The sequence below is a fragment of the Cylas formicarius genome, unplaced genomic scaffold, assembly GCF_029955315.1.
Source record: "Cylas formicarius isolate icCylForm1 unplaced genomic scaffold, icCylForm1.1 PGA_scaffold_6__28_contigs__length_40554024, whole genome shotgun sequence".
NCBI classification, from domain to species: Eukaryota; Metazoa; Arthropoda; class Insecta; order Coleoptera; family Brentidae; genus Cylas; species Cylas formicarius.
Genome location: NW_026844347.1, coordinates 4,181,554 through 4,253,642, shown reverse-complemented (window position 1 = coordinate 4,253,642; position 72,089 = coordinate 4,181,554). Strand labels below are relative to the sequence as shown.

The 72,089-nt window shown below is 31.5% G+C and overlaps 7 protein-coding genes across 12 annotated transcripts in view; 4 read left to right on the top strand and 3 right to left on the bottom strand.

Annotated features, from left to right (window-relative positions):
- LOC132703465 (serine/threonine-protein phosphatase 2A 55 kDa regulatory subunit B alpha isoform) overlaps positions 1–5,182 on the top strand; it is a 5,616-nt gene extending 434 nt beyond the window's left edge. Inside the window, exons 2-5 of the mRNA XM_060672732.1 lie at positions 979–1,383; positions 1,996–2,329; positions 3,828–4,044; positions 4,637–5,182. Of these exons, the coding sequence (XP_060528715.1) occupies positions 979–1,383; positions 1,996–2,329; positions 3,828–4,044; positions 4,637–5,005 (1,325 nt within the window). The 3' untranslated portion in view covers positions 5,006–5,182. The remainder of the gene's footprint in view (positions 1–978; positions 1,384–1,995; positions 2,330–3,827; positions 4,045–4,636) is intronic.
- A 1,572-nt stretch (positions 5,183–6,754) lies between these two features.
- On the top strand, positions 6,755–7,797 carry LOC132703467 (biogenesis of lysosome-related organelles complex 1 subunit 1). Its single transcript, XM_060672735.1, has 3 exons — positions 6,755–6,903; positions 7,227–7,299; positions 7,396–7,797. Exons 1-3 carry the CDS (start codon positions 6,840–6,842, stop codon positions 7,619–7,621), a joined length of 363 nt encoding a protein of 120 aa, XP_060528718.1. The 5' UTR covers positions 6,755–6,839; the 3' UTR covers positions 7,622–7,797.
- A 211-nt stretch (positions 7,798–8,008) lies between these two features.
- On the bottom strand, positions 8,009–11,075 carry LOC132703466 (vesicular integral-membrane protein VIP36). Its single transcript, XM_060672734.1, has 7 exons — positions 10,951–11,075; positions 10,442–10,786; positions 10,274–10,389; positions 9,972–10,169; positions 9,189–9,351; positions 8,400–8,566; positions 8,009–8,338 (listed from the first exon to the last, which is right to left on the bottom strand). Exons 2-7 carry the CDS (start codon positions 10,557–10,559, stop codon positions 8,123–8,125), a joined length of 978 nt encoding a protein of 325 aa, XP_060528717.1. The 5' UTR covers positions 10,560–10,786; positions 10,951–11,075; the 3' UTR covers positions 8,009–8,122.
- Positions 11,076–16,434: 5,359 nt separating this feature from the next.
- LOC132704192 (probable chitinase 10) lies at positions 16,435–47,919 on the top strand. Its single transcript, XM_060674071.1, has 29 exons — positions 16,435–16,490; positions 19,116–19,261; positions 20,398–20,513; positions 21,403–21,482; positions 21,635–21,803; positions 21,976–22,238; positions 22,982–23,203; positions 23,296–23,598; positions 25,325–25,544; positions 25,682–25,883; positions 25,946–26,074; positions 26,536–26,642; positions 26,730–26,996; positions 28,453–28,583; positions 28,644–29,079; positions 30,921–31,132; positions 32,241–32,519; positions 33,693–33,968; positions 35,065–35,578; positions 36,943–37,154; positions 37,260–37,538; positions 37,595–37,780; positions 39,038–39,789; positions 39,846–39,976; positions 40,706–40,902; positions 42,049–42,294; positions 43,028–43,204; positions 43,360–43,485; positions 43,999–47,919. Exons 1-29 carry the CDS (start codon positions 16,473–16,475, stop codon positions 44,161–44,163), a joined length of 6,561 nt encoding a protein of 2,186 aa, XP_060530054.1. The 5' UTR covers positions 16,435–16,472; the 3' UTR covers positions 44,164–47,919.
- Positions 47,920–48,052: 133 nt separating this feature from the next.
- LOC132703571 (ADP-ribosylation factor-like protein 8) lies at positions 48,053–49,698 on the bottom strand. The gene is made up of 4 exons (XM_060672913.1): positions 49,495–49,698; positions 49,288–49,442; positions 49,047–49,208; positions 48,053–48,314 (listed from the first exon to the last, which is right to left on the bottom strand). The coding sequence occupies exons 1-4, from the start codon at positions 49,615–49,617 to the stop codon at positions 48,194–48,196; spliced, it is 561 nt and encodes a 186-aa protein (XP_060528896.1). The 5' UTR covers positions 49,618–49,698; the 3' UTR covers positions 48,053–48,193.
- A 1,312-nt stretch (positions 49,699–51,010) lies between these two features.
- On the bottom strand, positions 51,011–64,378 carry LOC132703569 (integrin beta-PS). 6 transcript variants are annotated; one of them, XM_060672911.1, is made up of 14 exons: positions 64,154–64,377; positions 63,429–63,585; positions 62,566–62,872; positions 60,379–60,607; positions 60,212–60,296; positions 54,845–55,015; positions 54,207–54,593; positions 53,969–54,136; positions 53,609–53,845; positions 53,270–53,557; positions 52,283–52,415; positions 52,027–52,160; positions 51,447–51,599; positions 51,012–51,330 (listed from the first exon to the last, which is right to left on the bottom strand). In XM_060672911.1, the coding sequence occupies exons 2-14, from the start codon at positions 63,579–63,581 to the stop codon at positions 51,256–51,258; spliced, it is 2,520 nt and encodes an 839-aa protein (XP_060528894.1). In that variant the 5' UTR covers positions 63,582–63,585; positions 64,154–64,377; the 3' UTR covers positions 51,012–51,255. The 6 variants fall into 6 exon arrangements, with proteins under 6 accessions (XP_060528892.1, XP_060528890.1, XP_060528889.1 ...); XM_060672910.1 differs by lacking the exon at positions 60,212–60,296 and adding an exon at positions 56,506–56,590; XM_060672909.1 differs by lacking the exon at positions 60,212–60,296 and adding an exon at positions 56,506–56,590 and having other exon boundaries at positions 51,011–51,330; positions 53,270–53,845; positions 64,073–64,378.
- A 707-nt stretch (positions 64,379–65,085) lies between these two features.
- LOC132703570 (uncharacterized) lies at positions 65,086–70,867 on the top strand. Its single transcript, XM_060672912.1, has 3 exons — positions 65,086–65,488; positions 66,450–66,651; positions 67,922–70,867. Exons 1-3 carry the CDS (start codon positions 65,381–65,383, stop codon positions 68,683–68,685), a joined length of 1,074 nt encoding a protein of 357 aa, XP_060528895.1. The 5' UTR covers positions 65,086–65,380; the 3' UTR covers positions 68,686–70,867.
- The last annotated feature ends 1,222 nt before the right edge of the window (positions 70,868–72,089 follow it).

Sequence of the window (72,089 nt, the reverse complement as noted above, 5' to 3'; positions counted from 1 at the left end):
ATTGTGTATTGTATTGAATTCTTGATTTTCAAATGGGTTTCGTTGAAACTTCACTTGTCTTTGATATATATACTTTAAAAAGTTTTTATCGTGATTCTACATTCAGAATTGAACAGCAGGTTTTTTATTTATTAAACTATTTTTATAAATTTACCATTATTTTTGTTTTTCTCAATTGTGTATTTCATCTAATTTGTTAACCAGGTTTCAAATTCACCATCAATCTCTTCACAAGATCTTAAAGTTTTAGTTTTCAAATGACGACAAGCACTAGATAGGAAAGCTGATGGGTATCAACATCATTTTTACAAAGCAAAAAATGTTATGACAAATCTCAAGAATATAGGTGACATAATAAAGTAACTTTTATTAGGGTATTATAATTATCTTAAGTATAATAGTATCCCGACATCTGTAAAAATAATAACATTGTTTTTAATGTAGGTGCCATAATTACCACAGTTCTAAAAAATGGCTTTAAGGAACTGTAAATTTTAGTTTAGAATGTGATAATATTTTGTCTTGTATAATGTAGAATAAAATTTCTTTTGCCAGTAACAAAACGTGATTTTTTCACTGTGGTTAGTACAATAACTTAACTAACTTCATATAACTTCTAAATTCGGTGAAAGACAAGAGTTAAAAAGTATAAGTTTGAATTGTTTTTAATTTGTTACAAGGGAGAGTTTAAATTCACTTATTTGGCTTTGGCAGTAAGACTGCTTTCACATATAGAATGGTTGAGACTATTTCTACTGTGTTCAATAGAAAAGGTAAAGCAACTAGGAGAGCATGTTGTATGGTATATTATGATCCACTAGTTCAGGGTTATTTGGTTTTTAGCGTAACTCAATAAGACCAATCTAACAGGGCAGGATATTGCTATCACATCTCAAAGTTTCATTGAGGGGTTGTATGAAATTTGCAATCAATGCCGTTTCAGAATTATTATTGCAAAGTGTGTTTTTTGTGTTTTAGGGAATGGAGAAATCCAGTGGTGCTTTTCACAAGTTAAAGGAACGCTAGATGATGATGTTACAGAAGCAGATATAATATCATGTGTTGAATTTAACCACGATGGAGAGCTGCTTGCAACAGGAGACAAAGGAGGTCGTGTGGTTATTTTTCAGCGTGATCCGTTGTCCAAGAGTGCAATTCCAAGGCGAGGTGACTATAATGTTTATTCCACTTTTCAGAGTCATGAACCTGAATTCGATTATCTAAAAAGTTTGGAAATTGAAGAAAAGATAAACAAAATCAGGTGGTTAAAAAGAAGAAATCCTGCCCATTTTCTCCTATCCACAAATGATAAAACTATCAAGTTATGGAAAGTATCGGAGAGAGATAAAAAAGTGGAGGGATACAACACAAGATCTGAAAATGGTATGTGGCAGCTGAGTTATTTTATTTACATGTTTTATGCTTATATATATATATAGTTTTTACAATTAATCAGAATTTCAATACTTTTGTGGAACCATAAAAAATTGCTGTAATGCTTTGCACTCTTATTTGATGTCACAATTTAATTAATGTTCAGTTTCACAACAACAAAAACCACTGGTTTACAATTCTTTAAACTATTTTTTTAAATTTTCATTTAGCACTAGGAGTTAGTTTAGTTAGTTTTGGCAACTGCTAAATATATCAAAATAGGGTGTCTGGGCTTCATTTCAATTTCAAGAAATTGTTTGGTGAGGGTGCGTGGTCACCCAAAGTTTTTGAGTTAAAATATTGTATTTGTTGTTGATGTTGATTTTCCTTTCCTGGCATAAAATGATTTTGTGCCTTACTTTAATCTGAATAATCCAATTAAACAACAAAATACACATTTTTCCATTTAATGTGATAATGAAAAAAAAACCTGTTTTGTTTCACATTGCTGTATTAAAAAAAAAAACATTTATTTTCAATTTATTTGTATTATATGAAATATATCCTTTTAATATATATTTTATGACAATTTTTTTTATTACACCTTTTACCCATTTCCAGGATCATTAGTTAATCCAACAGCTATTAATTCGTTACGAGTGCCAGTTATTAAGCCAATGGAATTAATGGTTGAAGCATCTCCAAGAAGAATATTTGCGAATGCCCATACTTACCATATAAATTCCATATCAGTTAATTCTGATCAAGAAACATTTCTGTCTGCTGATGACCTTAGAATTAACCTATGGCATTTAGAAATAACTGATCAAAGTTTCAATATTGTTGACATCAAACCAACCAATATGGAGGAACTTACAGAAGTTATCACAGCTGCCGAATTTCATCCAGTGGAATGTAATTTGTTTGTCTATAGCAGTAGCAAGGGAACAATAAGGTTGGTGTCTTAGTTTGTGCAATAATTCCATTTATATAATACATATATCAGAAGTTCTCTATTCACATGAGTGGCTAACTTTTACTGAAATAAAAAACAAGAGGAAAAGCATCACTATCCTCTTCTACCTACCCTTAATTTTGGTAACTATCTCTTGGAAGGGGTTGCATCGAACTTGAGGACGTAAAACATTGTCTTGGCTTAACGGATGAACTTTTTCACTTCTACCGTTCGATGGGCGCTTTCTGTTGAAAATTTGTAGAAATCATTAGAAGAGCCAGTTAGTAAATGAATACCACAATGACTACAACAGCCACAAAATGACATTTTGGAAGGGTTTCTTAAAATTTAAAATTAAGTTCCGCAATCTACATAAATATTACTTGTTCTCATCTTTAGCAGCATTTTTCTAACATATCATTAAAGATGTAATTGCAATAGAACGTTATGCAATACATTTTATAAACTATGCTTTATTTCCAAGTTTATTTAGGTATAAATGCAACGTGTATTTAATAAACCAGTTCCTAAAGAATTTTACAAAGCTTGTTGTATACTATGCTTTTTTTAAAACTACAACAGAATTTTAGTTTTTGCACTCGGTTTGTTTTAATAGGAAAAACCTACAAGTATTCCAGATGACATGGTTCGATTTTTTATTTATATTTAAAGACTTTTTTGTTACTTAAATGCTGGGCATACTCTTGCTGCTTGCTTGAATATATATATTTTTTATTTCATATGGCAATCATTCTCGTGTTGAGCCTTTTTCAAACATATATGGTTTTTGGTATTTGTCATGAAAATAGTATATACCAACAACCACTGCAGTTTGGAAAAGTCTGAATGTGGCATTTTTTTAAAACCTTGGACAACAATTGATTGCTATAAGATAGTTAAATTATAGAAAAAATTATACTGAATTAATGTGATAATATTATATATGTAATATTAATTAATAAAATTAATAACTTATTGGCAATTTTCGTAAGGACCGAAAATTAAAAAACGCTCTGTATCTCGGTTATCAACAAAAGCGGCCGTGACATTTTGGTACCGAAACTTTCGCGCATGCCCCTAAATTTGTCCACACACTTAACTCGTTTTTTTCTTGAAAATTTAAAAAGTGCCAAATCTAAACTGAAAACTGTTGAATTGATGAAATATCGGCGTCCATGTTGGTTGCGAGGTCGTATTGATTGGGCTTTGAAATTGCAATTCTTATAACAGTTGATAATGTATTTTGAAATAACTCGCACATGCGCATATTGAATGAACCTAAAGGATATGCAAAGCCTCTATGTATTTTATATAGCAAGTATATGGGGTTTCTTATTTAATTAAGACCACTATGTACATATGTTCTTTTGCATTTATTTTAATTACATTTAGTAAATGAAATTTTCAGACAACCAGCTTAATGAAAAACAATATTCTTAAAGTCATATCACATGTGAAATACTGCAAAGTACTTTTTATAATATTTGAACCCTTTTAGGTTATGTGATATGAGGGCAGCTGCGCTTTGTGATAGACATGCAAAATTATTTGAGGAACCTGAGGATCCAACAAATAGAAGTTTCTTTTCGGAGATTATTTCTAGCATTAGTGATGTTAAACTGGCAAACAATGGAAGATATCTAGTTTCTAGAGATTATCTTTCAGTAAAGGTCTGGGATCTTCACATGGAAGCTAAGCCTGTTGAAATCTATCCTGTAAGATGTTATTTTATGCAACTCACTCCACTTATTAATAACAGTAAATGTAATACTTCCTAATACAGCAACTCTAAAACACTGATCTAACAAATAAAAATAGTGAACATATAGCATAGTGTAAACTTGGTACCATATTTAATACACAGTTCCACAGGTTTCTTTAAATCACCCACATTTTGAAAAAAAGCTTCTAATTCTTATTTCATCCTCTGTCATAAATTGTAGGTTAATCTGTCTATTTGATTTCATATTCATTGTTTCATCAACTGATTTTTTGGACTATGTCTTCTAATTGATCTTTATTGTAATGTTTCACTTTTTAAATAACAATGTTGTATGTACTGTGCTAATAGTGTTTTTTTACTTCCACAGGTTTCTTTAAATCACCCACATTTTGAAAAAAAGCTTCTAATTCTTATTTCATCCTCTGTCATAAATTGTAGGTTAATCTGTCTCTATTTGATTTCATATTCATTGTTTCATCAACTGATTTTTTGGACTATGTCTTCTAATTGATCTTTATCGTAATGTTTCACTTTTTAAATAACAATGTTGTATGTACTGTGCTAATAGTGTTTTTTTACTTCAGATACATGAATATCTGAGAGCGAAACTTTGTTCCCTATATGAAAATGACTGCATATTTGATAAGTTTGAATGTTGTTGGAATGGAAATGATACTGCAATCATGACAGGTTCCTACAATAACTTCTTTAGAATATTTGATCGGACAATGAAACGTGAAGTGACTTTAGAAGCTTCAAGAGATGTAGCCAAACCTAGAACAATATTAAGACCTAGAAAGGTCTGTTCACAAGGCAAGCGAAAAAAAGATGAAATCAGTGTGGACTGTTTAGATTTTAATAAGAAAATTTTACATACTGCCTGGCATCCAATGGAAAATATAATCGCAGTGGCAGCAACTAACAACTTATTTTTATTTCAGGATAAATTCTAATGTAAATAAAAATAAATTATTTTAATTTGAAAATTGTTACTTAATTGATTGTATAATAATTAATTATTGGTTGCACCAACGCAGCGCCTAATAAGGCTTACTGCAGCGCCACAATGTTCCTGGGATATTTGGTGTTATGACCCCTTTAAGAATTTGACAACTTTCACATTTTGTTAAAAATGGTTTGCAAAAAAACACTTCCTATTTGATCATATACATAATTTGTGATGATATTTTAAAATATAAAATGAGGAATTATAACAAAACATATTTGCTTTTTATTAAAACTTGTGTCAACCATATAGCTATTAGATAATCTAGTAAAACTACTATGGTAAAAATTGATGCATCGCAGGCGGCATTGATGTTTTCAAAGAGATTTTCCGCGCATGCCTCTACATTTCACCCGCAAATCTGCACTTTGCACCATTTTATTTCTAAAAAACGATTTCCATACACTTAACTCGTTTTCCCAGAACATTTAACGAGATCTAGCCAGCCGTATTTTGAGACAGTACTACCTTAAACATGCCGCATTCGAACTTATCGACGACCTGTCAACAGCCATGTTGGTTGTGGAATGCAGCAAAGTGATTGGCTAGAATTAGTATATTATGCAACAAGTGCGGTAAACGGCATTTAACTCACGAGTTTATTTGACACGAGCAGAGCGAGTTTTTAATAAATGAGTGAGTTAAAAAGTTTACCGAACGTGTTCATACTATACTTTTTCTACGACCGTTAGTTTTTCCGTACATTTTCGCAAAACAACACGAATACACTCACTGACTGACAAACGTCAAAAACCCGTGCGGTAAAATCCCGGAAATGTCCGAAGTGGCTTGGATTCGTGGGAAACCAAACTGACGTGGTAAAGTGGGTCTCGTAAAGTGACGCTAATTGGGTATTTTACAGACGGGAATAGAAAAGAGATTTAAAATCTCGCCCATGCGCGATCTAGGCCTAGGTATTTTGAGAAAATACCGTCGTAAAAATGCCGCATCTACACTTATTGCTGCCAGTTCAATGGTTAAAAACGGACTTAAAATCTCGCACATGTGCATGTATAATGGACCACCTCAAAATTTTTTTCGTAGTTGCTTCATAAGTTCCAGTATTATCAGCATGGGCGGGGCCTCTATATCTCTAGTAGCTATAGGGTCCAAACACATTTAGTTTTCTGGTGAGAAGGTCTATTGAGCATGCCAATTTTGCGAGATCTTTGACCAATAACATTGCGGCTTTGCATAACAAACTTGACCGCTATTGGGGGATGCGGCATTTTCATGGCAGTAACAACTGAGACAATTGCAAATAGTTATAATGTAATGCCTGTAAAATGATTTTTAGGATGGCCAAAAAACTTAATAAACACATATATTATTATTATTGTTTATAGTAAACAATTAGATTAGTCATTAAATATAAAAGGAAAACTAACCCCAAAAAACAAAAGACTCCCGCAGATTTTTTGCAAGACGTGGTTTTACAAATTGGCACGAGAAAGCTGTAAAGCGAACTGGCCATATATAACTTGATCTCTCGAATGAAGAATCTTAAGACTCTTATTATATCTGGACATCGCGTAAATATGGCATTAAAGAACGTCTAGAAGTTCGATCTGTACCGCCGTCAAAAATTGAGAGTATGAAGGAAAATCAATCAATCAAATCAAGTAATCAAATGGACAAATGTTAGTAGCAAGTTGCCCAGCATTAGTTGGTATACTCCAATAAAGAAGACGAGTAATTGTTCTATGATATTTAATATAATTTTTCCATGACTATAGTTTGTTTTTGTATTTTGTGATATTTGAATCCTAGCAATATAACTTATGAAAATGTTGTCTTCGCTTGTTAAAGAACACAACAAACAAACAACTAAAAAGGAAATACAAGGTACAGCGAATTTTATTTAGTGATAAATGGGAAATGAATGTTTCTTTGATCCCAAAGGTTATTTATATTTTGCTTATGGTATCACAAGTTGTGATACCTTCATAATAATATGGGTTAATTTGATTAGAACACCTATTTATATGTAGATATTTCCAGAAAACACAACAACAAACTAGACAGGAAATATAAGGTACAGCGAATTTTATTTAGTGATAAATGGGAAATGAATGTTTCTTTTGCTTATGGTATCACAATTTGTGATACCTTCATAATAATATCGGTTGATTTGATTAGAACACCTACTTATATGTAGATATTTTCAGAAACAAAGTGGAAAGAAGCATGTGCGACAGCCAGTGACTTAACACAGGCTCTGGTAGATCATCTAAATGTTGGGTAAGTTTATCATAACTTTTTAATATGAAAATTGAATTTGGTATTTTGTTGTTTATATATATCTATATATCTATTCAATAAGTGTTTTTGTTTTAGGGTGGCGCAGGCATATTTAAATCAAAAGAAACTTGATATTGAATCAAAAACCCTACATTCCAGTTCATCCACTTTTGCAAAACAGACCCAACAGTGGTTGTGCTTGGTTGAATCCTTTAATAATGGCTTAAAAGGACTGGGTGATGTTGAAAACTGGACTAGAACAATAGAAGAGGAGATGAAGTTAATATCAGCAGCACTAGAAACAGTTTATAAAACCATGTGAAATTTACAAGTGTATAGTTAATATGCTTTATCATGGCATAGCTTAATTTAGAAAAAGATATTAAAATAAAATTATTTTGTATGCGCAATCTATTTCTGTTCAAAAGTGTATTAAATAATTGGTTATTAACTTCATTATTTTAAAATGATACTCTGGTCTATAGATAAAAGATAAGTCACTCTAACCTTTTCCATAAGTTTACTACCCTATAATTTCTGGAGAGAGAAACTTCGTAAATATTTAAATGTTAAGTATAATAAAACTAATTAAAAAACTTACTTTAGCCCAAATTAAAACTGTCAAAAACCATATACTGTAGTCACAACATCCTGTGTTTCAGGGCACGAATAACAAATCACCAAACAAATAAACATCAACTTACCCAAATCTATATTTAATTATTTATTTTGGTATTTAAAAATTAAAGGAAGGCCAATAATTTTTATCAAATGATTTGTACACAAAACATCACTCAATATACATTTAAAGGAGCTTGATTAATTAATATAATCTTTTTCTTCCCTTTTCCTGTTGTTTTTGATAAAAAATGATGCCTAAAACAACAGAAGCTACTAATACCAAACTAACAACCAACATTAACAAAAACAGTTTTATCCCAGACAGAGTACTGGGTTTTGGGTCATCTACGTGTTCCCGTGGAGGTTCAAAAAAAGCTGCAGAAGGAATTATATTACTTTTGTCTTTATTGGCCTGAACCTAAAAAAAAGTAACAGATAATTTAAACTATATGTGAGACAAGAAACAGAAAAATACTTACATTTTCTGGAAGATCTAACTCAAAGAATCTGACTGATATAATATCATGATTATCTGATAAATCTCCAGTGGCGGCTGAAAATCCAATATAGTAATCTGTAGGCAACAGTACCTTTACTACTTTGAAACATTCTTTCCAAGCTTTCTTATTTTCAATATCCGTAGAAACTAAAAAGATATTAATTGTCAAAAAAGATTGAATTTATAAAAAATAATGAATCTGTTAATTGATTCGTCTACATCATGAGAAAGTGGCGAAGATGAATCGTCAGCACACCTTGATTGACTCTATAGAAAAGCAATAATTAAAAGACTTGAAGATTACCAAGAATAAAAATTTAATTTTAGATAATTTATTTTTATCTTATATTCCTCCTAAATAGTTCTTGGTCTATTGCAGGAAATACATACACACAAAAATAAATAAATATACAATCAATAAAAAAAATCAGACCTTGATAATTTACCAGCTTCAGAATTGAAACAAAAATATATCTGGCGAGTCCTGTTTCTAGATTATAGAAACTTAGTAATGAAGGCATTTTTATTACAAACATCGAAAAGCTTATTGTGTGAAAGCGGGTTTTGAAATGATTAGTGTATGCGCATTCCCTCTCAAATAAAAATGTGTGCATTCTTACTTTCATTCTTTCTCACAAATAATATTTTTTAAATTAATCCCTAACTGTTTTGTAAGAGATTACTTTTAATAAGACATTCTTACCATAAATAAAAATAATGCAATTTTAATTAACAACACAGATAAATGTATGCTGTAGCGTGCATATACCTGTTAAAACATCATTTTCATATCTTATAGCAAGGTATGTATCATGTTTTAGATTTCTAAATTTTGCTTCACATCCAGCTATTTGCGTGTGTGTACCATCACGATCATGATCATATTGCCAGCTGCCATCGTTTACCATAGCAGAAATATATGGATGTTGATGCTAAAAGTATAAAATTGAAGCAGTTAAAAAAAACTGATTGTAGATTATGTTAAGATACTTCACTAGCTTGGCTCTTATAACAGCTATTTTTTATATATAAGTTAATGAACAAATTCATTCAAGAAATAATTACCAGAAATATATTTTTTACATGAATCATCAGTAGTCTACAAACATTTCCTAACCTAATTCTAATATAATTTTGATGAATTAAATATTTTGCAGAAAGCAACAAATACTTAAAATTAAAGAATAAATATGAAATCTAGGTATCATTACTTATGGTATTTTTAGGCTAATTAGTCAGTGTTGTATCTAAAACCCCTATTCCTAAAAACACATCCTCTTTGATTTTTTATTGAAATATTGTTTTAAGTTTCAAATTTATAATTATAACATCAAATAGATCCAAAATGACGTTTTATTTACATGGTGTCTTTTATTTGCATTGGCGCCGGTATACAGTTGTTACAATTATTTGTATGATAAAATACATTGCTAAGCACAACAGTGCTAACCATCTCTGGACTGCAGACAGGGTCACCAAGTTTTATCAAGCTACTATTATGTTATTATTATGTTGTTAATGTTGCTTATTAATATTTATGAACTTTACTTACATTATGAGGACCATTGTGATTCGAATAGGTGTCAGCAATTATTGCTAGACCTGTAAAATTATCTTTGCTTCCAAAAACGGGACCTTCAATTAACCGATCCTTGGTATACCAAAATGCAAACCCATCTCCAAATAAATCTTTTCCTTTACCATGAACACTGAACTGTATCTGTATTTCCCAATTAAAAGCAGATACAGGCTAAAATTACAAATAAACTAATGTTATTTATTGCAACAAACTACAATGTAGAAACATTTTTTGATCAGAAAATTGTAAAGAAAAATATAGAAAGATTTGTCTACCACAGAATTCCAAATTGCTCCTCGTTTACTTTGTAGGTCTGGAGTTAATCGTATATAATTTGGCGTAATAATTACATTTCCTAAAAACTTCCAAAAGGGAATATCAATACCAGAACCTAAAATATATTACAGTAAACTTTGGAAACATTTTTATTGAAAAAAATGCACCATAATAGGGTTTCATTAATGAATGTTCCCTTTTCATAAAATCTTTGGTGTTCCATTCTGCTTTACTATATGCTAGCATAAAGGGCACAATAAATAGAAAATCGTTGAAGATCATCATCTCATTCTTCTCCACAAATTTTTAGACATAACCTTTATTTCGTGAGTTTTCGTATTGAGTCCCCATAGAATGAGGTTGTTTCCACAGAACACGGGGTAATTACTGCACTTGACGACAAGGGCGCCTTCCGGCAAAATGTAGTGCCTTTATCCGGCTTTACTAAATACGATTCTAGGAATAAATTCTGGCTTGCCGGTGGTGTGCAACGTAAAGCCGCCTTTACATTGCTAAAATAACAGAGATATAGTTTGGAAAAAACTGAACTTAATATTGCCGTTTCTTGCGTTAAATTTTGCAGCCAATTTGCAAAGTAATAGTCACTAAATAGAATACTTATTTTTATTTTACGCATCTAAGCATAAGGGGGATTATTTTTGTTTCGTTGTCTAACCTTTCTAGACTTCCATATCTTCTATCTTACACCCGCGACTTTTCTTTCCCATGCGACGAAACAGTTCCGTATTATGCCAGATTGTATTTTGAAACGTAACGATCGTTTTTTTTTTAATGTAATTTTTTGTTGTTATCTGTGTCGCTAAAACGAAGTGATATGGCAAAAATATACTGGACATTTTTATGATTGCATGAGCCCGCTACAAACCTAACCTTTTTATAAAGAAATACCCTAGATCTATTAGCCCCAACTATCCTGGCAGTCTAGCTTTACATGTAACTCCAACAAGTAATTATATCAATGGCTAAAGGAGCTACTTATTATTATTGCAAATAACACTGCCAAATTTTGCATAACAAATGCAAAACAATGTCGAATTCTTTTTATAAACTTTTCTACTTTCATTTAAAGCAGATATTTAAAATATAAAGATAATTAGTTATGGTTCTATTTATAATGTTTTCTTAATTATATTTTAGCATTAGTCCAGAAAATCCAAGATTGTGATCTGGCATTTAACTTTTAAATAGTACAATAGATTTCTAGTATATTTCTATGTATAAATTAATCAATTAAGTGCACTTCTTATAGACAATTTATTTATAGATATAGATTGCGACGATCGGGAGGTTCAAAGCCACAATTGGACATTTTTCTGCTACAGCCGCTGGAGCCTATGTAAATAATGTTATGGCTGCGGTTGCAAAAATCTTCTCTCAGTAATGCGATCTTTTCCTTAAAGGACTAATATTAAGCGCCAGCTTCTTTCAATAGTCCCCATATTTAATAATACATGATATTTCATATAAGATGCTAATGCTTAACGGCGTGATTTCTTGGATTTCTCGGAAAAAACGTTTATATCAATTTAAATCCGCATTCGCCCTTTTTTATAAACAGTTTGTTGAAATTAAAAAAAAACGGCGTTTCCTCATTTTTATGGTTTAAATATTTTGTTGACATTTGGCAGGTGATCACAATGAACTTTTTTTAGAAATTTGCTATTAACCGGTGGCGGCCGTGTAGGCATAACTATGAATATTTTTATTATATTTTTCAAAAATAAATTGCATTTTTAATTTAAGTTGTTAATAACAATTTGTGTAGTCCGATGAAGGGGTTCCAGCCAAAAAAAAGCAATTAATGACGATTTTTGGATTGAAATTTGATATGTTGCGTGCTTGAATTGACTTTCTGGATCATTTTTAAAATCATAAGCGCCTAACAATATGCACATAAATGCTTTTAAGTCTTAAGTCTGAATCTCAATTTTTTAAATTTAATTTATTTTTGAAAAAAAAACTGTGGCGTACCATTTCTCGATAAAAATATAAGTATCATACCTACCACAGTAGCTTTGGAAAAACCTAAAATAATTTTCATGATTACACAGTGTCCCATAAAGCAAAGGTTGTGTTTTTTATGCGTTCCTCTCTATGTTCCATCATATTTGGAATTTTAAATATATTTTGCGTATCATTATGCTCTAGCTAAACCTAACAGTTTTTGAATTTTTCAATAAATATTTTTGTATTTGTCTTTTGACAAATGTTATTTTTTGATGAATAAGCCTGACGTTTATCAACGTGGTGAATACTATATTGTTTTTTATGACCATTAGTTTTTGGGTACTCTTTTGCAAAACAGTACGGATACATTCACTATGTGACGTGTGACGCGACCATCACAACTGAGAAACTTCAAAATGTCATTCGTCGCTAAATTCTACCGAAAACATCCTAGATCTCCTAGATCTATGACTCAAGCGACGGAAAGGTCCGAAGTAACTCGCGACAGTGTTTAAAAAAGCTGACGTCTTAAAATGACACTATTAATCAGAGTGAAAAACATTTGATTTATAACTATATATATTATAATCATAAATATATAATTGTACTTCAGCTGCGCCTGTAAACAGGGTAACCAAAAAGTATAGAAATCTTGCTTATCTTTTGTGTAACTGTGTGGATTACATTCCCTTTTCTAGAATAAAGAGAAACGCCCTTTAGTTGTCGATAGCGCAAGGCCAATAACAAGGATATAATGGCCATACTGCAGAAACTACGACATAAGTGTTGACCTTTATACTACCTGCTAGTTAGGTTAAGTGCTCCGAATATGTGGGAGAAATGAAGACATTTTAAAACATCATATATATATTTTTTTAATATTAAATACTGCTGTTAATCAGAAATAAGTACTACATCTATATTTCACTTTCTTGGGTGTAACATAACAAGTAATACCGTTTACACGCATAGACTGTTTCCTATTAGGCCCAGACGGTTGCTGTCGTGAGGGGGGGGGGGGGGGTATGATAATTTATTATCATCAAACTTCTGCAACATTAACGACGTATCAAAGTGTGCTGTGCTGTCTCTGCTGTGTCAGGGATGCAAAAAACAATGATTTTTGGTGTAGCGTATTTGTTATCGAAGGTGAAACTATTCAAGTCCACACCAATCATCAAAGCCTTGGTGTCACATTGTTATTTTATTTTGTCAAGTGAACAATATTTGTTGCCATTGTCGCTAACAGCATACCATATAATATCTTTAATGGTCTATTATGCACTTTACGACACTTTAGTTGCTGGTTTGATTTGGTACGAGCGGAGCTCAATGGAGCTGGTATTTGAAGTTTATTAATATGTTGCATACTATACTTTTTTTGCGACAATTAATTTTTGGGTCCCCTTTTGCAAAAAAAAACAAATGAGTGATGTGTGATGCGACCATCACAACTGACAAATGTCACAATACCATCCGTGGCTAGAATTTACCATCTTAGCACTCTTAAATCCGCGACTCAAGTTCCAGAAAGGTCGGTGACTCGCGATAGTGTTTAACGAAGCCGACACTCTTGATGGGAGTATTTTAAAGTAGAGAGTAGAAAAAAAATTAATTTTTATCTATAGTACTGCAGCTCAGCACGTAACTAAACTGGAACTAACAAAGTAGAGCAATCTTGCTAATCTTTAGTGTAACTGTGTGAATGATATTCCTTTTCCTCCAATGGACAGAAACACCTTAGAGTTGTCGATTTTCAAAATTAATAATAATGATATAATGATCAAGGATTAAATCGACTTTAAACTCCACATTGTTACAGGATTTTTTAAAGAAATACAGATTTCTTAAAAACAAGCTTTGTAATGGGCCTAAGTGTCTCATCTTTTGGGACGTAGCAAACCCATAAAATGTTCTTATCTTTCCTAAATATATAATATATCCGAAATCGTTTAACAAACTACCCACGTCAGAGCCAAATAATTTGCGCCACAGGCGAAACATAACGGAACCTCGAATCTAAGTCAATATTGACTATATAGTGTCATTTGTATCGGTTCATTCCAAGTCAGCGAGCCTTTTTCAAACAGCTTTTTGCTACTACTGCAACTAAGAACACGTTAGGTATTATAGTGCATCGAAACTCAAATAAATAGAAAATTTAATAGATTAAAATTTTTTGCAATATCTAAGATCGCTATATTTTTTACTAAACGCCTTCTCGCTTCTCGCATACCGACTTCCTACACATTTAATAAACAATAAGTGATAGGGTTCAATACACTCGTAATGCAAGAAAGAATGATAATTAGCTTTGAACTTGATTGCCCAGGTTCAAGGTAATTCATTGGTATTTGACAAATTTCTGGTGCATAAGATCGCAAAACTTTAATCAGAACCAACCACCGAATTATATTTTGGGACCGGTTTGCATGTTTAGCTTATATATGTCGGGACCAGCAACATGTCAACTTGGATTCAGGTTTGATTGGTATAAGAGTCACACCTTGGCCATCTTCACGCATTTTGTTTCGCGTAACCGATATCGTCGTCGACTACTGTCCGCTCGCGATATACGCCTAGTTAGTCGGAATTTTGATTTATATTCAAAGTTTGTCCAGACGGAGTATTCCTGTAAGTACTTTTAACAAAATAACACTTTGTCGCAAAATATACCAGAATTTGGTAAGACGCGTCGCGACGCCTTCGACAACCCCCTTTTTACCGCTTCAGTTACTGACCATCTTATTAATGAAACAGAATTTCTGAAGGTCGGGTGAAAATCAGTAAATATATTTTGAAATTCAGGAAAGCGCAAAAGCTCATACAAAATTGATTTTCGGAAACAAAAAAAAAAACACTTTTTTAGCTGTAATATAATAAATACAAAATTTTATGTTTTACATTTTTTGAAAGTTGGTTTATTTTATTTCTGTTAAGACGCTACTACAAATAAACTTTCTTAAAATCTATCAGATTCCCAAATTTTCTTTTTCTAGTTTAACTTTCCTACGAACCCCCAAGCGAAAAACCTGCATAGTACGGAAATTACAAATTGAAACGAACATTTTGTTGAAGATTTATTGAAATAATGACTTAAAAAAAATGACTTAGATGCACCTGATGAGACCTTATGACGTATGTGTGTTCGGCTCAATCTTTACGAGTAGCAACCGCTACATTCCACGAGCACTAACTTCTACTAAGTTCATGATATTATCGAATCTATATTTTCCGAAAAAGTAACACGAGAAAGCAGTCTTCCGGGTGTTGTTCGCGATTAATAACGATAATTCCTAGGGAATATTCAAGTGAAGAGTCAAATCTTACCTGAGGTCTGCACGCAAGCAAGCATTGTGACTACAAATGATAAATCAGTAGAATTAAGTTTTCTCAATCTTTATTCACAGAAAGCATTGCATACTACTCAGTTCTTAACTAACAGGCACCCACCTATATTTAGTGCTTAAAATTATACTATTTTATTGATTGTTCTTTATGGTAATTTATTTAACAATAAATATCTTGAATATGAAACGCGAAGTATCTGATGTTGTCAAGTAACTCCTAAACAAATTTAAATGTTCCATGAGTCTTTTGAAAATAGAACACGTTATTACTTATATGCGTACATTCCAAATAAACCCAGATAGATACATATATTCTACTTACTAAAAGTCAGTAGATCTAATATTCATCTTCTTTTCTTTCTATCTTCTGTGTGTCTTCTATCTAATCTTTTTGCATCGAAAATGCACTAAATAATTTAAAGTTATTGAATTAAATTGAATAATAAAAACGGTTCTAAAGAAACTCCAACTACTCCAATGAATTCTATGTCAAAAATGTTTCCGTGTCTAAGAAGTGCGTTTTTTCAAATTTCCTCTATATTGAAAAATTTAACCTAGTTTCATCAACGCACCCCAAAAATTCAAAATTGGAGTCTACTCTTCAGATTCGCTTATTGCGGTTAATTAATATTTTTATGAATTTGTGTTTCTATAGCAAATTATGTTTTTATAATTTTATCGTCAAAAGCAAAGTTGCTTTTCTTAATAATCTTATAGAAATAGTTCTAGTCAAAACCAGAAGATACTCGTTTATTGGGGTTCTTTTTAGGAACTCTTAAATTTGAGTTTTTTTATTTCGTTTCAGGCAATATAATAGCGGTTCTACTAAGTAAAGTTTGGCCTTATGAAGTTAACCGCCAAGAATTTCGATTGTTAAATTATGGAAAAATACGCTTCGGTAAGTACAAATTAATTAATGTCCGAAAAACAAATTCAATAACGTATTGCACTAGACACATTGACCTGAATTATACAGGCGAAATAATAATTACTGGCCCCCAAAACGAAAACGTGATTGGAATATAAAATTTCGGAAACTTTATGTGAATAGTACGAATGTTAAAAAGTAAAGTAATACTATAAATAAAATATAAAATAAGCAACTTGCAGTTTATATAAAAGAAAACAGTCCCTACGTTAGAGGCAGTGAGAGTGAGAAAGCAGCAAGTGTGTGTTTCGTATTTCAATTTCATGGGAAATCCTTCATCAAATTTAATTTTGGTGTGTAAGATTCCAGATATTTGAAACCGGAGTAGCATTAATGTGATTGATGCTTAATGTGCAAGTGCCCGAAAGCAATTTTCACGTGCCCCAAAAATATCGCTACTTTAGTTAAGCATCAGAAACGAAAACAATATTTGTGTATTTACCCACTTAAGTTTTGATTAGTTTTAGTCATTTTAGTGTTAGTTAGTCAATTTTAAATAAAATAGATTTTCAGTTCTAAAAAAAAATTTAAGGGTTGTAACTATGCATAAAGGTAACAATAGGGGTTGGGTAACGAAAACTTGGGTATAAAATCAACAATTTCATTTCACCTCAACCCAATTTCTTATTTTCTGATTATATTGTACTAAGGGCAATGCACATGCTGATCTTTGGCAAATTTATTCCGTTGATTGAACCCAAAATGATTAGCCTCTGGTTGGACTAAGCAGCAGGATCAATACGTCTTGTCTGCGTTTGATAATAACTTTTTAACATCAGTTTTGCCATTTGCTGATAAATTTTGTAGCAGAGCTACATTGTTTTTGTGGCCAATTAAAAAGGACACTATTTCGTTGTCATAAAGACTGTTGGTGAACAAACTTATAACTAAGCAGACCAAGAGAATAATAAAACGGGTTCAGTTATTCTGAAGTTATTGACATTCATTTTCGCAAAATGGTAGAGCAAAAACTAATCTACTAAAACGAAACGTATTTATCCTAACTTTAAAACTATGTTCATTTTAGTTATCCTTGATGTAAGATTATTTGTCAAAAAACGCGATTTACAATTCATGATTGCGGATCCCACGGATTTTTCGAAAATGTATTGCAATCTCCTCTTATGCAACAGGTGTTACTATCACTGTAACTGTTCCTATATCTGCGCTTATTCCGCAAAGTTCATAGTCAAAAAAAAGAACTGCAGGTTGATTCCGGTGATTATCTACCAACGTTACTGGTATTGCTTATATAGACTTGAAACGTCGGCAATATCAGTTCTTTAGAATCCATTATTTTAGTCTGAAGGCCGTGTAACATGCTACAAAATCAGTATTTATTAACTGAACATAATCCAGCGGACGCGGGTTGTAAAGTTATTAAGTAATTTAATTTTCTTATCCTCCCGATATAAATTTCCGATCGAGTGTAATTTATATGTTATTTTACAAACCACAGACTGACTATTTGTTCTAAGTACCACGGAAATCGTTTAACTGATCTGCCTAAAGTCAATACAGTCACCACTCTCAAGATATTGACAACGAATCTCTCATAAATAAATATAGCTTTGCAACCATTGTTCGATTTAGCTATATTTGTGTTCCTATTGTTTGGTTTTGTAGCGCCCAATATCCATTGTAGCGAATAACGTGCCTGATTTACAGTATGTTCAATTTCATTGTTTTTCATAAAGAGATTTTTCACTGGGATAGTTACTGTTTTCGAATTTTCTATACTACCTGTTCCCGAAATTTTGATATCAAATTACATTAATTTCATATTTTAGTTATGGGGCAACTTCTAAAAACACGAAACTCGTTTTGGCTAGAAAATGTTGAGCAGCTGGTAGATTTCCCTATTAAATATATACCAAGTTTGAGGAGTAAAGAATTATTTTACAAAGGGCGCACTGAATATTTCTTCAACTCTAATTACTCCACAAACATTCTGGAATAATTTAGGATATGGTTGCGGTAGCATATTATAGGTATTGGAAACATGTATGTGCTAGAATAGTATTGTTAAAACCGACGTCAATCCTTGTAAAAAATTCTTAGTTATTGTATTTATTATAGGACTACGAACATATAATTTTATTTAGGTGCAAAGATTAAAGAATTTAATTAATTGTGAAATGCTTGCCGTAGATCGCTAGGATGTGCAATGTGCAAAAACGTCTTACTGCTTTCTAGTATTAGGTCAAAATTTTCTTAGCCCTAAAATTTAAATTAATACGTTAAATTAATAAGTTTTTAACTTCGAAGACGGACTACACTAACTTTGAATTTAAATGCAGTTTCATTTTAAAAAATAGCGATGCCCTGATGAGATGTTCTGTATAGCTGTACAGAGTCCAAAACTTGCAAAACTGGATTCCCTGTCTAACTGATTACCCTTGTAACATTTTTTGGCAATCTGTAAAGTCGATTTTATTTATATAATTTTTTGAGAGTATAAAAATAAACAAATTTATACAACACAATCCTTACTTATAAATAAATAGCGGAGTTAAGTATGGTATGAAGAAGAAAGCATTAACTCCAAAGTGATTGTTAATAAAATTTGTGTATTAAGCAAAATTTATTTTACAGCTATGGTTATTCATTGTTCATTTAATATGTTCGTCGGCTCCTGCACTTCCAGCGGGTTTCAGCAGAAACTTGCCCCATATGTTCTTAGAAGAGTATGGAAGTAAAAGCCTTCCTTTACGAACAGCGGTCGAGAGTAGACCTGATAGGTAAGTTTTTATTTCGAAAAAATTAATGAAGGTTCTAATCAAGAAATAAACTAGATTTGGTTCACGTTTCCCTATAGCCTTTTATTAGTCGTTTTGTGGTGGATTCAGAAATCATGCAGAACTATCACAACTAAATAAAAATAATAAATAAATAAAAATAAAATACCATTAGTTTTTTAAATATCTACCGAAAACATCCGATAGCTTCTGACCCGTGATTAAAGTACCGGAAGCATATGAATTGCTCCGCTCGTGTTTAATGAGCCTGACGATCTCCGGAGGTCATGGAAGAAATCTTAATAGTTTAGTAGTTTGACATTACGCCTTAAACTACGTTTTGTTTTATTAGATTGTTTACAAAATACTCTTGGGAATTTGACCAATAGTGATTTTTGACTTAGTCCCAATTGATTTTAGAAGGTTAATACTGAATAATTAGTGAATGAACCAATTATTGATGATGCTGCAATTATTGATGATGCTGCAAGGTCACTGGTTATAAAAAAATTAAATCTCGCGCTTGCTCATGTCTAATAGACCTTCTCAATAGTTTTTTCATAGTTGCTTCATAAGTTCCTGTATCATAGATATAGGCAGGGCCTTGAAATGTTTTTTAAACTAATTGATGTGAACACTGACACTGAACTTTTGGCAAAATTTTGACTTAAGTGTTCTAGTCTCCTGATAGGCAATCAAATAGGATTTCACATATGTGACGAAAATCTCTCCTCGTATGCGGTATAATGCATAGAAAATTTTCGAACTGTGGTGAAAGAATTAAAAAAAAATGCCAATTCAGGAATATCACAACTCCTGGTACCCGATAAAAGTGGCCCGATTCCATCTGCACCCATGCAGCTTCGAGCCGACCAGGCTTTTAGAAAACTGGTTGGAGTTTTAGATCAACTATTTGCAGCTAACTGTATCACAGCACAGTTAATATTGCTGACAACAAATAAGAAGCAGCAAAACAATGGCAGTGAAATATTCTGAACCTTTCACGAACTGGTTGTAAAACGTCTGCGTATATTAAAATTACACTGGTCCGTCCGTCAGATATTGCCAATATGACATCAACTGTGCCTCATATATATGTACAATCTTAGCTTAAATCAAAAATGTCCACTCTCTTTTAGAAACGATCTGTCCCATCGTGTACCTCTGCGAGATGCTGTTGAGAGAAGACCGCCTCCGGGAAATGAATATCTTCAAAATTTTCTTCATGTTTCCCACAAATTTCCATCTAATTTCAGTAAGTATTTATTAAGTACTAAATTGTACATATGGCTTGAAGGGACTCTTCCCATTAATGTAAAATTATTAGTATTGTTACTTATTACACTGCTTTTAATACAGGTTAGTTTTGATGCCGTGAAAACGGACGTTGAGCATATTACACAAGTCTATTTTTGGTATCTTTTCCCTTTAATCAAGGTCATAAATATCAAATTTTTATTGAAGAACGAATATAAGCTGCTAGGATAGTTATCCAGCTATTCTACTCCAAGCAAAACTACCATTCACTACCAGAATAGGCCAGAATAAAAGTGTAATTCTTAAATGTAAATCAATATTTCAAATTTTAAGATTCTTTGAATAACAATTTAGGAAATAATCGTATGTAACAGTTTTTATGTTTCACATGTGCACTTGCTAAATGGTAATAAATAATTCTTAATCTTATATTTAACTTAATTAAAATCTTGCAAACTTTCGTAAAGAATTTTTTCAAATCCTTCAAGTTTGAAAGGCCTTGAAATATTGCAAAGATGTTTAATAAATAAATAATAGGTTAGATATTTAATAATAACTAACAATCATATGTAATGAAACAACAAACAGGCGGCCTTTTTTTATACAGAGTGTCCCAAAAGCCATGAATCAATTTCAAAAAGCAATATTTTTCCTGTTTTATAAAATGCGATTAAAATTTTTTCGAAATACAGAACTTTGATGAAAAAAATACTGAGATCTTGCAAGCAAAAAAAGCAACGAAAAAAGTAATGGTGTATATTTATGCAGCACATTCAAACAATTTTGACTAAGCAGTATGGCAAACTACAAACAACGGATGTAGAAAAAAATGCTTTCATTGCATTAACTGAAGAGCTTGAAAAAATGTTTATTTTAATTTTTTGTAGTATATCAGGACTCCGCAAAACCACTAAACAATCCTGCGCAGCATCTAAATTTGGGAGTTAAAAAGGACTCTTCCCCTAAGGTAGGAATAACTATTTTCATTGCCCTCTTTTACGCTCTTAAATGCTTTAGCAATAATACTTTGTCTAACTACTTTGTTGGAGTATCCAGCAGTGTACCATCGCCTGGTTTCCTAAATTGTTTTACATTTATATTACATATTTTCTCTTTCAGGTGGTGTGTTTTGTAACAAACTGGGCTTTTTATAGAAAAGAGGGAGGAAAATTTGTTCCTGAAAATGTTGATCCAAGATTATGTACCCATGTTATTTACGCATTTGCGAGCCTTGACCCAGAAACATTAACCATAAAGGAATTCGACAGATGGGCAGATTTCGACAATAGTAAGATTTAATTTTTGTTAAGCGTATAGCGAAACTTGAAGTCTATAGAAAAATACGTTTTATACGCGTATCAAGAAAATCTTCAGACTACTTAAGTCTTAACACAATACTTCAGAAAATTTTAATATTTCCCTATAAATTTTGGTATTGGTGTAGAACGTTTTTATTCCAGAACTCTACGAGAGGATAACGGCATTAAAAAACACGAAGGTGTTGCTATCGCTAGGCGGATGGTCAGATTCTGTCGGCGATAAATATTCAAGGCTCGTTAGAGATGAAGCGGCACGCCAAAAATTTACTACAAGTGTTGCTGTTTTTCTCCGAAAATACAATTTTAAAGGACTGCATTTCGACTGGAATTATCCGATATGCTGGCAGAGCAACTGTAAAAAAGGTCCCGCATCAGACAAGCCCAATTTCAATAAACTGATGCAGGTAACATGAATGGTTATACTTATTATTATTATTATATATACTTGATAATATTATATATTTATTTAAGGTGTCAAAATTTTACTGACATTTTTTAAATTCAAATTACCTTAAATTTTGAAACATTGAATTTTTAACCGTTTTCCAAAAATTATGCGCCTTAATTTTCAAAACCAAATGGAAAATACAAAACTGGCTTTTTATTTTGTTGATATATGTATGTGTATTAGACACCATATTTGTTTGTTTGTTTGTCGTCTGAGTACAGAAATTGTACGCACTACAATAAAAGACTTTAGAAAGATAAAAAAATTTGATCCAGTTTGGGTGCCTGATATAAAATTTCAACTTATATATTCATATATTCAATATTATATATTGCTGGTCTGTATGGCGAAATTATAATTAAATAACACTTATTCAATTCATTCCAACTCCCGTCTAATGTTCTAGTTCCATGTTTATTTTCCTTCATTCTATAGAAACTGTATGTTGTATGCGGGGTAGTTTCTATCTTTTTGACTTTAATTCATTTTATATACTTACAGTCTAGAGGCCCTTAACTAGCAATTCAAATTCGCCAGAGGTATGAGTTCACTCTCTGGGCTGGTTTTGAGATAAGCTAGCATTGATTTTTGTACATTAATCAGCAAAAATATATATTTCTATCCCAATATTAGTAATTTGTTTCACTTATATAAGTTGCCACAGGTTACAGTGCTATTGTACTACTATTTTATATGCAGGAGTTACGCAGAGAATTTGATACAACGGGTTTGGAACTAGCCGCATCAATTTCTGGGTATAAGGAGGTCATCGACGTGGCGTATGACCTGGCAACTTTGAGCAACATCTTGGACTTCATTTCAGTGATGACATATGACTATCATGGCTTTTGGGAGGGTAAAACTGGTAACATTGCACCACTATATTATTCGTCAAGCGATAGTTATCCACAGTATAATGTGGTAAGTTTCTAGTGATTTTTATATTATTTACATAGATATTTGTTGCCCTTAACTCGAATAAAAAAGAATACGTCTACGTTTATTGTTTTCAGAATTATACCATGGAATATTTGGTATCGAAAGGTGCGATCCGAGAAAAGCTTTTAATGGGTATTCCTTTCTATGGACAAAGCTACACGTTGCCAAAATCTGCTACTTATAGTCCGGGTTCTCGAAGTGTTGGTCCTGGTGAACCAGGTGACTATACGAAGCAACCTGGCATGTTGGCGTACTATGAAATCTGCTACAATATTAAACGTTCTCGTTGGAATGAGAGAAAAAATGGCATGGAGCCTTATGCCTACTACAATGACCAATGGGTTGGATATGAAAATATCGATTCAGTTAGAGCAAAGGTAAAAACTATTTTATGAAGAAAACATTAAAAATAGTCTACATTATATTTACAAGTTAATATTCAGCAGACAATGATGTTACGCTGAATGCAAGTTGATCGGTAGTAATGTATTTTGGGACAAGTAAATTTTCTTGTGACTTCATGGTGAAAAGCTTCCGGTAACTAATGAATAAAAGAATTTGGAGTTAATATTTGACAATAAACTGAAATTTAAAACTCAAGTGTCTAAGGTCGATTACTCTCTGAGTAACCTATATAAAAATATGCACAGGTTAAATCATATGAATTAATGCAATTTTGCAAGAAATCAGTTTCACAGTCAGCTTTAAAATATAGCATATCCTTTTAACTCTAATAGCTAGACTGAGGATCTTTATGTGAAATATTTTTACCCATTTCTTTGAATATTCGATTTTCCATCTTTGTAAAATAATGATTTTATGTATAGTGTTCTAGATCTTCCATTAACCAAACAACCACGTTGCTTTCGTAGAGTTTAAAATAACCAATTAGTTTAAAATGAAGGCGTTAATTATTTAGTTTATTGGAATTAAGTATCTCCCTTTGCACCAAATCTCGTTGTAGAACCAAAACCGATATATAAGCTTGTTTTTCAAAATGTTACTTAGTTTCGACACTTTTACGGATTAGTTGTCAGTTATTCTCGAAGTTACAATATTGTTGTCAGCAATACAATTTTCATAGCTCATTTATATGAACTTCTATGGCCGGCCAAATTGAAACAATCTTCATATATCTCATTCATAAAAGTTCGTGGTATATTATGAGGAGCAGATATAATTAGTTAATAATTTCCAAGGATGCATTAGTTTATAATTTAGAGCTCAGCTTAGTGTATACATCTCGAACATTTTCGCAACAATTTAAGCTTGGTATGTATAATACGTTACACTGTTTATGTAAATTTTGTAAATAAGGACCACATAACGTCTAGCAGAAAAAGTGGGTGTCCCTCCAAAAAGTATCGATCTACCCCTATAAAACTTATTTTGGTTAATAAATTTCTTATTTTGCATTTTTTTTTCTCGTGTTTAGGTTCGATGACATTTGTAATTTCTGAAGTAGTTTACATTAATTACTAAATTAAAACTTTTTTAAATGAACATTAATAAAGAACAGATTTTAAAATATTTAATTGACAATAAAAAAAGTAAGAACATAAATTAAGCCCACTTTCATGAAATGCTAAACCCAAAATTAAGAGAGTTTCTTACACTTTAGTGTTTGAGTTTGTACTAGTATGTACCAATTTCTAGTTAGTTATGATATAAGTGAAAAATTGCTATTTTTATTAATAACAAAATATTTTTTAAATAACATTTAACGCCTTGATTTATAGAAACTGTGCTCAAAAATTCATGATTTCTTTTAAATGAAAGAACGGAATGACTGCGACTTCTTCAAGAGATTGACTTATTTTAAAATTGCGAAATTAATTTTCAAAAAGGACAAAGTTAATTATCCATGAGAAATCTAGAAAATAAAAAATGTAGATAATAAAAGTTCAACAGACCGGCGATTTTTTTTTAATCTAAAAAAACCTTTTGTTAGGTGCTTTAAAGTACCATATAAAAAAACATCATTTTTTTAATTGAATTTAATTACTAATTGAACCAACGTGGTTCAAATTAATAACAGGGTTTATAATATTTAATTACATCGAGATTGGGAGTGTTTCTTATCTTAGCCGCAGTGTTTCTTAGGTTAAATATGTCAAAGACAGAAAATTTGGTGGTGTGGTAGCCTGGACAATCGATCTAGACGATTTTTCAAACCGATGTTGTAATGGGCCTTTCCCACTACTGCGTTCTATAAATCGAGAACTGAATCGCATAATAGACAGTTCAACGGTGGAAGATTGTGCAAAACCACCGCCACCATCCACACCCGCGCCTCCAGAAGTAACAACCGGAATTGATTCAGGTAACTGTTCGACATTATCTTCACGACAGCCTAACAAAGGTATAAGCAAGAGACCCGCAAAAAATGTTCAGATATAAAAAATAACGATCTGTTAAAAAAAAGTTGCGAATAGTAGTGTATTTCGATATTCCATACAGGGGCATCGGAACACGACCATCATACGGGTACGAGCGTAGCGACGTCTGCGGAAACCATAATGACATGGTGGCCAACCTCATCAACCGAGAATTGGTGGAGTAGGCCATCTAGCTCATCAGTAAAACCATCTACTAGTCCTTGGTGGACGACAAGTTCTACCACTGCTTGGTGGACAACCACGACAAAGGTTACAACATCGAAGTATGTCTTGTCCACCTTTACTTACTGGCAACTGATAACATTGCAGTAAAAAAAAATTTCAGGCCTTCCACAACTTCACGAAGACCGCCAACGGCCGCGCCAACCCTTCCTAACCACGAACCACCAATTAAGAAAAAATGTCATCCTGGACAGTATCTCCCAGACGACAACAACTGCAACGCATTTTATCGGTATAGACAATATTATTATCGCGCCAACATTACAAATTCATAGTAAACTATTTGTTTTTCAAAGATCTAATTATTCTTCCAAAAGAGAAATTAATAATGATTTTTAGCAAACGGAAGAAATCATACAATTGAATAAGAAAATAACTTCATTTTATTCTCATTTTAACAAGTCGATATTTCCCTCAAAATATATTCACCAATAAAATCGAAGCAGAATATTCCTATTTTAATTTTTAAAATTCTTATTAAGATTAGAAAACAATCATTTCCACCCTAAGAGATAGATATATCGACAGATAGAGTTAATTGCTATAACAATGAAAACAAATCAAAACAGGCAGAAAACCAGCTTTCAAGATGTTTTAAATAAAAAATGTATTGGTATCAATTGACGACATTAATGTTTCAACAGAGTTGTTATTAAAAATTAGTTTCTTATTTTTCATATTGTTATCGCTTAGGTGTGTAGGTGGAGAACTCCAAAAACAAGTTTGTGGCGGCGGTCTTCACTGGAATAGAAACAAAAACACGTGTGACTGGCCTAGCGCCGCCAAATGCAAGGAAAATTGTTAGTATTCTACACTTAACGCGTGATAATATTTTCCGTATTGTTTTAATTAATTGGATACTGATGTAATTGTTACCGATATTGCAGACATTCAGCCGACCACTTCTGCCTCGGAATCTAGCGAGTACAGTTTAAGCATATCGCCTTATTCCGAACATCAATGTAACTCAGGATCGTATTACTCCCATGAAGATTGTGGACAGTTTTACATTTGCGTAAATAATCATTTGGTTCCACAAAATTGTCCGCCGGGGTTGTATTGGAATGTTGACAAGGCAAACTGTGACTGGCAGTTTAACACTAATTGTACAAGAAGAAAAGATTGGGAACAGTTGGAATTGCTAGTTGACAACAGTACGTAAGATTAATACAAGTATAATATTATCACTTGAACAGTACCTAGATGACTTTGTTACATAATGTAGCATTACAGGAAAAAAATCTTAATGCAAATTTCACAAGACAGTGGTTTCAAATTTTTTAAATTAGTAGAACTTCTTCCATACAAGGTCCATAATTGTTGAAATTATATACAAATATATATAATATATAATAATATAATATATAATAAAAATTGATAACACTATACATTTTTAAAATTAATGCTCTTAAAAGACAAAATTAATGATGAATTACGTTAAGATGCGTGCCCCTGGTAATACGATGAAAAGAAGGACTAGAGCAAAAAAGTCAAAAAGCATTTTTGATTAAAAAAAGGCTGACAAAAATATTTTATTAATTTCACTAATGATCAGTTTAGAAACATTTCTGATTAAAACTTAGGTACAAGTGTGGTACTTCACATTTATGCGCAGTGTGGTAATCGGTGCGATTTTTCACTTCGAATTAGAGCTTCTTAATAAGCCTATTATTATTAACGATATTTTACATTGTTAAAAATATTTTTTTCCAATTTTTTTTTAAGTAATAAGAAACGTGAAGTTTGTGATTGCATAAAATATTAATATTATTAATTTGAACAAAAATTGTGCCAGATTTATTTGATTTTAATTAATTTGTAAATATGTTTAGTTCAAAGATAAAAAAAAGTTTTTGAAAAATCACTAACATTTTTTCCTAATTGCGTTTTTTTATTCTTGTGCAATGCTCTGCATATACCGTTTGACTTGGAAAAATTCTAAGTGTATCTGAATGGTTTTCCAACATGCACCAACTTTCGACTTTCTGATGGAGCAATTGGTAAAATAATGTTGCACACTTAAATTACCATACAGGTTAATAGAAAAGTTTTACTAAGGATTTTGTGTCTATTATCTCCTTGCAGTCAAACAAATGACACAAACATAGGAATAACTGGAACATATTATTTTTAAAATTGAAAAACTTAATATTTTATCCCTAATTTTTCGAATAAACTTTCGCAGGTTGTGAAACTTGTTGGTATACTTCTAGATTTCTCTGACATCAGGTAATAACTCTGTCTGAATTGACGCCGCGTTTGCGACAACTTTGCAATTGCAACAGTAAAAAGAAATTCTTATTCTTAGTTCATTTCCCTTAATGTCCTTAATTTTAACAGGTTACTTGAGCTTTATTTTACGTCTCGTAAAGAGTAAAGTGGAGAAATTAAAAGCAATGATATAAACCAATAGGAACGTTTAGGACACAGGTCTATGTTTTCAAACAATTAATTTTAATTTTTATTTCCAAATACTTTTCCTACATTTTACAAAAAAATTCAATAAATTCGAGAAATACAAAATGATTTGTGATCGTGTAATTTGAATATAGCTTCTTTTGCCCAACACTAGTCATGGAAATTAACTAATGATTGGGATAATAATTTCAGGATATCAACCCTATTCTGCATGCGATGAAAATGCGTTCGCCTCGTTCCCAGGAGATTGTTCCAAATACATGCATTGCTTGTGGGGTAAATTTGAGGTTTACCAATGTGCCCCTGGATTATATTGGAGTGACGTTAGTGCTTACAAATATAATGCCGTTAATCGATAAGCATAAATTATATTATTCCTTTAGAAAAATAAAATATGCGATTGGCCCATTAAGTCTGAATGTCAGGAAACCGAAAATGATCTGTATCCAGAGCCCAGCGACGATGATCCTAAACCAGGAACTAATTTACCGACGACCACTTCCCCTCGATCAACTACAGAATGGCAATATCAACCGCCTTCAACTAGCGAACCGGGAGAAAACCCTTGGGAGTGGCATCCGCCTATACCACCCACGTCCGAAAAACCTCCACTGCCAGAACCACTCAAACCATTTTCGGATTATTTTAAAATTGTGTGTTACTTTACCAACTGGGCTTGGTACAGGCAAGGCATTGGTAGATACTTACCCGAAGATATTGACGAAAACTTATGTACCCATATTGTCTACGGATTCGCGGTACTAGATTTTTCTAACTTAATAATAAAACCTCACGACTCGTGGGCTGATTTTGATAATCGTAAGTAAATTATTACTTAATTTTTTCACAGAATAGAATTACGTAGTAACTACATAATGGGAAACCTAAATAACGATGTTTCATTCTTGCAAGCACTATGTACCGGGTGACAAGATAATAATGCAAAATACCAATATTACAATGGTAGCGTAATTTGGATTTGTTGCACACATAAGTGTAAAACTGTTAAAATGCTTTTTAGAAAACTGAAGCAGCTGTCGATATGATTGTGGTATATTTGAATGTCTTCAAAATATGACATTAATTTAAATCAGCTCTTGTGTAATACAGGTAGTTTTCGACCACAGTTGCGAATCGACGGGCAAATTGTTAATATCTGATTGTCAGTGTTGTTCTAGCCGAGCCTCTTCCCTCTTTGCAATTGAGTTCTACCACTTTCCGATTAAAACTCAATTTGGATATCGAGCTCTCCTTGAGTCAACACTAATGGCAAATATTATCAATCTATCGGCAGCTTTATCATTGGCAAAATGATTTTTGATTTTTACTAGTGTACCCAAGAAACATATATTACGATGCTTGTATAATTCAAGTAGTTGTTGACATGTTGTTAAGCCTTTTTTAAAATTTTTGATCCAGGCATATTGTTATGAATGGAAGATTATGAAATTATGAAATTTTATAATCAAATCCTGAAAAAAGATAAATAATATTAAATACCGGTATAATAAAGATTTTTTAAAATTTTATGGTATCTAAATTTTCTTTATATATATATATATATATATATATATATATATATATATATATATATATATATATATATATATATATATATATATATATATATAAATAGATATCAAAATATGGTTTCGCTTACAATTTTCAAAGATAAGATGAGTTTGATGGAGCAGTAAATTTAGTTTAATGTAAAATTAATTAAGTCCTTTAGGAAATGTTAATTAGAAAAAAAATAACTCACTTCCTACCACTTTATTTTAATGGATGCGTCAAAACTGTTAATCAAAAATTACTCCTATGAAGCTAAGGTTTAAATAATATAGTACATATTTTTTTGCTACTACTACCAAACTACTACTCCTGGCGACCAGCTATGAATATTATTTCCGACATAGCACTTTGCATTTTTATCTGGCCACCCTGTATGACGTTATTGTCTACAACGCAAAAAGTAAAGTAAGAAAAAAAGATGATTTTATACAATTTCTCTGTTACCATTTCCTGATTATTTTACGCTTTATAGAAGATATAAAAATTTATATATATATATATATATATATATATATATATATATATATATATATATATATATATATATATATATATATATATATATATATATATATATATATATATATATATATATATATATATATATATATATATATATATATATATATATATATATATATATATATATATATATATATATATATATATATATATATTCAAAAGTAAGTAAAAACTATACTAAAAATTAAGTGTTCGCTAGAAAAAAAAAGTTTTACATTCATTTCAAGATGTGTGTGGTACTGATTTAATACATAATAATTTTAAATTATGTACAAATGTGATAATGAAAAAAATTGTAATTCATGTAATTTTTTTTTTCAATTTTTTCGATGGAAAAGTTAGGAGTCGTGAATTTAGAAGTAATGACTAAGTTAAGTTCGTAAAAGCTGTCATAAAAAATATATCTTTTCCAAATTTTTATCAGTATCATAATAATAAGTCATCTAAAACTAAAAACAAGTCATATTTTATTACTCGATCGAAAACATTCTGTACAAAAATCCAAGGAGAAAGTAATAAAATGCATGTTTCTGTTATTCTGCATCCAATGCATATACTTTTTGTAGAGTTTTACAAAAGAGTCGTTGCCTACAAGTCAAAAGGCGTAAAAGTCTCGATAGCAATAGGTGGATGGAATGATTCACAGGGTGATAAATATTCTAGACTCGTCAACGATGCGTCAGCTAGAAAACGCTTCATTGATCACGTCCTTAAATTTCTGGACAAACATGGTTTTGATGGATTGGATTTGGATTGGGAATATCCAAAATGCTGGCAGGTAATTAATACATATAAGTTTCGTTAACCTTAATCTCACAGGTTGTTTTACATTAAAATAATCCCATCGACAAGTTTAATGTTGTTATATTTTCCCAATGTTATCCCATGTTAAATCCACAAGCTCTGTTGCCATACCTTCTCGGTTATTGTTATTATTGTAAAGGTTGCAGTTTTTGCAATTTTGTTTAAAAACGGTTTCACAGTTTTCACAGTTATCATAGCTCACTTTCAATTTGCGACACAGGCACATTGTTGGAATCATAGTGAAATTCAGTGATTCAAAATAAATATATGACTATATTACATAAAAATTTTTACTAAATCTTTGAAATATATCTGCTCCTCTCTATTGTTTTTACGGTAATTATAATACAAAAAAGAAACATACTAATTAAACGTTTTGGTGAACTAACAAAGGAGACAAAATTTTTTCTTCAGCATGAAGTTTACTTCTTAAAAATATGCACATTTAAATTGGACCCTTACCATTGGTATACCGTTAAATTGCTAATTTCGGTATTAGTTAATATATGCACTGTTTCTATAAACTTATGTTGAATTTATTTGTTTTGTAAAAATAATTTTTTTTGCCACAATTATAGGCTGTGAACAGTGCGAAACGCATAAAAGAAATACGTAATAGTAGAATTGTTACACTTGACTCTTAATACGTTATTTAGTATTGATTCATTCATTCAAAACAATTAATTGATAGGGCAACTGTATTATGATCATATTGTCCAAAGCCTATTTGTTCAAAGTTCAAAATTTTAATTTTTTTAAAGAAGGCTCGAGTAAAATATCAATTGTGCTATATTTTGGAAACCTAATTCTCAATTCTCTTCAACAAGGTGGTATATTATGTATTATGTATTATAATATGTATATTATTTTATACAACTTACAATTTTATAAACACTTAAACACATAAAAGCTTTAAAAATATTATATTTAAACGATTAAGTTTTACGTAAAAAGGTACTTAAAAAATGTTTTCCTACGAACAAGAAATTTTCCACAGAAATAAATATATAATTGGACCAATTCGCACTGATACCTTTTCTGGAATAAAAGAATAAATTAAATACATTTTACTTAATTTATAGGTTGATTGCTCGAAAGGTCCCGATTCGGATAAAGCGTCTTTCTCGCATTTCGTCAGAGAACTCAAAGAAGCTTTTATGCCAAAGGGATACCTGCTGTCAGCAGCTGTATCACCTAGTAAAACTGTAGTGGACCAAGGTTATGACGTTCCCGTCTTAGGACAATACTTGGACTGGGTGGCAGTGATGACTTATGATTTCCATGGACAGTGGGATAAGAAAACGGGACATGTGGCACCACTGTATTATCATCCCGATGACGAAGTGGACTTTTTTAACTCGGTAAGAATTATTTTAAATTGGAAAAGAATTGTTCAATCTGCTAATTGCCTGATACTAACGTACTGATATCGCAAATGTATATGCAACATGGTTATAAATTTCTTCTAAACACGTAAACACGCATCTCGCTGCGTTCAACTTGTTCCTAAACAAACTCGTGTAGTTTATAAGACTTGTTGCATAATTGCTATTATTAGCTAATTATTTGGTGAATCGGTTTCCTTTTCTTGGGCGATAGTGGGTTTGAATAATGGCTACCATCTCATGGCACACGTTGGATAAACTATATTTAATTATTATTTTATTGTATTTATTATTTATTAAATACCGGCTCCGCTGTGCTCCGTCCGTGCCAAATAAAACTCGTGAATAAAGTAGCATTTATATACTATAAATAAACTATTATACCGGCAGCAGGTATCGGGAATTATAAATGTATTTTATATATGTATATTTTGACTGAGTTTCACTGTTTTTGAAATATTTTATATTTTCTGTCCCAAATAATGATTGCAAACCGACGAATATTTGTTATTTTATTATTAAAATTAAGATTTAAAAACCTTCCCAAAGAAAAATGTAAACAAATATTCGTCGGAAAATTATAGATGTATTTTATATATGTATATTTTGATTGACTTTCACTGTTTTTGAATTATTTTATATTTTCTGTCCCAAAAAATGATTGCAAACCAACGAATATTTGTTATTTTATTATCAAGATTAAGATTTAAAAAAATTTCCAAAGAAAAATATCAACAAAGATTTTGTATAATAACAATGGAATATCCAAAAATATATTGCGGTAGAATTCTTTAGATTCTCACCAATATTATTAGTTTGCATTTTTTGGGAAAGACTTTTTGAACGTTCTGGTAAGACTCCAAATTAAGTTAAAATTATTGAGGGATTTAGCCAATGTTCTTCATTTGTTGTTTGAAGTTTTTGAATAAATATGATGAAATATGAAATGTGAATATGAAATGTGGAATACGAAATACTCTCTATTATAATTACTACTAAAAACATACAATACCATCCCTAAACATCTAGTATTTTATTGTCAATTTACTTGACACACGTGCGAGCACTCTTGCGCAGCGTTGAACATTAAACACATTAATTTAGAATAGAAACAACTTAATCTATACTAATACGAGTATTTTATTGTAGAATTATTCAATTAATTATTGGATCTCAGAAGGTGTACCGAGAAGGAAAATTGTAATGGGAATGCCTTTGTATGGTCAATCTTTCAGACTGGAAGATGAAAAGAAGAACGGATTGAATGCCAACGCTCCAGGACCTGGTGAAGCTGGTGAATTCACAAGGGCTGCCGGGTTTTTGGCATATTATGAAATTTGTAATAATGTGAAAAACAGCGGGTGGACTGTTGTTAAAGATCCGGAAAATCGAATGGGACCTTATGCTTATAAAGGCAGTCAGTGGGTAAGTCAACATAATAATATCCGGAAATGTATAAGGCAATTTCGTTTTGTAAGAATTTTAAATACTATAAGCAGTTAAGCTTATAAAGTAACAACATTAGTAAGGATTGAGATGACTATTTTGCCGGTAATATGTGTCAACCTGTGAAAAAGCACATTTTATGTCACTATGAAAATCTGTAACCAACTAATGAGGTAAATGATATTCGCAGAACAATACTTATTAAATATAAAGTCATGTCAGGTGATTATAAAAGTTATAAATTGTAATTTTCTGAGATGTTTTAATAATCGGCCCTCAAAATATTTGTATAAGCATAGTCTTTCCTTAAATTATCAAAATAACTTGCTTTCTATGAAGCTTTTTGTTTCATTATGAGTTTATACTCCTGCTACGTAATTAGTGAGAAATCTGGCGTTGCGGATTAGAGCCTCTCGAATAGAAGTCAATTTAATGTCTCCGGATCGGTTACAATGGAATTTGTGGCAAAAGCACGCATCATCAAATAACAGTGTTTTAGTTCTGACTGAAGACAATATAGAATTGAGTAATAAGTTCGTTGCCGTTATTTCAGATACAAAACTGGCATTGTCCCCTATCTTGATTTTGTTAATAGATAATACTCTTAAACTTATTAAACTGCTCTACTTTAAACTGGTAATTAAGTAAATTCTCTTCTGTTTTTTTTTGCCCAAATTACTAAGCGTTGCCAAACTTAACGGAATGATATCTGTTTAAAATTATTCTATATTTATATATCTGAATTATCCATAAATTGATATGTGAAATTCATAGTTCGATCAAAATAATCAAAATCTTTGTTTAGAAAATGTGCCTTAACAAATTAAATAAATTCATTGATAAATTGCGTATCAATTTATAGAAATTTTTTTAAATAATCTTAAAATACTTGTTTATTAATAAGTGCTCCCTTTCTGGTACTGGAACGAGTAACATAACGTGTTATAAAGTAAGCTAATATTTTAGGTGCAGCATTTTTGGATTGCATCATAACTATTGGTGGGGGGGGAGGTTTATAATAAATATTATTAATATGTGGGATTACTAATTATTATAAGTAGTTTAATATTTCTAGGTTTCTTATGATGACAAAGAGACAATTAAAATAAAATCGAATTACATCAGAAAAATGGACCTCGGAGGGGGGATGATATGGGCGTTGGATTTAGACGATTTTAAAAACAGATGCGGCGAAGGACGTCATCCTTTGCTAACCATAATAAGAAATACTTTAGCCGATCCTGTCTCAAAAGATGAATTGATTGGTATAACAGACGATCAGTCGATTAACAGGCCGCAGCAAGACATCGAGAATGAAGAACTAAATGTTTATAATTCTGCAACAACGGAACATGCAAGTACAACATATGGGTACATTCAAGAGACCCAACCGATCGTAGATCGTAGCAGTAAATTTAAAGTCGTTTGTTACTTTACGAATTGGGCCTGGTATAGGCAGGGAAGAGGAAAGTATCTTCCTTCAGATATTGATGTAGATTTATGCACACATATAGTGTACGGATTTGCTGTGTTAGATGGTGACCGACTGCTTATTAAACCTCACGACACTTGGGCTGATTTTGATAACAGTAAGTGTACAGTAAGAAAGCATTAGAAATAAAAAAGTACAAAATATACTAGATATCCTATTTATGAAGCTAACGACAGTTATTACACGAATCAACAACATACGCAAAGTCACTCTGATATTGAAAACGGGACATGGCACTTTGCTGAAAATTTGGTCACTTGTGATTGTGATTGTAATTTTGTAAATGCGACGAGTTATATATTGATCCATTTATATTTCAGTTTCTGGTCGTTTTCGTAAAATATTTCCCCATAGCAGTTTTCGAGATGTTAATTATATTCCACATTTTTCGGCTGAAACAGACCCCCATTTAAATTCTTACTGCTGGGTTACAGAATGTTTGTAAAATTATGAATCTTCTTACACAAAATTGGACTGAAGACCTTGTTTATTATGAAATATTAATAAATCTACGATAATTATTAGAATTAAAAACGATTTCAATTCATATATATCTCTAAGAGCGAGCCGTAAAATTAATGAAAAAGTGACAATAGTTACTGCTTTGACAAACAAATACTTTATTCACGAGATTTAAAGGAAACCAGAATCCACACATAAAGTTTCTTCAGAATTCTATTTGAATAAAATCTTAATGAATTTTTTGTTTCTTTGTAAATCTCCTTTGTACAACATTTATTTGTCAATGTAATGACTATTGCCAACTTTATATAAAATAAGAGCAAAATGACTATGTATATGTGTCAAAAATTCGTTAAAAAACTGCATGAACTGATGTATAGGAATTAAAAATATGAATTGAAAGTGCTTTAAATTATCTGGCAAAGTATTTCGTAATAAACAGGGAGTTCTATTTTAAAAAAGAATTTGTTGCCAATTTTGTGTGAGACGGTAAAACTAGAATTTTGTGAACACCTTGTTCATCGTCGAAGTTATTACTCTAAAGAGAATTAGTACTTAGGATACTGGAAAATAAATTAATTAATAAACTGCCAAATTTGGGATTTTCGGACATTATAAAAAAAATAATTGTAAAATAATAGATCTTTCATATATGCCAAAAGTTACATAAAAAAAATGCATAATTGCTTTATTAGTTCTTTCTAAGATAATATGTTGCTTCTCACAAAACTAACCAAAACTAATTTGATGTTTTGTCTTTCTATTTAATCTTGAAAATTATGGTTGTTAATTTTTGAATGTTACAGTTAAACAAATTTAGCATCTTTATTGCCCCGAACTCTCTAACACTACGATGTCATATCGCTGCAACATCTCCCCAATAACCACTATTTTATTCGTTTCATTATTGACTCAATAATTGCCTAAAGTGAAAAATATTAATAACTGTGGTAACAAACTGTTTAAAAAAGTTTTATCTTAAAATTCGCCTCCTTGTAGAATTTTACGAGAAAGTGACAGCATTGCGAGCCAAAGGAATAAAAGTACTAATTGCTATCGGGGGCTGGAATGATTCAGCAGGCGACAAATACTCCAGGTTGGTGAACGATCCATCCGATAGAAGCCGATTTATTACTAATGTTGTCCAGTTTATCGAAGACAATAACTTTGATGGTTTGGATTTGGACTGGGAATATCCTAAATGTTGGCAAGTAAGTTATCGGGTAATCAAGAAAATTTGCAATGTGCTGTCTAAATACTGAACGGGATTGTTTATCTTTTAAAAATAGTTTTGAATAGCGTTCCTTTTGAATTAGGTCGATTGTACCAAAGGTCCTGAGTCCGACAAAGCCGCATTCGCCGCATTTATTAAAGAATTGCACAATGCGTTTTCACCAAAAGGGTGGCTTTTATCTGCAGCTGTTTCTCCAAGTAGAAGGGTGATCGATGGCGGTTACGATGTGCCAGTTTTAAGTCAATATTTAGACTGGATTGCAGTAATGACTTACGACTACCATGGCCAATGGGATAAAATAACTGGCCACGTAGCTCCAATGTACACTCATCCGGAAGACATCGATGCTACTTTCAATGCTGTATTGTCATAAATTAACTTTGAAATTGTATTTTTCAAACTAGTCATGTTTTTTAGAATTTCACTATTCATTATTGGATTGAAAAGGGTGCTGATCGGAAAAAGTTGGTTATGGGAATTCCGATGTATGGTCAGTCCTTTTCATTAGCGGATAATCAAAATAACGGACTAAATGCTCCTACGTACGGTGGTGGTGAAGCAGGGGAAGATACCAGAGCGAGAGGATTTTTGGCCTATTATGAGGTAAAATTTTTTTCTCTAACCAAAAGCAATTTTCACGTTTTACATTTCTTCTCGACGTTAACTTGGTCTTTAGAAATTTTCGTAAGTTTGCGACTACATGATCAAGCGGGTGCACTGCAGTTGCACTGATTTGATTTTGTAAAGTTGTTATGGTTGACTTATATATGCCCACATTAGTGGTACTTGAAGGTTTGCATTACCAGTTACGGATTATTTATGTATTTTATCTAAAAAAAAACACTAATCCAGTTCGAAGAAGAAAGCGTGGAAGACAAAGATGAAGCTGCAAAGTCGAAGATGAAGGGCTAAGCTCGATACCATCTGACTGGAAGAGCAAAAAGGGTTGAAGCGGGAAATTTTAAGTGATACTACTTTTGCTATCTCCAAAACGGTAGATTAAATTGGACAAAGGTCCATTCAACACTATATTACAGTGTTCCCAAATTCTTTTTAGTTTATCAAAATTCAAGGTGCAGTTCATTTTCGAGACACAAATGAAAAATAACAATAATTTGGCAGCACTGCGTTGAATGTGCGTCAAAAAAGGTTTTTTTTTAATTAATCGACCAGTACTGTTTCTGTTTTGGAGATAGCAATATTGGTGTTACTTAAAACGGATACCTTGTATATATATTAAGAGATTTTTGGGGCCGTAGCAGTTTCCCGATTCCTTTGTGTTAACTCTTTTTTGGTGTTATAATCGTTTGATTGTAGGTTTTAAGTTTCCCCTGCTTCGTCCACTTCGATATTCCAGCTCCTTCTTTCCTGATTGTCGGATGATAAGCTGCGATATTTATATTCGCAAAAAAGTGAACCTGAAAAAAACAGGCACTTAAAATATTGTGTTTAGGGTTGAATGGGTGTATAGCACATTCATTTAACCATAGTTTACTGTGAAAAGAGATTAGCTAATGATTTTTTTTTATTTCAGGATCCTATTTGAAAGAACTTTTAATTGCTTTTCACGAAATTTCATGATATTCGAATACCCGTGTCTTTTTAAAGGCCCATTTTCATTTTAATTAAATAATTCTGTACATGTGCATAGTACATTAATTAACTAGTCCCAAAAATTTAATTCAAGCTATAGGGTGTCTTTTTTTATTCGAAGCACATACATACGGATAACACATTTTCTAGCTAAAAAAAATATTTAAGTTTTACATAATACGCGTAGAAAGAAAACCAAATGTTAAGATAAATTCTAAACGTTATTGTTAAAAATGGGCTTGCATTTTTAAATAATTTTCACTTTAGATATGTACCAATGTAATTCAGAAGAAGTGGAACGTCGTCCGTGATCGAAAAGGTAGGATGGGCCCTTACGCTTATTTGAGAGACCAGTGGGTATCATTCGATGATATTGGAATGGTAAGGCACAAATCGCAGTACGTTAAAGCTATGGAATTGGGAGGCGCTATGATATGGGCTTTGGATTTAGATGATTTCAAAAATGAGTGCAATTGTGAAGAATATCCTCTACTAAGAACTATTAATAGAGTTCTCAGAAATTATTCTAAGCCGGCACCCAAGTGCGTGTTAGGTGGACAATATTCGCCAGAATCTTCTACATCCAGCTCGTTGGCGCCAACTTCCACAACCTCGCCTGTACAATCTACAAGTCTAAGTTCATCTACAAGTCCAAGTCTATCTACAAGTTCCAATATACCATCCACAACCATCAAGCCAGAGCAATCCACATACATGACTCTTTCATGTAATGGAAGGTTGTTTTTATCGGACAATACAACATGTAACAAGTATTATGTATGCGATCAAGGTCAATACTTACCACAATACTGTCCGGGACCGCTATTATGGAACGTGGATCATTGTGACTGGCCAGAAAACACGATTTGTAATTTGCAGAAATCAAATCTATTTGCTTCAAACGGAAACGATCTTTCTGAAGTTAAACCGAAAAATTCCGCACTTAGCTGGTCAGTATCGAGTTACGACCACAACAAATACAAAATAATTTGTTACTTTAGAAATCGAGCTTCGCGTAGGTAAGAGTGATTGGAATTATTGTTTTTCGAAAATGTTCCACTACTTTCGATTCCAGGCAAAATCGTGAGGAATTCTCACTGGCAGATATCGATCCTTCTATGTGTACCCACATAAATTACGGTTTTATTTCCTTAGACCCGACGTCTTTAAAAATTACTACCGACCTGTTAGTTGATGTTAATGGCGGTAAGTTCACACACAAAACCAACACTTTTCGTTCTTTTGTTTCTGAATATACGTGCATTTGATTCTATCGAGAATGAAGTATATAAAATCGTATTTTAACATGCTATCTAAAGTATTGTTATGTTTTTGAATCAACAAAAATCGTACGGGTTTCTGAAACGTGAAACTATCCAAAACTTAATCTAACAAACTATATTTTATCCAAAATAACAAACAAAGTAACACAGTTATTTAATTATTCACGGTGTGCCAAAATTAGTTTGTCAAACTATAGCAGCATTTCTACAGTTTTGACGTATTAGCATGTTAATAATTTTGGCATGCTGAATATAATTTTAAAATTGTAAATGTCAAATTTTGGTCAGGGACACAGGTAACAGAAACTGTAATGACTTTTTAGTGGGTCGACTTTTAGACTTCTGTATTATAAAATCGAAATAGTTGTGTTCTGTTACGAGAAAAAGGTACACTTAATTGGTTTCGGTAAGATGGATCGGTTTTTGACAAAAATAGATGTCAAAAATACATTATTTAGGTTTGGAACCAACGTTGTGATCATCCTATTTATTCATCAAAGATTGAAAAGAGTTCGTGCAACGCAGACAGAGCCGGACCCAGCGCATTTGGTCGCGCGTCTAGTATAAATAACATGCTCTGATATGTAATGCTGATAAAAAAAAATTAAGTCAATATCTATCAAAAGTTGAATGATTTATTTATTCATTTTAGTGGCAGATCTTAAAGCAGAAGGCGTGAAAGTCTTACTAACAGTAGGAGATTCAGTTGATCCTGCGGACGATAGGTATTTTAAATTGGTGATCAATCCAGGTGCAAGAGCCACATTTGTGTCAAATATTGCTGAGTACATCGAAAAATGGCAGTTCGATGGTTTGGATTTGAACTGGCCATTACCTAAAAACGTGCAGGTACCACTGATATCAATTTTACATTTACCGAATTATTCTTCAACGTCTTCGGATAATTCAAAACTCATCATTAGAATATTTTTCCAAAAAAAGCATTTCCTCCAAATTATTCACATAAATTTCGGTCCTAAAATTTATTTGGATTTGTCAAAAATTAAAGCTTTAGTCTTAATTTATTTATGTGTAACGTGTGACGTGGGTGTAATCTTATTATTTTAATTACAATTTAATTTAAAATAAAAAAAAAAATTATGATCACTGCAAAATTAGATATAATAAAAAAATAATTTTAGAATTCCACACGCCAGTACCTGGTTGTTGAAGCATGATACGGTATAGTTCAAACTATTTATTTCCACAGTTAATCTGGTGGCTTGACAAATAATGACCAAAAATAAAACCTCGAATGGGAGGAAGGGTCTTCCCTATAAACTTTTAGTCTAGAACGCTTTGTTTAAAAGATCACTAATTCAACCTTTAGAATGTTAATTTGCCTTACTTATGCAGAAAAAAAGGGGTGCCAATCGATTGATAGATATAGGCTGTCCCATTTTTAGTTCCTTTTTTTTTTAATAAATCTGACCGCTATGTCCAATATTTTTCAGTCGCAACCCATAATCGGGAAAAAAATTAATTTAATTTAGTTCTTAGCTTCAATAATGAATGTGTTCACGGTGTAAATATTTATATATGTAGATTGTGTATTTTTTAGGTACACGACCGTATCTCAGACTGTCATGTTATTTTAAGGCAAATACTGTATTTAAATTTAAGTCTCACAGTGCTTTGTTTCAACATAAAGGCTAAAAAACTTTGAAAACAAAACTTTTTTCATAAATAATAATCTATCCGATTCTGTTGATATTTATTTAATAATTATTATGATTCTAAGGGGACTCAATTCTAGAGGCCAAATACACAACAACTCTGGAAATAAGCAAGGCAGCGGTTAACAAAACAAGCAATAAACCTTAATTAATTTAATTTAATTTAATGTGGGCTGTGACGTCATACATTACGAAACGAGAGGGGTGCATTTTCGCTACAGAACTCTGCAGTTTTCATCATTATTACTGTCTCTAATATGTTTTTGAGAGGATGTTGATTTTTCGACCTTTCCCCCCATGCAATACTAAATATTTTTAGGTGGACGAAAGGAGTTTAAGGGTATATAAAGAAGGATTTTCAAAGTTAATAAAAGCACTACATGAAGAATTCAAGTTCAGAAAACTTCTTTTATCTGCAGCAATTTCGCATAGCGAAACATCTTCCGTTGCCGAATACGACACTTCCACTCTAAACACTTATTTGGATTGGATTTTAGTGATGCCATTTGGATTTTATGGAAACCGTGATTCCCAAAGAAACAACATTTCTTCTCTCGTATATGCGGTAGGTGTTACAATTTGATTTATTTAACTTGTGCAAATAAAAACCCGAACACATCTTACAAAGTCCATCTTCGTTCATGTGGAAAAATGGAATCTCATTACAACAGTCAGCAATTAAATTAAAGCAAATGAAAGGAAACAATATTTGGCGACATTGGTGTTGCATTTCTAATACAATGTTGAAAAGTTGAAAAACTTTTATTTTTTAGTAATGCAAAATTGGTTTATTATAAACAATAATGTGGAAAATTATTAAAAATCTCCATCGCAAATATTCGTTATGGTATCTGATTAAAGCGAATAATTGGATTTTAATTAATTAATTAAATTTTAAATAATTAAAACTAACAAACCATATAGCAATTTCATTTAATAACATTTTTATTTTAAAAAAATGAGGGCTGTGGCGTACACATTAACTGTGGTATTTTAAACTTTAGGATATTTAAAAGAAAACTGTATCCATTTACATTTGACTGATATTATTTTCGTTTTTGGTTAAAAAATTTAAAAGTTAAGAAGAGTTTGTCCTGTATTGTTAGACTCGGGAAGTTTTTACCTTTATATAACAGGTAGTATATATTTGGCGTACCTTGTTCTACATCATTGTTGGGACGTTTTATTCTAAAATCGATTGAATTCGAATTTTGAATTACGACAAAATATAGATAGTCCATGACCGTAACAATGTGATTTAAAAAAAATATATGTAATTTTAATATTTTCGTATCTAGAACTTTTTAACAAACTACTGGATAGAAAAAGGAGTTGACAATAGAAAGCTAGTTATGGGAATACCATTTTATGGACGGTACTTTACCATAACGGAAGATCTATACAAAAAACGCACAGGTCTTAAGCATGTCGACACAGTTCAAGCTGATGGATTGCAACTTTTGCCATTTTATGAGGTAAGGTACTGCATACTCTATAGAAAAAAATATTCTTAAATGGTACTATAAAAGGATTATCATTCAGATTCGACTTATCTGATGTCCATCGTAGTTGTACAATAAGACAAAGAAAACAAATAATGTTATAACAAAAACCATTTATTTATTTGCAGATTTGTCAAAAAGTACAACAAGATAAATGGCGCATCAAAAGAGACCCCTCGGGAACTACTGGACCACTCGCATATTCAAATGATCAGTGGATTTTATATGATGATGTGAGCGAGGTCAAATCAAAGGTAAATTTGTTACTGCGTTACTATACAACATTACACAATGCTTTCCATGCTTTCGGGGACGATTAGGGTTAATTTGATAGGATAGGTCGTGGAAGTTTAAGTTTAAAATCGTTTAGGTTTAGAAATTATTTTTTTATTTGAAAAATAATTTTAAAATAAATATAACTGTACATAAAAATAACTGTATCACCATTGAATTCATTTTTTAAAATTTGGATTAAAAGTATTTTAATTATTTTGTAGAATCTACTGACAACTGTGAACCGTGAATATTGAAACAAGATAAATGACACATTCCGAACAAAAATGAAATAAATAACCAAAAATCCAAATTAATTTCACATGCATGAATACTTCTAAAAAATTTAATACATGTTTGAAAAATGAGGTAGTTGGTGAGAACCAACAAAATTCAACTTTCTTCTGGTTAATGTAAAAACTTTTGGAAATGTATTTGAGTTCTACGAATTTATAATTATCTTTGCTTTTTTTATATGTATGTGTTAATTACAGGCACGACTTATAAAACAACGTGGGTTGGGAGGAGGCGTTGTGTGGGCGTTGGATCTGGATGACTTTGAAAATAAATGTGCTTGTGGAAAATCGCCTTTATTGCGAACATTAAAATCGGAGTTACAAGGCAATGCGGACAGAAATACGATTGAAAATTGTATCTAAAAAAAGAATAAGTGTGTATACAACGCAATAAATTGGCCTTATATGAATTAGATATTGTTGTTACTGCTTCACTACTAACTAGATTTAATAACTTTTTTTCGCTTGGTTCAGGCCTACAAAAACCTTAATTACCTAAAAATCAATTAATCAATCAACTGGGAATTGTTATTTAATGTAACAAGTTCAGAAAGTATGTACCATAATTTGGGATCATTCAACAAAATTTCGCTAAATCGAAGCTATTAAAATCGAACTCAAATGCAATAAAATTTCGAGATGTGTTGCCTACATACACAAAACAAAACACTAAAATGATTTAGAATAGCATAGTAGCTGTGTATGTCAACCTACGCTCTAAAGTACTATGAAGGACTAAAAACAATGGGACAAATCACAATATTAATTACAGCTAGAGGTGCCGCGTTCTTCGATTTTTTTTAACAAAATTGGCCATCCTTACGTTACATGCCAATTTCTTAGCATTATATCGATCAGGTTTGGTTAGTTTCGGACCTGGTTTCAAACATCGGAACAAAATAATATATATCTAAATACATTTTTTACCACTTATTTTCAAATACTTCCGACAATCATCTGTCAAATTTCACGCTTGGCCGAACTTGTCAGTTTTGTCAGTCAAGTAAAACCAACAAAGACATGAAAACCGACTGAAAAATAAAAATAGGTACAGAAACTTTGACAGGCGATGTTATTATCTTTCTTTCGAGTTCGTAATCCGAGACTAGGAACCAGTTTCGGGCACAGGTAATTCTGTAATAGATTTTTAAACCCTATAAAATAGGTTTCACATTTTCTACTTAACCGATTTTATAATGTAGAATGTGTATAACTAATAGATTATCCAAACTACAGATTTTACGAGTTAAGTTTAAAGTTTTGGTTAGCTTGAAATTCATATTTAAGGAAATCCATACGAAAAATTTGAATAAGTGAAAAATGATGCCGGTTCCAAAAGTTATTAAAAAGCACGTATTTTGTCATGAGGTTGAGTGTCAGAAACACAGGAACTTAACAACTATAATGTTCCCGTTCGAAATGGTACTGAAATGGACCAACCCCGTACCTCAAATGTGCAGTTCGTCTAAGAAACTTAATATGTCGCCAAATAGCATTAGCAAACCGGAAGCCCGTAAATAAACCCATCAAGTTGTCCGGATTTGGAACCAAAAACTATTATATGTACGTATACAATATACCATATGAGACATTAACAACAATATTTCACGTCTGCTAAAGACATTAACATTATCACATTACCATTACCTTCCGTTGCTCCAGTCAAGTGTCTTTGTGACTAAGGCCGATTTAAGCTAATCACGCAATCAAATTTCTAAAATTATGAAATTCTGACGTCATTGAATCTTGAAAAAAAATAGCAAATCTCGATGACGAATAGTTTACGAGGTTTACACGTTGATTTGACCACGTACAAGGTACAAGTGTACAAGGTATGTTGGTCTTGGACGGAAATGCAAATGAAGCAATTATCATTTTGTGAAAAGGATATAATTAGAGAGATCATATATGATATAAATATCCGAAATTCAGAATTACACTTATTTTAGATACTAGTTTAAAAGGGTAGTCTTTATAAAGTGATAAATTTATTTTTTGCAGTCCCTGTTCTAAAATAAAACCTTAGCTTCGTTATCCACGGCTGCGAGTCACACGGATGATATTTTGACGTTTGTCATTCACGTCACACGTCACTCAGTGAATGTAGACGTGCTGTTTTGCAAAATCATGCCCAAAACTAATGGTCGTGGTAAAAGTATAGCACGCAATACTATAATATACTATTTAACACTAGTATAACTTACACACTAGCGACCTCATTGAACTGTCGTAGTAGTAAATATGTTAAATTTCAAGTTAAATTTTCTGTTATCTACCCTGAGAACGATTTAGCGGTACTTCCCGTGATATCTCTGGATATTTTCAACATTTTCGCAACTCATGAAATTTATTTATATCGTGTCATTTTAAGACGTCAACTAATTCATCTGCGAAAAATAATTCAGCAACGAATTAGCCAGTCGGAATTGCAAATTTCACTCCAATAAATGTTCTGCTGTGTCATGGTATGTATGTAATTAAATAAATAAAAATTATTTTTTACTGGCGTGTGACGCCAATTTCAAAGTGGAAAATGGCATGTGCCGATGATGGCATGTTTCGTCTTAAAGTGAGAGAGGTGCATTTTTGGTCAAATTTCAGGTTCCGTCTTGATATTTTTAATTTAGAAATAGTTTTTATTTAATTCAGAATGAATATATGTATATTTAGTTCACCAGTATAAGAGCTTGCTCGCGACGGTAGTAAATTAATGTATTTTGAATAACGCCGTAACGCCTGAAAAAAAAAAGTTAATACTTAAATTAATTAAATTAATGTTGGTGGGGGCAATCCGGCTAAAATATTTTAAAGATGGCGGAATCCGAATGTATAATGGAAGGGGGAGTCAACTTTCTTATTTTAAATTGAACACCTTTTTTGGATTCCCCCGAAAATTCTGGACATATTTTGTGTATATCCTAAATTTCACCGTTTCTGAGATATTTAACATTTTATCAGTGGAAACTATGGAAAATGTGTATGGATGAAATTTTATTTTTAAGTAAGATTCTGTGAATTGATAACTTAGATAATCTCGTTTCCAATGTCCTTCTCTTACCGACATTGCAAAATATGCATCAAAATGACCGAAAACAACTATTTCAATATTTTCAAACGAAGTTTTTGAGATTTTCTACAATCTGCTTAACTCGCATAGGTCATGGTTTCTGTTTTTACCAGTAACACAAACGTATCGCATGCTATGGTCAAAACATTTTCCATAAATAATAATCAAATTTAAATAATCCTCGTATGTATAATTATTTAAGCGTATCAGCATGGTTAGAGATAATATTTTATATATAGCAACTGTCTCGGTACCTCAGATGATTAATTGAAAGTTAAGTGCAGACTAAGTAAAAAAATGAACGGCAATATCTCGAAAACTATAAATATTTAAAATAAACAACCTGTCGAAGAGTAGTCCTAATTTTTAGTTCCGAACAAGATAGTTTTATAAAGATACATTTTTTCAACTTGTTTATTTCTTGTGGTCAATATTTTGTATGTCATAAAATCTATAACTCATAAATTAAAATTAGTTTATTTATTAAAGAAATTTTTGTTAGAGAGCATGCATACATCATTTTTCACATATCATATTCCTATATTTTTTTCAAGTACATGATTCTTTGAAAATTATCTAATTTTATTGTAAAAGTCGTATACAAAAGAAAATTTTTTGAGATTAATTTAGGCACGTGGGAGACTTGAGACAAAAATGTCACGCCAAAACCCTTTGAAAATAGAAACGTCAATACTTTTATTATAGTTGGAAAGCCAGAAAAACTTTCACTTATTAGTCTTGAAGGTAGAGCAAAAAAAATTTTTTGAGTGGTTAAATACTACAATTGTAATCTATTAGATTATCAGAAAAATTCCTTGGTAAAAAAAATAATAAATTCTATACATGGCACTATTTCATTAAATTATGATTAAGCTTTCTCTGTGGAGTGAAACAACAATATTTGTCTTTTCAGCACCTTCATATCTAAAAAAGAACAAAGTGGGCAACTAAAGTTGTCCATAAGAGAAGAGAATACTGTATTATGTATCCAAATATAATTTCAAGCAATTTTCCTTGGTCTCATATTTGGCTTACCTTATTTAATTGGCCATGCTGCACATCACTTTGATTAGCCAAATCCATATTGTCACTGTGTAAAATATTAGACATTAAACAATATGTACTGTAATATAACCATTTTGCAAATAAGTAGTTCTAAAAAAGTAATAATCAGGTGCTACAAGAAAATTATCAAGCTGTGTATTTTGCCTATAGAGTTTCTTTAAGTATATACATATATAAATAAAAAAAAGTTGTCACATAATTTCATAGTGATGCTAAACATATTCCTAAATATACAACAAAATATTTATATATTAAGCATTACTAATGCATACCAGATTTTGAATGTGCAATTAGCCACTGTAAAGTAATGTCAATATTATCTTTTTCCTTACACGAAATTGAGTAGCAGCAAATTTCCCTGTCTTGAATAGCAGACAGATTCCTGCAACAAGAAAAACCTGAAATAGTATTTTTTAATTGATAGTATAAAATGTATTTTAAAATTAGCAAAAATTGAATTTTACAAACAAAATTACATTAAATTTTAACAATTTAACAATGCGCGAACTTTTTTGTTAATGGGGATATTAAAAGCATATTTTAAATGCCTTCTGATGATGCAATTTAGTGGTGTAAAATATATTATAAAAAACATTTTTTTTAGTACTTTATCTCAGTAAAAAGCATATCTGAACATGCATATATGAAACTGGGGTTCATTTCAGATAAAATCACCCCTTAAAATATATACTCTCCATTTCGAGACACTTCTAGTGATGGGACTGATCAAATGACTCTCAATTGACCACTACTTAATTGACTAGTCAAATTCAATCAAAATGTTTTAAGAATGGTGAGGTGGCGATATAATGGGCAATATAAATACATAAATATAAATGTCATTGCATTTTAAAAATTACTTACTAAAAAAATTGATGGGCCAATTCCACAACCCTAGCTTCCACAATTATTGACAGCATTAAATTAGTTTACCAATTGGTTTTACCAATTATTAAAATAATCTCTGTCTAAACATTGCCATTTGCTATATTTATGAGACAAATAATAATAAATAATAACAATAAATATGTAATATAAATAAATAAATAAAAAAATAAATGAGTGACTGGGTGAGATAAAATTAAGTAATCCATATAAAGAAAAACATATTTACATTCTTTCAATAAGACCATTTTCATCTAATGCTTGTGGTTTATCACGTTTATTTCCGAGAACTAGTACTGGTATTCCAGCAAGTTGAGGTTTATCTAATAAGCTGTGCAGTTCATTTCTAGAAGCTTCAATTTTATCAGGATCTGCTGCATCAACCATATATCTGAAAAACAAATTATTTCGTCCATAAAGCATGAATAGTCACATTTTCAGGACAACACAATTAAATTAATAGTGCTTACATGATAGCATTGACTCCCCTGCAGTATCTTTCCCACATAGATCTGAACCTGGGCTGTCCACCAATATCCCAGATCTTTATAGTTACATTTCCCTTTGTTATTTTTCTCATGTTAAAACCGACTGTCGGTATCATATCCTCACTAAATTGACCGGACTAAAACTAGTTGTTCTGAATATACAGTTTAAAGTTTTAAACTCAAACTAACAGCAATAACATTAACAAAAGTTGTTTTTCCGGAATATTGCAATCCAACTAGCGTCAATTCCATTTCTTCTTTCCAAAATAAACTCCTAAACCAATCTAGTATTCGATTCATTAAAGCTAACATCTTGGTGGCTTAATCTTAAAACATACAACCCCCACAAACAAAAACCTCTACCTGTCAGACATAGAATAATCTCTGGCAACTGTCACTATTGGGCTGTCATATTAACGATTTGTGTGACCGTATTCCGTTCCTATTCATGGTTACGGTTACTTTTTATTACGCTGAGCTGGGGTCAGTTTTATCAGTGCGCAACTACTAAAATTGAAGAATGTAATGGTTAACTGGGAGTGTGATATATCACGGTCCATTGAATCAAGAATTCGAATCAGTATTATTTCTCTGGATTTTAAAAATTTTGAGCTTTTAAAAGTGACAATAAAGTTAAGTCGCAAAAGATAATTAGTCAACAAATGAATTAAAATTTCGCTTTCATAAGGGATATGTTAAAAAGCTTAAACGGGTTATTCCTTGTTTGAAGTAAAGAACACTTTGTTATATAAACGTTTACTTTTTATCATAACAACGAAAATAGATAGAATAAAATATTACCCTAGTATTACAGTTATAAAACCACACTCTGTACATTTTGATTTTTTTTAAATGAGTCAATGAGTTAAATTAGACTACCCCTATCATTCTAAACTATATTTAAGTGGGCTACTGTCACTTCTTAAGGTTATTGCTTTGTTTGATATGTCCATGCGTGAGAATTAAAATCTCGTTTTTAACCAATGAACTTGCTGTATTCGACAACCAACATGGCCACTGACAGATCATTAAAGTTTGCATGAGTTACGTGTGTTAGTCAGAGAAACACTCTTTTAAAAAACTTTAATTTGTTTAAAGAATTTTATTGTTGTTAAAAACGGGAACAATTTATAACAACAAAAGCGAGTTGACTGCCGGAAGTTAAGAACAGAACTGACTCTTTCGTCTCAAAATTATCTTAACGTTAAGTTGCATACAACTGCATAAACGGAATAAAGCAATTATAAATGCATACTGTGCGATTAAATTATACTAGGGTAAGCAGTTTATTGGCATGTAACTCATGCGTATTTTCTCAAAATATACCTAGACCTTGTTAAATGTTCTGGGAAAACGAGTTAAGTTTAAGGAAATAGGTAAGTGGGTGAATGTAGAGGCATGCGCGGAAAAATCATTACCTTTACGAAAATATTAATGCCGCCTGCGGCGAATGTTTTTACTCTAGCAGGGTCACTACATGGTGTAAACAAAATGTCGGTGAACCCGAAAAAATTTAAGCTACTTATGTTCAAAAACAAAAGAAGGCAAGGAGCAATTCGTTTAAATAATCTTTAGAGTATGTATGGGGGCCACTTTCAAGTTCTCCTGTATGGATCACATCAATGAAACAAGCCACTGTAGATGTAATTTTTGGGGACACCACTGGAAAATATGAATTCTGCATGTATAAAAAAAAACATATATGATATATCTTTTATTAAAATATCTACAAAGTCTTATTTTAAATTATGGGCTGTAAATTAAAATAAGTAAAATTTAACAATCCAAATAGTATAATGAAATGTTAATATCCAATTTATCTGAATTAATTAAGTATATTAGTTGTATTATCTAAAAATGAAATAATTTAAGTACTAAATCTAAATTACAACGCTTTAGATCTTCAGTTAATTTCAGGTAAAAAAATCAGTAGTTTTTTTATACTATAACTCATGAACAACCTTTTCCTGCATAAGTTGGATTTTTAAATGTTGAAGTTGCTTGTTTATAAATTGGATTTTCCCCCTAAAAAATATTTTAATGGTTAAAGTACTAAAATAATGTTCTAATCTTAAAAATGGAAATAAATTAAAACCATATATATTATAAATATAGGCCTAGTTCTACATATTATCACTTACTGTATCCCATTTAGCCATCATTCTTTCTTTCTCAAACTTTGCGAACTCGCGCCGATCATGTATTGTGGTGAGTAATTTCCATAGAAGAAGGATTGCCATTCCAATTAAAACAATAGCAGCAATTACGCCAAAAACAATTCCCAAAACAAATACCTATAAGAAAATTGGGAGAAATAGTTCCAAGTAATAGCAATTATTTCAAGGGAAGTTTTAAAAAATCATTGCTTTTTAGGTATCTTCTGCTAACTTGAGGCCTTTACATTTCATAATACACATGGTGCGCTTGTTTTTGTATTAGTCACTTAATATACACAATTTACATGCCAATCTACTCAAATATAGTAATAGTTTTTTTTTTATTAACATACCAAAACTTACTAAATAAACTCATGTCCAAAAATGAAATATATCAGATCTTTAAGAACACTAAAAAACATAATCAAAAACAATGCAGAATGGTTTCCAAATACGTAAATGTTTTTCTTCTAGAAGCTGAAATTTAACTTAAGTCTGTGTACTGAGTTATTTGATAATAAAATTCAAGAGAAGTAACGTTGGAGAAGACGACGGTGATTATTACCTTGGGAGGGCAGGTTCTTTCTTCTTGTACTCTCATATGCAACTGTCTTTCTTTGTCATAGTAATACACATATTGAAATTGGCAGTGATCTTCATCAGTGTACCGGCATAAGTATTCATTGTTTTCCTCATTTACTGAAAGAAAAAAATTACATATATGTTTAATGCATCAATTAATTCTAAAACACGCAGTTGTGTGGTGTGGTTTATTTGAATTTGCAAACCTGACATATATTTTATTCAATATGTATTCTTACCCTCTACTCTGTCCACTGCTATTGGAACAGGTACATGGGAACAATTCGTATCACACGAATCTTTAAGTGGCCCTGTTTTGTATTGTTGGCACTGTACACAATCCTTAAACTCCAAACACCGATCTGGGCATGTCTATCAAAAGAAAAGAGGAAAAAATCATTGATTGAAAACCAACTTGGAAAATACAACTACAAAAAAAACCCTCTATTATACTTATTTTCAATTTGCCCAATTCCCAAAATTCCCAAAATTAAGTAATATCAATCATATATACGGAGTATTTCACGTCGAACGGTACATTGGATTTTTCCGAAAATTTGGTAAGTTCCATAAGAGGCGATGCTCTATCGATCTATTGAAACATTGAAATTTTAAATGGGACACCATGTATATTATTTTATTTGCTAATACTTTATGATTGATTTTTAATACGTTCCTATACCTATCTTTAGTAGTTTTCGAGAAATGAATTGGTTTCTCTATTTTTCGATGAAAACATAGCTTCAATCAAATTTTTATTACTTTGACACTGGAGCCAATAGAAAATTAAAATGTTGGATGTAGCTTAGGGAGGTACTGTACATTATTTCTCAATATCGAAATTACTGCTATATCATACAGGTTTGGTGAAAACTAACGATTTACCTACAAGATAACAAAAATTGCGAAAAGTGCATTTTTTAAAAATTGAACACTGTATATTATGGCATATTCTAAGAACAAATTAAATTGAGTTTCGAACGATGCAAGTTTCTCTGAAAACTGGATTCCTTTGGCATAATTCATCTTTTAGGTGGTCACGTGAGGTGAGTGAGATTCACTTATTAAATTATATGACGTGAATTATCAAATACCCCGAGCACATCAAACGCTAATATCATATAACGTATCAATTAATTCGAAAATTCAAAAAAAGGACAAAAAAAATAGATAATTCATTTTACAAAAACACAAGTTGCCTGGGACTAATTTAAAATACAACTTACAGGACATTTTTCACAAAATTTGCCTGAGTATCTGTTTTCTTCTGAATTTTCACATTTGCAAACACCACACTCGCAAGTCCCGTGCCCTGAGCAAATCTGACCATGAATTACATCCGGAGCATAACAGCCAGCATTAGATTCTTCACAAGCACAATTTGGGCCCGTCCAGCCTGGTTTACATCTACAGATACCACAGTCACAGGTTCCATGTGATTCACCACTACACAGTTCCCCCATGTGCCGCTCACAGGAAAAATTGTCACACTCACAGTAATCGCCATAAATCCTCTGAAAAAATATTATGTATAGATATGTATAATTATATTTATCTGAATTTACTTCAAGTCCCCCCCTAGGTTCACATTCACATCTTCCGCAAAGACAATGACCCCTACTAGAGCATTCAATACCAGTGGTACTATTTGGGGGTATACAGCTGGTGCCAGATTTGGGTAATTTTGGTATTTCTTCGGCATTACATTCACAACTTCTACCAAACGCTCCGGGATTGCAAACACATATGCCACACTTATATGTTCCGTGGTGATGGCAAAATGTTGCATTTTCTTGATAATACTGCAAGTATTATTAATACTCATTATTAATATTAACACTCATTATTATCATTAATACTTTCAGCAGGTACCAAAATACAAAAAACAAAAAAAAAATCTTTTCTCATTTAGACATTAACCTTACCTTATCTCCCGGTTTTTCACAATCGCAGTGGCAAAGCATTTCCAGATCAATAATTAGACTCTCATTTATGCCAACTGGGTAAATCTGAATTGTTTGGAAACGGTCCTTAGGATCTTTAGGACATTTTAATACTTCCAACTCAATTTTAAAATTGATTACATCTCCAACCTAAAATATTCAATCTATTTGATTAAAAAATCAATGAATCAATGAATCCATATACAAAAAAACGTTTTACCTTAACATTCCCGCATTTGTTTGTATTTAAAGTTACACCACTTGTGTTGAGGCACTTGGTGAAAAATCTTATACTCAAGGCACTCGATGCATTATGCTTCAATTCAACAGAAGATGAAATTTGTTCATATTGTTCTTTGATTAATTCCACTATATTGGAACTGTCCTTTTCCAATTTGGCAACTGATGCTCCTTCAATATGTTTAGCTAACTGATCATAAATTCCAATTGTATTGCCGGTTACAGCAAAAATCACGTTGATAGCATTTCTCTTAACAGAAAGATTAATCTGCTCTATGGAAGGATAATCTTGCCAAGACGATTCACTGTAGTAACCTTCAGAAGACAAGTGACATACTCCATCGTTGGGTTTTACAATGCCTCCTAGCTATAAGAAGGAGATTTGATGTAATAAACATTGAAAAACAAAATAATCTAATCAGTATCTATTTTTCGTCAGAATATCAATAATTCTTCCAGGGCAAAACTAAGCATTACAGAAAAATATATAAATTTTGGTTAGAACCACAAATTTGATTAACTTTAGCAATAAAATTTAGTTACAAATTTTTACAGTTTATTTTACATATTACAGCCTAGTTCCATGTCAAAAATAACACATCTATAGTGTGTACATACTTTTCCATCACCAGCAAAATGGAAACTTGCATCTGTAGAAAATACTAAAAGTCTTCTAGCTTGTTCCCTCCATCCGATCTGATTGCGACAAACTACTGCTTGCATAATAGCGTCAAATCCACCTTCAGGTGCATCTAAATTTCCAGAAACATTGGCTTGTTTGACCATTCGCTAGATAATAGTAAAATAATTAAATCAACAAAACATATTGTTAAAATATCGATGTAATAATTGGCTTCTGCATGCATATAGGCGCGGATTAGTGGGAAAATGAATTTGTTAACAACTGTTACTTTTTCAGGTATATCATAATTTACTTGTAAATGTGACAAACACATAAAAGTTCATAAAATATAAAATTAATTTGGAAAGAGAAATATATCTCCAATAATATCAATCCAAAATCAATCAACGAGCCAAACAGATATTTTAATTAGTATCATTAATAATTACAATATCTAACCTAAAAGCGGGAGTATGCAGAAACTAAGCTAAACTCTCTTGAATTTATCCGATGAAAGAGGTCCATATAAACTTCGCGACTAACCATTAATGTTATGGTCGTGAAAAGTTAGTTTAGTTAATCACCACACTCCAGAATTAGTGCCTCAAGCGGTTCAGCATAGATGGCTTCAAATCGATATTTTGCGACCTATATATTTATGCATGCAGTCTTTGTAGACCCCGATGGGCGGTGGGTCTGAAATAAAAGAGAACTCACAAAATTAATTTTTAGGAATACAACCACACTTCAGTCTACACATTCGAGAAAATGAAATTTTCAGCAATAAATGTAGCTAAGCTATTTTTATATATAAATTACAATGTGTTTATGTTCCTTATGGAAACTATTTTTCTAAAGTAAATTTACATATAAAAATTACTACTAACCAATTGCTTCAGTATGAAAATCGCACAAAGGTAAAATCACAGTCAATTTGCGTAAAAACTTGGGTGAGTAGAAAATATATTTTGTTTTGGGTAGTAGTTTTAATGGAACATTTTCTATTCCATATGGAATAGGCTTTAAAACTTACTTTTTAATTCCTTATAAAACAGTTAAGATGTGCCGACTGAAGGGGCTGTTTAACGACGCTCAAGGCAGTAAAAAATAAAAATTTAATGATGAAATAAATGAAATTTGTAATAAATACCTTTCCAAAACTTTGCAGAAATTTACCACAAAAAAATATCGCATGATTATAATTTTTTTCATTTTTATTATTTGTGTACGAACAAAATCAATGTCATTTAATATTAAGGACAGAAAAACTCAGAACAATTACAGCTTAAAATAAGCTAAATCATAATTTTTATTGCCACTTTTATTTCCGTCGTATTAAAAACGATATACCCTCTAATTTTTAGTTTAAAAATAATTCCTTTATATTTGTTGGTCAACGTTGAGAACAGGTTAATTGTAAATACAACACTACAGCACAATTCCAATTCCAAAAAATTTGGTACACAATAAGCAATTTGCATTACAGGTTCATAATAATTAGTAGATAAGTATACCAGTATACACACATATTAGTATGACTGTATGAGTTTCACCCTAAAGGAAAAAAATATAATATAAAATTTATGAAGAGTAAAAATAGCTGTTAAAAATTTTAAGATTGTTAATGTCAAAAACTGTCAAAAATTAGTTAACTTACTGAAAATAAATAGGTGTTTTGAGACAAGCTCATCATATTTCGGTATCCATATGGTGCTGCACACAAATCACATGGATGTTCTAAACTACAATAAAAAATGAATGTTCTATTTGTGAATGCTCGTCAAGCTGTAACCCATATATATTATTTCAGTAGATCGTGCAATTTTACATTTTGATTTTTGATTTCGACCACTGGGACACGATCCATTGAGTAATGATAAGTCAAGATGTTCTTTATGCTTAACTCATGTGTTGGTCAATAATTTTCTCTGTATACATAGCAGACCCCACAAATTCATTTTTTTTGTAGCCACTATATAAACAACATTCCAAACGCTCATTAATATCATTGCCCCTTTTCAAATTTTTTAGATGTCTATTTCTGGTGAAAATATAATAAAACACACAAGCATTGACGGCAGGTTTTAAGAAAAAATGGAATGCGGTCTTTACTTGGGAATATGTTCCTATTCCCATTAATCAGTACATCACATTTTTACCTTTAATTTTTGTTTTACTACTACGCGTTAAAATTCCGAACTGTTAGATTTGACATTTTGATCACTCTATGCGTCTATCAAGACCCTTCCCTATCACGTGACATAGCCTTATTTGTTTTTGGCTGTTGTCGTTTTGGGAGAAAATATAATATCCATTTTATATTAAAAAATGCCAATTTGGTTAGTTTTACCCATTTGTACCCAGCCGTAGCAATGAAAGAGAACGCCAGTGAGATAGTCACATCCAAAAATACAACATTAATACTGGAATCACTTTATCTCAACATGTTAAAACGGTGACCTCGCAGGCCCACCCATATAGCTATAAGATAATATTGTGGCCCTACTAGGGTAAAAATTGATGGCAATCATATTTTCGTAGGGAAGGTATGGGATCTTTTGCGCATGCGTCGCTGCCAACTGTCTGAGTTGTTATATCGCCGTATTTTTTCTCGAAAATTGATTAATTTTTATAAGACCGCAACACCAACTCTGAAATCCGAACATAATTGTCAACGCCGAAATAAGTAATTACTATTGTCACAGAACAATCGGGTCCTGTGCCATTGTTGTTGTTTTCATTTTTGGTATCTCCGTACCGTACTCACAAACTTGTATGATTTGTGCTTCCAATACTTTGTTCTTTTACGAAATTACAGCAAATGTGGCAAATATAGGATAATAATCTTAGAGAAACAGTGATGCCTATATATTTGACATTGAACGAACTGGAAAATTACCACACAAATATTTACATGTGAATTTACTAAACAGAATTCCCTACATTTTTGGGTACACTTAAATAGCTATCAAGAATGTTTGGATAATATATTTTAGTGTACTCGAATTACAGGATATATAAGAAGACAATTAAGCTAAAAGTTGAATTTTTACTAGAACGTGCATAGGAAATACCCCTTGTCAACTACTGTCTATAGCAGGTGCTTGTTAAACATTTTCTCCACTTTGATGTTTCTTGTGCGATATCTAACATCTCAAAGTTATTTCAATAGAGGTTAAACCTGAGTTTATGAAAACTAACGCTTTGCGCCGATTTACAAACAAAAAAATTACTTACAGGGCTTAAAGAACAAAAACGCTACACCTTGACTCCTTTTTTGCCTGAAAATGTAATAGGATTTCTACATGTTTTGAAACAATACTGCCGTAAAAATGCCGCATCCATACATGGACGATCTGTCAGCGGCCATGTTGTTTGTTGAAAGCCGCAAGGTTATATCGGTCCAACGTCAGAATTTACCATTAGAGCTGCCTTTGGTTAAAAATTAAATTTTACATTTCGCGCATGCGACGTTGAACGGACCTTCCCAAAAAAATGTTATAGTTGATTCTTGGTACTGTCTGTCTAGTAGTTATATGGGCTCGCCATTCATAAGTTATTGTTAGGCATCATTTTAATAATGAGACATTCAGATAAGAAATAGGCTGAACAATATAGACAAAGCAGAATTATAAGGCTGGTCGTCCATTGGAAGCTATGGGCTCAAGTCACATAAGCGTCCATCATATCTGAGTGTTCTATTTTAATTATATTTTAATTTAATTTTTTTCTTACCAACGACTTTAATTATAACAAATATGACTGCCAAAATGTTGTGTACAAACAATTTCCAGTTGAAAGTATTCGAGTTTACATTTTTCCTTTACTTACATATAACAAATAAATAACAACCTCGCTAAAAGCAATAAAAGATACCAGAGCTGTTAAGTGATTGGTGCTCTGTAATTTTTTTTTAGCACATGTTCTGAAATCACAATAGCAATAGCACTTTTGCTTTGCGAATAAAAATTAAAAAAACCCTACCACACAAATTGTGTTAATGTAATCATCTGACCTGACTGCTCTTGTATTTGTAGAGAGTGCATACAAGCGTAATTTAAAATCTAACAAATGCAGTAGCATAGTAGTAGTAGTTTATAGAGGAGGGGAGATGGAGATATGGAACCTTCCAGGTGGCAGGCTAACCTCTAACTATGGGAGGATAAAAAAAAGGCATGACCACAAACCACCAGAAATGGGTAGTAATACCATACATAGGAGAAAATACGACAAACCATAAACTTCTTAAAAGTAAATGTAACGGTAGAGACGATGAACTGTTCAGCAATAACTGACTCAGGCGAAAATTTCCAGGATGCAAATGTAAGGGACAACTCCTAAAAGATTTGTGCGCTCCGAATTATTGGTTTCCAAAATCTAATAGCCCCATTAAGGTTGCGGTCAAAATAGTTAAGTTGCTTTTGAAATTTAAATTGTTTGTAATTCCATTCTCCTACCTTTTTTTAGTATGTGTGATATTATGAGATGTTAAATAATTGGGCTTCTGCGGATTTCCGTGCTTATGTCTTTGCAATAAATGAAATTATTTGAAATTACACATATTGCTTTGTCATACCGATTAAGTAACGAAAATTACCAAATTGTTAAATAACCGGTTTGCTTACGGCCAACAGACACAAAATAAACCATATGGTCAGACATTCAACCATTCTTTCTAAGTTTGTATATCTACCTAAAATGGCATGGCAAAACTCTGCTCGTTTCTTTGACACATTAGAAATTTATGTCTGAAAATGTTTACCAGAAAAACTAAAAATTTTCTCCCAAACATGTGAGGCGTAAAAGTTTGTTAATCGACAGAATTAAGAGCAAAAGAAAAATTATAGGTTCTCATAAAGACTACTTCTGTAATTTTAATTTTCCTGTAATTACAGGAATAGGTTTAATACAGCCAATGACTTTTCTTGATTGAGCGCCAGATAAACAGATAAATAGAAAATCCAATTTTGCTCATACAGATACTAATGCAATGTGTTGCATCGTGATCAAGTGTAAGATTTATAAGTGGTCCAAGGAAAGTCGCAAAATTTTGCTGTCTGGCAGAGATAGGGTCAAATATCAAAATATTTTTGGAAAGCGATGAACGCTCTACACTCTTCCCTAGCCAAACCACGAAAAATTTTGCCTTTAAATTGCACCAACTATTCTCATTTTAAAAACATTCATACATAAACAACATGCTATCATGCTGGATGCTTCTATCTCGCAATACCTAAAAACCTGGAACTAAGGAAACTACTACATTCAAACATCAAGGTCTAATTAAGTAGTGTAAAGCAGCTATGGAGAGAAGAGAATGATGGAAATGGACTTGGGTGTATCTTTAAAAATTGGGAACTTACTGAAAACATGAATGTGTTAGTGCTCAAACTCAAGTGATGATGAAATCCATATGGAGCCACACAAACATCACAAGGCCGCGCCAACCTAAAGTATCAGATCAGTGTAAAATTGCCTATAAACTTACAACATATATTCAAGTAAAAAAAAGTATTGGGAAATGACTTACTTTTCTGGTAATGTACTAACATAAGGCATCACCACCTTATCTACAAAGCTACCAAAACCCAAGGTGAAGTTGGATGTAATATTTTGCATGGTTTGTGCTAATTGGTCGCCCAAGGAGGACAATTTCTCTTTATCATCAAACATAGATCTACTGAGGTCCATTAGATAATATAAATCGACGGGATAATCTTCAGCTTGAGTGTAACTCATATAGATACTGTATGACTGCCCTGAAATTGAAAATTACTTTATTTTTTGTATTGCGTTTGTATTTTTTCTGAAATGAACCGGTTAAAGGAAAACCAAGAAAAATAGACATTTTAAATAATAGTACAAACTTGTATACCTTATTTTATTCTGATCCCACAAAACTGACACATCCATTGTTATAGAAATAATAAAATAAAATAAATACAAAATATTAATTTAAGACGCCCAACAAAACGTATCCATAATAATAAAATCAAAAAATTAAAATAAGACAATAAGAAAAAATGTATGGCTGCAAACTCACTGACCAAACTTGTTGCATACTATTCTAAATACATTTTTGCAAAACAACATGAAATGAAACTGACATCGTAAAATGTCACAGGCTTGATCTGTGTACTCGTATAATTGGGTATTTAAGAAAAGTAAGTAGAAAAAAATCTTTTAATAAGGCATGATTCTGCTAGTGATAATGTTGTAAAAAGTAGATTTATATATAGGCATGAAATAAAGGTTTTCATGCCGAATAATAAATTGGAGTAGTTGTTAACTTATATTGCTGAGAAAAATTGGAAAAGCAGTTCATTTTTGGTCAAATATTGCAATTTGCAAAATGGAGGTGGTTTTGAACATTGCTAACAGTCTTCATTGTTTCTTTAAAAACTTTACTACTCATTGTTTTGTTATAGACCGTAGATATAAAGTCGACGAAGGCACAGAATATGAGAAAGTTACAAAACATAATTGTTACTAAAGTGAGCTACAAAATTAACTATGAAACTAAACTATGAAAAAAAAAAATGTTTTCAAATTAAAGAGTTAAAAAGTATTTTTTTGGCAATAAGGTATTATTATTGTGAATTGATCATTACTACAATTTTACTTGGTATTTGAAAACACACACACGGAGGTTGTTGATATCGAATCATTTAGAAGACAGAGATTTAAAAATTAGGTATTCAGAGGTCGGCTCTTATTAATACCAATTTGCCAATAAGCCTCAGACAAAATTTGTGTGCAATTTTGCAGCCTTTCTAATAATGTAATATAAGTTGTAGCTTAACATAAGATTTTTTGAAAAAAATCTTGAATTTTATTATTCACTCTACCAATTTTGAAATGCGGAAACTAAAAACAATTTTCAGCATTTGTTACCCCCAATAGGATAGACAGAAACAGGTCCCCAACCGAAAATTGCGACTGTGAATGTTTCTGAATTGATAACTCACAAATAGATTGCAATTGGAAATGGTTGCAATAAGCAGGAATATGGAAACTTACAAAAGATGGTAAATTGTCGCATTACTACAGAAATGGAGTAGGCTTAAAATAAAGAAATATATTACCTATGATGTAGAGAATGTTTTAGTTGAATAATTATGTTACAGATTTGTAGCTGTCTTATTGTTCAAGTGTCTACCCCCATCTGACGAAGAAGACAAACTAATGGAAGAGTTTTACAAATACAAAAAAAATTTTTATATGTCAATAACAGAAGAAGCAACAGATTACTGCATAACCCATTGACTAAAGCGATATTGGCTTTTTGTAATATATTAAATAATATCAGGCTAGTCCAACTTTGACATTATTTCTACTTAAAATAATGGACTCCTCAATAGAAAATATTACTCAATGATTCAGACAGTATCATAATTTGTAATTTAATGTGTAGGTTTTAATGTCTTAGCAATTATTGTTTTGAATTTTTTATAAGGACCAAAATTCAAATACTTTTGTCCATTACCAGCATTTTTTCTGATTAGCACCAAAGTAATAAAAAAAAAATTAGGTTTGAATTCTAATTTTTGAGTTACAGGGCGTTTTCAAAAAGGTTGCACTTTGTATGCACAACTAAAAGTGGTTATAAGTTTATCATACTAGGAACAATCAAGAAGGAGTCATGGATGAAAAATGCAAAATGCTTATTACACTTATTTGACTATTATTTGACTTATAGAAATTGCCACACACTTACTTGCTCTCAGTTTCAAATTGACCCTTTGTGGGGCAATTTGTACAATTTTTTCACCAGATGACCCTGTGTTTGCATTTCCATGGCCATAAAAAGATGACCCTTTTTTCTCCCAACTTTCAGAATTATTCCAACTTGCCTCAAAATCTGTTTGGTACTCTCCGCCGTTTCCTCTCGCCCTAGGTCTTGAAAGTGCTATATTTGACAAAATACTCATAATATTGTCTGGATTATGAATATACTCCTCCGGGCATAACTCTCTAGGGGATATTGGAAATGATGGCTGGAAACATCTGGATCCTTGAAAATTCTAAAATTAGAATGAAAACCATATCAGTGCACAAGAACAAATTCTCTGTCAATTTTTGATTTGTTTGTTGTTATAAGTGTTTATTAATGTTATATTTCAACAATCCTGCTTTAGACTCCCATAAATGAAATGTTATTTACAAGAAACTGTAGTTTTTACAATACAATAACTTTGCATCAGCTGAGGGCAAATGGTATTTTCTCTCTCACATTTAATATATAAAGTATAAAGTGGCCATCAAAACTGTGAAACTTCAAAACACCATGAGTGTTTTAACAAACCAAAAACATGTGATCGCTCTCAGTAAAGTACTGGAAATGATCGAATTGGCAAGTGACAGTGTTAATAATTCAGTATTTTAGAGTAGGAAATAGAAAAACCATTCATTTCTCTCCAATGACTGAAACATTTGTGGAACCAATGTTCAATATACTTAAATACCAAAAATAAAACAAAAACGAATCTAATGAATGAATACCTATTGTTTAAATCATACATTTTTCTACTATAAAAAAATGTATGCTAAATTGTTTCACAAGAGCCTCTAAGTACTTACAGGTGCATAACACCAAGCACAAGATGGTGTTTGGATACATTCTTGGCATGTAGGTTTTGAAGTACATGGGTTTTGGGCAGTGAAACGTTGAGGAACTTGTGCTACTGCTATGTTGGCAATCATACCAGCTATTAATAAATGCTTTAACTCCATTGTCCTAAAATCAAAATTATTAGAACATTGTTTATACTTACAGGAAACTAACCTATCCCTGATTCTAATGGTTTATTAACCAACTAAAATGTTATATAAAGTGTATTTTATGTAAAAAATTGATTTTTTAAAAATTCACACAGTTATTGAAGTATTCCCTTCTTCAACCATTGACATCTTAAATTCCAAAATGATCCATCAGAATCAGAACTTTACAATTTTGGTGACGTGATTTGACAAACAACTAAAAAAGGCATCTCCAAAAATTAAGCACCATAATATATTTGATGAATTGTAGTCATAGAACCATTTGAAATTGATTTTGTGGTAGCTTGGTTTAGATAATTATTATGAGATCATTCATAACTCCCACACAATAAACTTGAATGTAGAATTTAAAAATATCTTCTTTGTAAATGGGCAATATTTTCTTAAAAATCGGTTATTTTTAGAAATTGTGCATCATATGATGACTAATCAGATTACATTACCTTTGGATAACTAGTAATATAAATAAATTTATAAAAATGTGTTTATTTAGGTCATGGACAATTTAAAGCCAAAACAGGTACCTAGGCAAATCAAAAAGCACAAATAGGTGCGCCCAAATTAATCCAACAACATTAACTGTTGCAGGACTCTATCTTCAACATATTATCCTTGACAATTACAGCTACCGGGCGAGTTTGGTTGAATAAACTTAATTAAACAAATTCTTTTTTGACATTGCACTTCTTACGCTAAACACCCAAAACACCAAACTCAGATTTTCAATCAAATATTCCGTGACCTCACACTACGTTGTCCAATAAATTAGTTACGTTCGATGCCACAGATTACTGTCAAGGTATCAATCGGCTCAGATTACTGAATAAATTCGTCTCGATGTTAAGTCTGGAGGTAAAAATACTGAAATCATGGCTGTAAGGGGCTGTAATCCAAAGAGATTATTGCTACGAGTGGATCACCAACGCTGACCTTTAACGGTGATGTCATTGTATTATGTATGGTACCTGTATTATCAGCGTATCAGCCTATTCGGTGTCTATATGTACTTTTGAAGCCAACATCAGGAAATGTTTAGAATGGACATTCAATTTGCGCATGCGTGAGTCATCAAAAATCGCCTTCTTATTTGACCTACCATTTGGCCATATTCAATTAATTTTCCGGAGAAAAAACAAGTTCAATGTTTGGAGGCGCCTAGGGCGCACCAATTGTACGATATTTGCTGTCATTACATTGTCTAATATCTAAATTTTAATTTGTATAGGATAAAATACTTTAGTTTTTTTAATGCTGTTCTATGCAATAAATTTCACTTTTATTAGCGAATAATACAACAATAGCAAATTGTAAATGTAATGTATGTGTGGTCTGTTACTTTGCGTTATAATACAATAATAGCAAATTGTAAATGTAATGTATGTGTGGTCTGTTACTTTGCGTTATAACACAAGGACCACAGATTGCTAAGTAGTCTGTGCAATGAGTACGAATTGAAATGGGATGATGACCATCATCTGTTTTTGCTGTGGTTATGTTCGTTGGTTAATTGATTAGTGACTGGGATGAGAGCGTTAATTTGTCGAACATTCCAAACAAAACAGAAATGCCACACTTCAATACAAGTGTTTTAAAAACGAAACCAGACTTATCTAATATACCAGGTTAAATCGTCCTTTTTTTAAAATATATTTACAAAAAATAAAGTCCTAATGTGGAGCTGTTGTTTAATGCCATATCACATTGTAAATCGAAAACAGTAGAGAATCCATCCACCAACACAGAGTTCTAGAATGGGCTGTGTTAATGGTAAACCAGATATTAATAATAAGCATCCAAATATTTTTAATGTACTCAATGTAAATGATCAAGGAAGAGCTATAAGTCATGGAAAACTTGAGGTGAGTTTCTGGTGTTTTGTATTAATGTGACTACATTGTTATTGCGATAGGTAATACTAGGGCTTCTGAGAATAAATAAACAAACAAAAAGTAACCCTATTAAACAATTTTAATTATAATTATTGTTTGTTTGGTCATTAAGCATAATGTATTTTCATTATTTAAGTTTTTTTTCATAATTCATATTATCTATAATTCATATTTTATAGTAATGTTTGTCATATCTCAATTGTCTTTGAAGACGTGTGTGAAAAGCTAAAGATGGCACAATCAAAATTTCCATATTCCTTTTCATTTTGAGTTACAGGACCCTCTAGAAAATGTTGCATTTCATATATATTTGGTTACTTTAGTTTTTGTTTGTTGACTTAGTTACTAGTTGATAAGTATATAGTTTTTATAGATTTATAAACAGAAGTGCTCATCTTTTTCTTAATTGTTATCTGATTTCAGAAACTTTATTAAATGGTTTCAAGAATTCTACAAAATGACCAAAAAATAATTTTTCCTATCAAAGTGTAAAAAACAGCTCTTCATTTATTCATTTCTATGCGGTGTTAGTGGCACTTGTCAAAATTGCCTTATACGTCAAAAAACGAGGATGACAGAACAACGAGTTTAACATCCTGTAATTTGCTAGCTCCATTATTGCTCACACTTACTACTACAATAAACATTACCAATACAATACAATACAAAAATAATGTTGATGTTATGAAATATTGAAACCCATTTAATCTGATAACCAAAATGTAATTTTAGATGTTTTAATAAAACTCCTGCCATTTTGGAATAATGTATAAATTAGTGATTTGTTGAAAATTGAAAGACGAAAATAAACTAGTCACTTTCTATTCTATATAGAACAAATATATTGATATCACTATGTATCTTCTACTAGAGTATCAAAATTTGTTTGTTTGTCTGTCTAACTAATTTCATACTTATTTATTATTTTAAGGTCACTGAGTCAGATCTAGTCTTTCACCAAAGAGGTATGAATCCAACTAGATGGCCATTAAGGTCATTAAGGAAGTACGGGTTTGATACAGATGTGTTTAGTTTTGAATGTGGTAGACGTAGTCCCACAGGTCCTGGAATATATGCTTTTAGATGTCACAAGGCTGAGCAACTATTTAATGTAGTACAGCACCATATTACAGGTAATTAATTGAAAATATACAGTTAAATTAAGAATGGTTGCTGATCCCATCTAGAGAAAACTGTTAATTAACAATCATTTACAGATAATAAAATCTATGTTATTAAGATGACTTATTATACAAACTTTATATAATACAGGTAATTTTGATAACATCAAAAAATGTTGGAAAGGAACATCTAGTATGTGCATACTTACTTTCAACCAATGAACCAACATCTTCATTAACATGAGAAAAACGAGTTAACTTTGAACTTTGAGGTGTATCAAATTAACCATATTTAGAACTATTTTATCTAAGGGCTGTGTGTATGTTTGAAAAGGATTTTACTATCTAAAAAATTATAACTCATTCAGTTTTAAATTGTAATAAACATTTTTTATTAATAAAATTTACTAAAAAATGTGGAAATTATGCCTTGGTGTCTCCTCCAAAAGCTCTTTGAAATTGGCGGACATGCGGACACAGAGTTGTTCTCCAATTGCTCGAATTTAATCGCGAATTCTTTGCTTCAACTGATTCGGAGGAATAATTATTATCTGCATTTTTTTATATAACCTTTCGTGGTCACATCCTGCTGAAACCAAGTGTTGTGATTGAAGTCACTAAAATTTTGCAATTCTGGTTTAAGAAAAGTTTCCAGTAGTGCCCTATAACCGTCAAACTTAAAATAAGGGATTTCATGTTCACTCTCTGGAGAGAACATGAAAGATAAAACTTAACTTTTTGACAACGTATCCAGTATAAGTATGGGATCTCATAAATGGTGGGCGAAGAAGGCCGTGTCTGCCCATTAAAGAAATTCTTAAATTTTGATATAGTTGCTGCCCAGAGTCGGTTATTGCTGTTAACTTAGTGACAGTGTGGGAGTTATTATTATTAAAATGACTTTAATTGCCAGTCGCATAGTGTCGCTATTTGATATTAGATTAATAAAAGTCTCAAAGTGTATGCTTACAGATATTCTAATCCTATCTATTGCTGATTGTATTTATTTTGTTATCAAATAGCCACTTTTTCTCAAAAGTAATGCATATAATGTTTTAAATTGTTCTGTTTACGAGTTTTTTTACAGTTATATTTATCGCGTAGTGCCATATAATCCTCTAGATGAGGTTATGATAAGAGACAAAAAAAGTTTCAATTCAAAAGTGTTATGGCCTCATCTCTGTAGATACATAAATAGATAATAACAACAACCAAAACTATTATGTAGGAAATTATAAATGGGTTAATATTTCTTTTTTCTTTTCATAAAAATTGTTTACAGGTGTAGAAGAAAATCCTCCTTTATTAAATACTTTAAATCAAAACAGCATTGAATTTGCAATTCTACCTATGAGTGCGGGTCCAGCTGTTTGCCACAGCGGTTGGTTTAATTCTGAAGAGAGTTATTTTAATCCAGTCCAATCAACAGCCAGAAGTCACAACCCAGTATTAAGTAGACCAGGATCAATTTCTAGCAATGGTCAGATAAGTCCTACCACATCTCCACTTGCTCCATTGGAAGTTCCATCATTAGAATTTAATAATAACAGGAGAAGTAGTGTAGTAGAAAACAGCCGAGGTTCACCTAGTTACGCAAATATATCAAGTGATGGACTAGCAGAATCGTCTTGCCATATTTATATGAACACCAATTCAAAAGCACACATTGAAGATACACATTGTTATGAAAATGTAAATAAGCATCATATTGAAAATTTACATATATTTCATCAATCTGTTACAAAGGACGAACCATGTAAAAGTACTAGTATACCAAATACTCCTACAGTTTTTCTAGACGCAGGTAGTGTAGCAGTTCGTGAAGTAAATTATGCCGAATTAGAATTAGACCTAATTAAAACTGAGAGTATCCAAACATCTACAACACCTACAGTGTCTCAAAGTATAACTACTCAGAAGTGTTATGCTACAATAGATTTTCCTAAAACAGTGGCTTTATTACAATCGATAAATCCCAAAGTGGATTTGGAAGAAGGGAGTAGAAAAACTAGACACAATTCTACCATTAATTCATCAAGTGATTGAATATTATTGCAAATATTTCTATTAATTTTTCCATTAACTACTTCCTGTCTTTACCTTCTTGTAAAACAAAGAAAGAATTTTGTTTATGGTTCCAATATAAAAATTTACTGCTGGAATAAGCAGTTTCAAATTCTTTAAATGCCATTTTTTATTAGAGTAACTCGTAGAACATTTAAAAATCAGGTCATAATTTCATGGAGTGCTAAAAAGAAGGGCAAAACAAAGAATCTCAAAATTTCGGCTTATATAGTAGCTTCAGTTTTAGTTCAGGTGGCGTGACACTTGGTGTGATATTTAGTAGCTATTTAATAATAATAATAATAATTATAATAAATGGCCTTTATTTGTTTATACAATATATGTGCCAGGACCTCATTAGTTAACTAGGTCATGCAACATAGTTGCTCATATGTAACCCCATAAAGCACACAGATAGATGCTACTTAATTTTAGCTACACTTATTAAAAATGATGAATAAGATATCCTACGCCAAAAAACATACAAAGCAAAAGATAAAAATATATACAACAACCTTACAGAAAAGATTAGAAATGGAAAAACGATACTATTTTTAATTTAATATTCGGTCCCTATTATGAAAAATATGTTGCCTAAGCATTTGTTTAAACATTGTGAGGTTTTTGATCTAAGTTGGAGAGGGAGGTTAATAGTCTTTAAATTAAGCTGAAGTATTCTTAGGAATGAACAAGCGTTCTCTGTGGAGAACATTGACTTAATGAATATCTGGGCTAAGAGTAAGTTACTAAATTTTTTAATTAAAATTAAAGCTGTTTTTCACTAATCTGTTTTAATTACCGTACAACCCGTGATATCAACGAATTTTAATAGAAAATGCCACGTATACAGTAAATACAGAGCAATAATAGCGATCAGGGATTATTTTTTATAACATTTGTTATATAGAACCCACAATTAATTAATAGTTCATGAAAAATGTTTAAATTTAAAATTATTTAGATTTGCAATCTAAAAAACCGACATTTAAAACTTTAGGAGTAATTTTCCAAAGCTACATTAAAAGACGAATTTCTAATTCATTTTGAACATCGCGATTTGTCTTCTTTTTAGTCCTCCGTATTGCGAAACCGGTAATATATTTTTTTATACCCATATTTATATTGTTTTATTATTTTACATTTTTGTGGACAAGAAAACATCATTATTTTCTATCGCAAATAATTGAAATAACAACGTAAATCACATAAAACGAAAAAATTGCAATACTTCCGTCAAATGCAATTTTTTTCCAAACACAATTGACTAGGACCAGCTCTTTATCCAGTCATAATACGGTAAAAAACTCTTAACTTGAGAGAAATTAAATAATTCCCCATAAATTTGGTGATGGTAAATTTACATTTTGTAAAAATGTGTATTATGTAAATTAGATTTCTGATGTTCACAAGAATGTTCGACAATATGTATCAACATGAGTAAGAAATATTAAAGTTATTCATCATGTTATAATGTTATTCATCACATTTCACTATTCTGCTAAAGCAACTTATGAATTGTACGAATGTTTTTGTATAGGTATTTGTTCTGTAAAATTTGATTTTTATCAGTTTAAATATTTGTTTATAGCTATTGTTTTTTGTTGAATAATTAAAATTAGGAAACCGAAGAAAAGCTGCGTGCTCTTTGGCCAAATAAGCATAGAAAAAGCATCGGGAAAAATTAAGGTCATACGTTCGATTTAATAACGCACCGGAAATGGTGGTTCATACCCGTAAGAGTGTAGTGTAGTGTAGTTTATTTAAAAGTGACGTGAAAGACGGTCAAAAATTTAGTGTTACAAAATAAATTTAATATTAATAAATTTAAATTTAAATTAGAAAAGCAGGCAGAAAAAAATACAATAAATTATTTAAACTAGGCACAGAAAACAGATTTAGTATTCGTTTGATGCAACTATCTTTTCTCTAATTTAAAGTGGCCCTTGTTGCAACACGGTTATTATTCAGATTTTTTAGACGTGTGAGCGGTTGCAGAATTGTCTCGGAAAAATATTTAGACCTTATTAAATTTTAGGTTAATTACCTTATGGCTCTCTTTAAATGCAGAAATGGTAATGTATTAAATGTAGGTTGAAAAATGTGTTAGTATCATGTAATGGTTTTTGTATATATATATATATATATATATATATATATATATATATATATATATATATATATATATATATATATATATATATATATATATATATATATATATATATCCCGTTATCAATTTAAATAAATTACGACCTAAAAAAGAAGCTACAATATGGTGTAAGATAACAAATAATGTAAATATTATAGTTTTCAACAAAAAAAGAAAAAAAACAATGAGGTATCAGAAAAAACTTTCGAAGTCGCACAAAACTTTTCATCTGTAAATAACCAACATTATTACAGTTCAGTTGTACAGTTCAGTGTCGTTTGTGGGATATAGATTTTTTTTGTAGTCACTATAAGCAAGTACCTATATCCGCAGACCACAAAATTCAACAAATTGCCGATACCTGCAAAACTTAAGGTGAGAATGGTTTATATGATGTGATGTTTATTTAAAGTTCTTCATCCCGGTAGAATAATAATGATAATAATAGCACATATATGACGTAATTTAACCAATGAACAGGTACGCAATACATTTTTTATTGTTAAGAATTTATTGTAAATCATTTTACCTATATTCAGGTTGAAGTCAAGTTAACGAAAGGATTCAGTGCTCATGATAAATTTATGGACTCTGGAATAATCGTCAACAAACTGTATATTATTAAGCAGAACAAAATTCCGGAGCCCAATATGTGATAATATTGATACCAAAGCCTATAACTTGTAGAATTTGAAAATATTTTTATTTTCTTAGCCAGCAAAGAAGTGTTTATAGTTTTAGCAAAATAATGTTTATCGTAAGTGTTGTACCTAGGTTTATTGGCTAAACAAAAACTTGTCATCGAAATGTCAATCTTATGAAATAAATTTCTTATATTAGCAAATTATTCATTTAACTTCGTTGTTGTTTGCTGTATCGTGGAATGAGTAGAGCAACTACGTAACTATATTTTTATAGTCCCAAGGATATCTAAAAAAATGTATGACTGAATAGTACATTAATATTTAACGAAACCGTTATCTTTCAAAATTTGGACAAAACTAAATAAATAAAAAAAACTGTTCAATGACGATACATCGATAATATAACGTAGTGGCGGCTTCTTCCAAATTGCGCACGCCCTTGGCTGTCGCTTTTTCAATCTTGATTTGTATTCTGAATCAGGCAACTTAAATTATTATGTTTTCGTTGGGTTCGTTGAAAATGTGCCATTGTTCAGAAATGTAAACTTGCACATTTTGGAACAACACTATTTAGTAGCAGTTGGTGTCGAATA

Coding starts and splice junctions, on each gene's coding strand:
- LOC132703467 (XM_060672735.1), top strand. CDS start 6,840: ATGAAAATGTTGTCTTCGCTTGTTAAAGAACACAACAAACAAACAACT. Junction 6,904..7,226: donor AACTAAAAAGGAAATACAAG/GTACAGCGAATT, acceptor AGATATTTTCAG/AAACAAAGTGGAAAGAAGCA. Junction 7,300..7,395: donor GTAGATCATCTAAATGTTGG/GTAAGTTTATCA, acceptor TTTTTGTTTTAG/GGTGGCGCAGGCATATTTAA.
- LOC132703466 (XM_060672734.1), bottom strand. CDS start 10,559: ATGATGATCTTCAACGATTTTCTATTTATTGTGCCCTTTATGCTAGCA. Junction 10,170..10,273: donor GAGCAATTTGGAATTCTGTG/GTAGACAAATCT, acceptor TTGTAATTTTAG/CCTGTATCTGCTTTTAATTG. Junction 8,567..9,188: donor TGAAAATGATGTTTTAACAG/GTATATGCACGC, acceptor ATATCTTTTTAG/TTTCTACGGATATTGAAAAT.
- LOC132704192 (XM_060674071.1), top strand. Junction 21,804..21,975: donor ATGGGCAGATTTCGACAATA/GTAAGATTTAAT, acceptor TTTTTATTCCAG/AACTCTACGAGAGGATAACG. Junction 22,239..22,981: donor ATTTCAATAAACTGATGCAG/GTAACATGAATG, acceptor TTTTATATGCAG/GAGTTACGCAGAGAATTTGA.
- LOC132703571 (XM_060672913.1), bottom strand. CDS start 49,617: ATGTTAGCTTTAATGAATCGAATACTAGATTGGTTTAGGAGTTTATTT. Junction 49,443..49,494: donor CTTTTGTTAATGTTATTGCT/GTTAGTTTGAGT, acceptor AACTAGTTTTAG/TCCGGTCAATTTAGTGAGGA. Junction 49,209..49,287: donor AGGGGAGTCAATGCTATCAT/GTAAGCACTATT, acceptor TTTGTTTTTCAG/ATATATGGTTGATGCAGCAG.
- LOC132703569 (XM_060672909.1), bottom strand. CDS start 63,581: ATGGAGTTAAAGCATTTATTAATAGCTGGTATGATTGCCAACATAGCA. Junction 60,608..62,565: donor CAATTTGAAACTGAGAGCAA/GTAAGTGTGTGG, acceptor TTTCAATTTCAG/GGCAGTCATACAGTATCTAT. Junction 56,591..60,378: donor GTTAGTACATTACCAGAAAA/GTAAGTCATTTC, acceptor TTTTTATTGTAG/TTTAGAACATCCATGTGATT.
- LOC132703570 (XM_060672912.1), top strand. CDS start 65,381: ATGGGCTGTGTTAATGGTAAACCAGATATTAATAATAAGCATCCAAAT. Junction 65,489..66,449: donor TAAGTCATGGAAAACTTGAG/GTGAGTTTCTGG, acceptor TATTATTTTAAG/GTCACTGAGTCAGATCTAGT. Junction 66,652..67,921: donor AGTACAGCACCATATTACAG/GTAATTAATTGA, acceptor AATTGTTTACAG/GTGTAGAAGAAAATCCTCCT.